Below are 72,089 nucleotides of genomic sequence, written 5' to 3'. Positions count from 1 at the left end.
TTCCTTGAGAAAGCAAAGTTGAAAGATGATGGTAGCAATTACACGGACTGGGTCCGTAACTTGAGGATTATCCTCATTGCTGCACAGAAGAATTACGTCCTGGAAGCACCGCTAGGTGCCAGGCCTCCTGCAAGAGCAACACCAGAAGTTATGAACGTCTGGCAGAGCAAAGCTGATGACTACTCGATAGTTCAGTGTGCCATGCTTTACGGCTTAGAACCGGGTCTTCAACGACGTTTTGAACGTCATGGAGCATATGAGATGTTCCAGGAGTTGAAGTTAATATTTCAAGCAAATGCCTGGATTGAGAGATATGAAGTCTCCAATAAGTTCTACAGCTGCAAGATGGAAGAGAATAGTTCTGTCAGTGAGCATATACTCAAAATGTCTGGGTATAATAATCACTTGATTCAACTGGGAGTTAATCTTCCGGATGATAGCGTCATTGACAGAATTCTTCAATCACTGCCACCAAGCTACAAGAGCTTCGTGATGAACTATAACATGCAAGGGATGAATAAGACAATTCCCGAGCTCTTCGCAATGCTAAAGGCAGCGGAGGTAGAAATCAAAAAGGAGCATCAAGTGTTGATGGTTAGTAAGACCACTAGTTTCAAGAAAAAGGGCAATGGGAAGAAGAAGGGGAACTTCAAGAAGAACAGCAATCAAGTTGCTGTTCAGGAGAAGAAACCCAAGTCTGGACCTAAGCCTAAAACTGAGTGCTTCTACTGCAAGCAGACTGGTCACTGGAAGCGGAACTGCCCCAAGTATTTGGCGGATAAGAAGGATGGCAAGGTTAACAAAGGTATATGTGATATACATGTTATTGATGTGTACCTTACTAATGCTCGCAGTAGCACCTGGGTATTTGATACTGGTTCTGTTGCTAATATTTGCAACTCGAAATAGGGGCTACGGATTAAGCGAAGATTGGCTAAGGACGAGGTGACGATGCATGTGGGAAATGGTTCCAAAGTCGATGTGATCGCGGTCGGCACGCTACCTCTACATCTACCTTCGGGATTAGTTTTAGACCTAAATAATTGTTATTTGGTGCCAGCGTTGAGCATGAACATTATATCTGGATCTTGTTTAATGCGAGACGGTTATTCATTTAAATCAGAGAATAATGGTTGTTCTATTTATATGAATAATATCTTTTATGGTCATGCACCCTTGAAGAGTGGTCTATTTTTAATGAATCTCGATTGTAGTGACACACATATTCATAATGTCGAAGCCAAAAGATGCAGAGTTGATAATGACAGTGCAACTTATTTGTGGCACTGCCGTTTAGGTCATATCGGTGTTAAGCGCATGAAGAAACTCCATACTGATGGACTTTTGGAATCACTTGATTATGAATCACTTGGTACTTGCGAACCGTGCCTCATGGGCAAGATGACTAAAACACCGTTCTCCGGAACTATGGAGAGAGCAACAGATTTATTGGAAATCATACATATAGATGTATGTGGTCCGATGAATATTGAGGCTCGTGGCGGATATCGTTATTTTCTCACCTTCACAGATGATTTGAGCAGATATGGGTATATCTACTTAATGAAACATAAGTCTGAAACATTTGAAAAGTTCAAAGAATTTCAGAGTGAAGTTGAAAATCATCGTAACAAGAAAATAAAATTTCTACGATCTGATCGTGGAGGAGAATATTTGAGTTATGAGTTTGGACTTCATTTGAAACAATGTGGAATAGTTTCGCAACTCACGCCACCAGGAACACCACAGCGTAATGGTGTGTCCGAACGTCGTAATCATACTTTACTAGATATGGTGCGATCTATGATGTCTCTTACTGATTTACCGCTATCGTTTTGGGGTTATGCTTTAGAGACGGCTGCATTCACTCTAAATAGGGCACCATCGAAATCCGTTGAAAGGACACCTTATGAACTATGGTTTGGCAAGAAACCAAAGTTGTCGTATCTTAAAGTTTGGGGTTGCGATGCTTATGTGAAGAAACTTCAACCTGATAAGCTCGAACCTAAATCGGAGAAATGTGTCTTCATAGGATACCCAAAGGAGACTGTTGGGTACACCTTCTATCACAGATCCGAAGGCAAGACATTCGTTGCTAAGAATGGATCCTTTCTAGAGAAGGAGTTTCTCACGAAAGAAGTGAGTGTGAGGAAAGTAGAACTTGATGAGGTAACTGTACCTGCTCCCTTATTGGAAAGTAGATCATCACAGAAACCAGTTTCTGCGACACCTACACCAATTAGTGGGGAAGGTAATGATAATGATCATGAAACTTCAGATCATGTTATTACTGAACCTCGTAGGTCAACCAGATTAAGATCCACACCAGGTTGGTACGGTAATCCTGTTTTGGAGGTTATGTTACTAGACCATGACGAACCTACAAACTATGAAGAAGCGATGGTGAGCCCAGATTCCGCAAAATGGCTTGAGGCCATGAAATCCGAGATGGGATCCATGTATGAGAACAAAGTATGGACTTTGGTTAACTTGCCCGATGGTCGGCAAGCCATTGAAAATAAATGGATCTTCAAGAAGAAGACTGACGCTGATGGTAATGTTACTGTCTATAAAGCTCGACTTGTTGCGAAAGGTTTTCGACAAGTTCAAGGGATTGACTACGATGAGACCTTCTCACCCGTAGCGATGCTTAAGTCTGTCCGAATCATGTTAGCAATTGCCGCATTTTATGATTATGAAATTTGGCAAATGGATGTAAAGACTGCATTCCTGAATGGATTTCTGGAAGAAGAGTTGTATATGATGCAACCGGAAGGTTTTATCGATCCAAAGGGAGCTAACAAAGTGTGCAAGCTCCAGCGATCCATTTATGGACTGGTGCAAGCCTCTCGGAGTTGGAATAAACGCTTTGATAGTGTGATCAAAGCATTTGGTTTTATACAGACTTTTGGAGAAGCCTGTATTTACAAGAAAGTGAGTGGGAGCTCAGTAGCATTTCTGATATTATATGTGGATGACATATTGCTAATTGGAAATGATATAGAATTTCTGGATAGCATAAAGGGATACTTGAATAAGATTTTTTCAATGAAAGACCTCGGTGAAGCTGCATATATATTAGGAATCAAGATCTATAGAGATAGATCAAGACGCTTAATTGGACTTTCACAAAGCACATACCTTGACAATGTTTTGAAGAAGTTCAAAATGGATCAAGCAAAGAAAGGGTTCTTACCTGTACTACAAGGTGTGAGATTGAGTAAGACTCAATGCCCGACCACTGCAGAAGATAGAGAGAAGATGAAAGATGTTCCTTATGCTTCAGCCATAGGCTCTATCATGTATGCAATGCTGTGTACCAGACCTGATGTGTGCCTTGCTATAAGTTTAGCAGGGAGGTACCAAAGTAATCCAGGAGTGGATCACTGGACAGCGGTCAAGAACATCCTGAAATACCTGAAAAGGACTAAGGATATGTTTCTCGTTTATGGAGGTGACAAAGAGCTCATCGTAAATGGTTACGTTGATGCAAGCTTTGACACTGATCCGGACGATTCTAAATCGCAAACCGGATACGTATTTACATTGAACGGTGGAGTTGTCAATTGGTGCAGTTCTAAGCAAAGTGTCGTGGCGGGATCTACGTGTGAAGCGGAGTACATAGCTGCTTCGGAAGCAGCAAATGAAGGAGTCTGGATGAAGGAGTACATATCCGATCTAGGTGTCATACCTAGTGCATCGGGACCAATGAAAATCTTTTGTGACAATACTGGTGCAATTGCCTTAGCAAAGGAATCCAGATTTCACAAGAGAACCAAGCACATCAAAAGACGCTTCAATTCCATCCGGGATTTAGTCCAGGTGGGAGACATAGAAATTTGCAAGATACATACGGATCTGAATGTTGCAGCCCCGTTGACTAAGCCTCTTCCACGAGCAAAACATGATCAGCACCAAGACTCCATGGGTGTAAGAATCATTACTGTGTAATCTAGATTATTGACTCTAGTGCAAGTGGGAGACTGAAGGAAATATGCCCTAGAGGCAATAATAAAGTATTATTTATTTCCTTATATCATGATAAATGTTTATTATTCATGCTAGAATTGTATTAACCGGAAACATAATACATGTGTGAATACATAGACAAACAGAGTGTCACTAGTATGCCTCTACTTGACTAGCTCGTTAATCAAAGATGGTTATGTTTCCTAGCCATAGACATGAGTTGTCATTTGATTAACGGGATCACTTCATTAGGAGAATGACGTGATTTACTTGACCCATTCCATTAGCTTAGCACTCGATCGTTTAGTATGTTGCTATTGCTTTCTTCATGACTTATACATGTTCCTATGACTATGAGATTATTGAACTCCCGTTTATCGGAGGAACACTTTGTGTGCTACCAAACGTCACAACGTAACTGTGTGATTATAAAGGTGCTCTACAGGTGTCTCCAAAGGTACTTGTTGGGTTGGCGTATTTTGAGATTAGGATTTGTCACTACGATTGTCGGAGAGGTATCTCTGGGCCCACTCGGTAATGCACATCACTATAAGCCTTGCAAGCATTGTAACTAATGAGTTAGTTGTGGGATGATGTATTACGGAACGAGTAAAGAGACTTGCCGGTAACGAGATTGAACTAGGTATCGAGATACCGACGATCGAATCTCGGGCAAGTAACATACCGATGACAAGACAACGTATGTTGTTATGCGGTCTGACGGATAAAGATCTTCGTAGAATATGTGGGAAGCAATATGAGCATCCAGGTTCCGCTATTGGTTATTGACCGGAGAGGTGTCTCGGTCATGTCTACATAGTTCTCGAACCCGTAGGGTCCGCACGCTTAAAGTTACGATGATAGTTATATTATGAGTTTATATGTTTTGATGTACCGAAGGTTGTTCGGAGTCCAGGATGTGATCACGGATATGACGAGGAGTCTCGAAATGGCTGAGACATAAAGATTGATATATTGGAAGCCTATGTTTGGACATCGGAAGTGTTCCGGGTGAAATCGGGATTTTTCCGGAGTACCGGGAGGTTACCGGAACCCCCCGGTAACTTAATGGGCCTTATTGGGCCTAGGTGGAAGAGAGGAGAGGAGGCTAGGGCAGGGCCGCGCCCCCCTTTCCCTCCCAGTCCGAATAGGACAAGGAGAGGGGGGCGGCGCCCCCCCTTCCTTCCTCCCCTCCACCTGTTCCCCCCTTCCACTCCTAGTCCAACATGGAAAGGGGGGAGTCCTACTCCCGGTAGGAGTAGGACTCCTCCTGGCGCGCCTCTACCTCCTAGGCCGGCGGCCTCCCCCTTGCACCTTTATATACGGGGGCAGGGGGGCACCTCTTGACACACAATTGATCAACGATCTTTTAGCCGTGTGCGGTGCCCCCTCCACCATATTACACCTCGATAATATCGTAGCGGAGCTTAGGCGAAGCCCTGCGTCGGTAGAACATCATCATCGTCACCACGCCGTTGTGCTGACGAAACCCTCCCTCAACACTCGGCTGTATCGGAGTTCGAGGGACGTCATCGAGCTGAACGTGTGCTGAACTCGGAGGTGCCGTGCGTTCGGTACTTGATCGGTCGGATCGTGAAGACGTACGACTACATCAACCGCGTTGTGTTAACGCTTCCGCTTTCGGTCTACGAGGGTACGTGGACAACAGTCTCCCCTCTCGTTGCTATGCATCACCATGATCTTGCGTGTGCGTAGGAATTTTTTTGAAATTACCACGTTCCCCAACATCCTTATATAGCAAAACCAATGGTACTGGTTCGTGGCACCAACCGGTACCATTGCCCACCTATGGTCTCGGTTCGTGCCACAAACCGGGTCCAAAGGTCTCTTTTCGGCAGCCCAAAGGGCGGGAAACAGAGGCCTATGGTCCCGGTTGGTGGCACGAACCGGGACCATAGGTTGGCATTGGTACCGGTTGGTGCCACGAACCGGTACGAATGCCCGCCTATGGTCCCGGTTGGTGCCACGAACCGGTACCATAGGCCTTGTGCTGGCACGGTGCGGTGGGAAGTTTAGTCCCACCTCGCTAGTTGAGAGGGGCTCGGGGTGGTTTATAAGCTTTGCTGCCGCCACCCTCTCGAGCTCCTCTCTATTCCAGGCTTACGGGCCTAATCTCTACTTTGCCATGCCTGTTGGGCCTATTGGGCCTTCTGCGGGCCTGAATCCTGGCCCATTGTAGGGTTTCTAGTCGTATTCAGGCCGTGGAGGTCCAGTAGGTGGCATTTTTTTACCTTTTTTCTTTTTCTTTTTTATTTCTACTTAAAACTAAATATTTATAGTTTTTTAGTGATTTCTTTTTGCTTTTAGGTCACAAAAATTATAAACTTTCTGTTAGTGCCATTAGTTTTAAAATTTAAATTTTTTAAATGTATGTGAATCACTAGTTTTATGAATAAATTTACTCTAAAAATAGATTTTTGAGTGATTCTTTTTCCTGCTATTTAATATTACTGTGTTTTGTCATTATACTCAATTTGGTAATTTTAGGTTATTTTAAATATCTGTTTTAATCAAAACCGGATTTTGTTAATTTTTTTGCTATTAAATTCTTTTTGCTATTAATGTGTTGAACAAAAAAAATACTTTGTTAATATAAGTTGCATAAATTTTATATAATTTTAGTTTCAAAAATACTAGAGGTTTATAAAAGCTTTTTAGTTGATTCCTTTTGCTATTATAGTTTTATAAAAGCTTTTTAGTTGATTCTTTTTGCTATTGAAGAATATTATAGTTTTATTTTAGTTCATCATAACATAATATTTTAATTGTTTTATTTTTTTAGTTGATCATAAGAAATATTATAGTTTTATGCATTTTATTATTTTTCATGCATTTACTAATTTTTTGAGCTATAAGACCCAAAAATTGAAAAGCATTTCAAATGAACTCCGAAAAGGTTGAAAATTGGCATGCTATCATCATTTCACCCACATAGCATGTGCAAGAAAGTTGAGAGGGTTACAGCAAAAAACCAGATGCACTTCGTGTACAAAACGGACAAACTCTTTCGAAGTATGAGGTTTTCGGACGAAAGCTCATCTGTTACAAAGGGATTTCCTTTTTTTGAACTTATTTGAACTCCAGACTTCTTGTGTGTTCAAAATGCACCATTCAAAGCAACATCATCAATATTTACTGCTTTTTTGAGCTATAAGACCCGGAAATTGAAAAGCATTTCAAATGAACTCCGAAAAGGTTGAAAATTGGCTTGGTATCATCATTTCACCCACATAGCATGTGCAAGAAAGTTGAGAGGGTTACGGAAAAAAGTAGATGCACTTCGTGTACAAAACGGACAATCTGTTTCGAAGTATCAAGGTTTCGGACGAAAGCTCATCTGTTACAAAGGGATTTCATTTTTTTGAACTTAGTTGAACTCCAGACTTCTTGTGTGTTCAAAGTGCACCATTCAAAGCAACATCATCAATTTTAAACCCTTTCTAACTTCTTTTGTTATTTTTCATGCATTTACTGCTTTTTTGAGCTATAAGACCCGGAAATTGAAAATCATTTCAAATGAACTCCGAAAAGGTTGAAAATTGGCATGGTATCATCATTTCACACGGAAACTCGTCTGTTACAACATGCATTTCATTTCTTCACATGTAACTGCAGTGATATTCTAGATCAAAGGCATCATCATAATAGTTGTAGAGAGAAAGTCTTCACTTTTTCTTCGCTTGTGCATTTTGCTTATTGCACCGTAACCATGGGTAATCTTCATCGTTTATTAGGATGCTTGGGTCAGCCTTGACTTTGAAGGGAGGAATTTCAGGAAACTTTTCATAATCTTCAGACATGTTTGTCTTGCCCTCCACTCCCACGATGTCCCTTTTTCCTGAAAGAACTATGTGGCGCTTTGGCTCATCGTATGATGTATTCGCTTCCTTATCTTTTCTTTTTCTCGGTTTGGTAGACATGTCTTTCACATAGATAACCTGTGCCACATCATTGGCTAGGACGAACGGTTCGTCTGTGTACCCAAGATTGTTCAGATCCACTGTTGTCATTCCGTACCGTGGGTCTACCTGTACCCCGCCTCGTGACAGATTGACCCATTTGCACTTAAACAAAGGGACCTTAAAATCATGTCCGTAGTCAAGTTCCCATATGTCCACTTGTTGGGAATCGTAGCATAATTTAAAATTTTCCTACGCTCACCAAGATGCATCTATGGAGTCTACTAGCAACGAGGGGAAAGGAGTGCATCTACATACCCTTGTAGATCGCGAGCGGAAGCGTTCCAATGAACGTGGATGACGGAGTCGTACTCGCTGTGATCCAAAGCACCGATGACCGAGTGCCGAACGGACGGCACCTCCGCGTTCAACACACGTACGGTGCAGCAACGTCTCCTCCTTCTTGATCCAGCAAGGGGGAAGGAGAGGTTGATGGAGATCCAACAGCACGACGGCGTGGTGGTGGATGTAGCGGGTCTCCTGCAGGGCTTCGCCGAGCTTCTGCGAGAGAGAGAGAGAGAGAGGTGTTGCAGGGGAGGAGGGAGGCGCCCAAGGCTGTTGTGTGCTGCCCTCCCCCCTTTATATAGGCCCCCTGGGGGGGGCGGCCCCAAGAGATGGGATCTCAAGGGGGGGCGGCGGCCACAAGGGGGGAAGGGGTTGCCTTGCCCCCCAAGGCAAGGGGGAACTCCCCCCCCTTAGGGTTCCCAACCCTAGGCGCATGGGGGGAGGCCCAAGGGGGGGCGCCCCAGCCCACTATGGGCTGGTTCCCTTCCACTTTCAGCCCACGGGGCCCTCTGGGATAGGTGGCCCCACCCGATGGACCCCCGGGACCCTTCCGGTGGTCCCGGTACAATACCGGTAACCCCCGAAACTTTCCCGGTGGCCGAAACTGGACTTCCTATATATAATTCTTCACCTCCGGACCATTCCGGAACCTCTCGTGACGTCCGGGATCTCATCCGGGACTCCGAACAACTTTCGGGTTTCCGCATACATATATCTCTACAACCCTAGCGTCACCGGACCTTAAGTGTGTAGACCCTACGGGTTCGGGAGACATGCAGACATGACCGAGACGCCTCTCCGGTCAATAACCAACAGCGGGATCTGGATACCCATGTTGGCTCCCACATGTTCCACGATGATCTCATCGGATGAACCACGGTGTCGAGGATTCAATCAATCCGTATGCAATTCCCTTTGTCAAACGGTATGTTACTTGCCCGAGATTCGATCGTCGGTATCCCAATACCTTATTCAATCTCGTTACCGGCAAGTCTCTTTACTCGTACCGCAATGCATGATCCCGTGACTAACGCCTTAGTCACATTGAGCTCATTATGATGATGCATTACCGAGTGGGCCCAGAGATACCTCTCCGTCACATGGAGTGACAAATCCCTGTCTCGATCCGTGCCAACCCAACAGACACTTTCGGAGATACCCGTAGTGCACCTTTATAGTCACCCAGTTACGTTGTGACGTTTGGCACACCCAAAGCACTCCTACGGTATCCGGGAGTTGCACGATCTCATGGTCTAAGGAAAAGATACTTGACATTGGAAAAGCTCTAGCAAACGAAACTACACGATCTTTTATGCTATGCTTAGGATTGGGTCTTGTCCATCACATCATTCTCCTAATGATGTGATCCCGTTATCAATGACATCCAATGTCCATAGTCAGGAAACCATGACTATCTGTTGATCAACGAGCTAGTCAACTAGAGGCTTACTAGGGACACGTTGTGGTCTATGTATTCACACATGTATTACGATTTCCGGACAATACAATTATAGCATGAATAATAGACAATTATCATGAACAAAGAAATATAATAATAACCATTTATTATTGCCTCTAGGGCATATTTCCAACAGTCTCCCACTTGCACTAGAGTCAATAATCTAGTTACATTGTGATGAATCGAACACCCATTGCGTCCTGGTGTTGATCATGTTTTACCCTAGGGAGAGGTTTAGTCAACGGATCTGCTACATTCAGGTCCGTATGTACTTTACAAATATCTATGTCTCCATTTTGAACACTTTCACGAATGGAGTTGAAGCGACGCTTGATATGCCTGGTCTTCCTGTGAAACCTGGGCTCCTTCGCAAGGGCAATAGCTCCAGTGTTGTCACAGAAGAGAGTCATCGGGCCCGACGCATTGGGAATCACCCCTAGGTCGGTAATGAACTCCTTCATCCAGACTGCTTCCTGTGCTGCCTCCGAGGCTGCCATGTACTCCGCTTCACATGTAGATCCCGCCACGACGCTTTGCTTGCAACTGCACCAGCTTACTGCTCCTCCATTCAAAATATACACGTATCCGGTCTGTGACTTCGAGTCATCCAGATCTGTGTCGAAGCTAGCGTCGACGTAACCCTTTACGACGAGCTCTTCGTCACCTCCATAAACGAGAAACATATCCTTAGTCCTCTTCAGGTACTTTAGGATATTCTTGACCGCTGTCCAGTGTTCCTTGCCGGGATTACTTTGGCACCTTCCTACCAAACTTACGGCAAGGTTTACATCAGGTCTGGTACACAGCATGGCATACATAATAGACCCTATGGCCGATGCATAGGGGATGACACTCATCTCTTCTATATCTTCTGCCGTGGTCGGGCATTGAGCCGTGCTCAATTGCACACCTTGCAATACAGGCAAGAACCCCTTCTTGGACTGATCCATATTGAACTTCTTCAATATCTTGTCAAGGTATGTACTCTGTGAAAGACCAATGAGGCGTCTTGATCTATCTCTATAGATCTTGATGCCTAATATATAAGCAGCTTCTCCAAGGTCCTTCATTGAAAAACACTTATTCAAATAGGCCTTTATACTTTCCAAGAATTCTATATCATTTCCCATCAACAGTATGTCATCCACATATAATATGAGAAATGCTACAGAGCTCCCACTCACTTTCTTGTAAACACAGGCTTCTCCATAAGTCTGTGTGAACCCAAACGCTTTGATCATCTCATCAAAGCGAATGTTCCAACTCCGAGATGCTTGCACCAGCCCATAGATTGAGCGTTGGAGCTTGCATACTTTGTTAGCATTCTTAGGATCGACAAAACCTTCCGGCTGCATCATATACAACTCTTCCTTAAGGAAGCCGTTAAGGAATGCCGTTTTGACGTCCATCTGCCATATCTCATAATCATAGTATGCGGCAATTGCTAACATGATTCGGACGGACTTCAGCTTCGCTACGGGTGAGAAAGTCTCATCGTAGTCAACCCCTTGAACTTGTCGATAACCCTTAGCGACAAGTCGAGCTTTGTAGATGGTCACATTACCATCTGCGTCCGTCTTCTTCTTAAAGATCCATTTGTTTTCTATGGCTCGCCGCTCATCGGGCAAGTCAGTCAAAGTCCATACTTTGTTTTCATACATGGATTCTATCTCGGATTTCATGGCTTCTAGCCATTTGTCGGAATCCGGGCCCGCCATCGCTTCTTCATAGTTCGAAGGTTCACCGTTGTCTAACAACATGATTTCCAGGACAGGGTTGCCGTACCACTCTGGTGCGGAACGTGTCCTTGTGGACCTACGAAGTTCAGTAACTTGATCTGAAGTTTCATGATCATCATCATTAACTTCCTCCCCAGTCGGTGTAGGCACCACAGGAACATTTTCCCGCGCTGCGCTACTTTCCGGTTCGGAAGGGGTGACTATCACCTCATCAAGTTCCACTTTCCTCCCACTCAATTCTTTCGAGAGAAACTCCTTCTCTAGAAAGGACCCGTTCTTGGCAACGAAGATCTTGCCTTCGGATCTGAGGTAGAAGGTATACCCAATAGTTTCCTTAGGGTATCCTATGAAGATGCATTTTTCCGATTTGGGTTCGAGCTTTTCAGGTTGAAGTTTCTTGACATAAGCATCGCATCCCCAAACTTTTAGAAACGACAGCTTAGGTTTCTTCCCAAACCATAATTCATACGGTGTCGTCTCAACGGATTTAGACGGTGCCTTATTTAAAGTGAATGCGGCAGTCTCTAAAGCATAACCCCAAAATGAGAGCGGTAAATCGGTAAGAGACATCATAGATCGCACAATATCCAATAGAGTGCGATTACGATGTTCGGACACACCATTTCTCTGAGGTGTTCCAGGCGGCGTGAGTTGTGAAACTATTCCACATTTCCTTAAGTGTGTACCAAATTCGTGACTTAAATATTCTCCACCACGATCTGATCGTAAGAATTTTATTTTCCTGTCATGTTGATTCTCGACTTCACTCTGAAATTCCTTGAACTTTTCAAAGGTTTCAGACTTGTGTTTCATTAGGTAGACATACCCATATCTACTTAAATCATCAGTGAGAGTGAGAACATAACGATATCCTCCGCGAGCCTCAACACTCATTGGTCCGCACACATCGGTATGTATGATTTCCAATAAGTTGGTTGCTCGCTCCATTGTTTCGGAGAACGGAGTCTTGGTCATCTTACCCATGAGGCATGGTTCGCACGTGTCAAATGATTTGTAATCAAGAGACTCCAAAGTCCATCTGCATGGAGCTTCTTCATGCGCTTGACACCAATGTGACCAAGGCGGCAGTGCCACAAGTATGTGGGACTATCGTTATCAACTTTACATCTTTTGGTATTCACACTATGAACATGTGTAACATCATGTTCGAGATTCATCAAAAATAAACCATTGACCAGCGGGGCATGACCATAAAACATATCTCTCAAATAAATAGAACAACCATTATTCTCAGATTTAAATGAGTAGCCATCTCGAATTAAACGAGATCCAGATACAATGTTCATGCTCAAAGCTGGCACTAAATAACAATTATTGAGGTTTAAAACTAATCCCGTGGGTAGATGCAGAGGTAGCGTGCCAACGGCGATCACATCGACCTTGGAACCATTCCCGACGCGCATCGTCACCTCGTCCTTTGCCAGTCTCCGTTTATTCCGTAGTTCCTGTTTTGAGTTACAAATATGAGCAACCGCACCAGTATCAAATACCCAGGAGCTACTACGAGTACTGGTAAGGTACACATCAATTACTTATATATCACATATACCTTGGGTGTTGCCGGCCTTCTTCTTGTCTGCTAAATATTTGGGGCAGTTCCGCTTCCAGTGACCACTTCCCTTGCAATAAAAGCACTCAGTCTCGGGCTTGGGTCCATTCTTTGACTTCTTCCCGGCAACTGGCTTACCAGGCGCGGCAACTCCCTTGCCGTCCTTCTTGAAGTTCTTCTTACCCTTGCCCTTCTTGAACTTAGTGGTTTTATTCACCATCAACACTTGATGTTCTTTTCTGATCTCTACCTCAGCTGATTTCAGCATTGAATATACCTCGGGAATGGTCTTTTCCATCCCCTGCATATTGTAGTTCATCACAAAGCTCTTGTAGCTTGGTGGAAGTGACTGGAGGATTCTGTCAATGACCGCGTCATCCGGGAGATTAACTCCCAGCTGAGACAAGCGGTTGTGCAACCCAGACATTCTGAGTATGTGCTCACTCACAGAACTGTTCTCCTCCATTTTACAGCTGAAGAACTTGTCGGAGACATCATATCTCTCGACCCGGGCATGAGCTTGAAAAACCAGTTTCAGCTCCTCGAACATCTCATATGCTCCATGTTTCTCAAAACGCTTTTGGAGACCCGGTTCTAAGCTATAAAGCATGCCGCACTGAACGAGGGAGTAATCATCAGCACGCTGCTGCCAAGCGTTCATAACGTCTTGGTTCTCAGGGATTGGTGCTTCACCTAGCGGTGCTTCTAAGACATAATCTTTCTTGGCTGCTATGAGGATGACCTCAGGTTCCGGACCCAGTCCGTATAGTTGCTGCCATCATCTTTCAGCTTGGTTTTCTCTAGGAACGCGTTGAAATTGAGGACAACGTGGGCCATTTGATCTACAATACATAGTGTAAAGATTTTAGACTAAGTTCATGATAATTAAGTTCATAATCAAATTATTTAATGAACTCCCACTCAGATAGACATCCCTCTAGTCATCTAAGTGAAACATGATCTGAATTCAACTAGGCCGTGTCCGATCATCACGTGAGACGGACTAGTCAAGATCGGTGAACATCTCCATGTTGATCGTATCTTCTATACGACTCATGCTCGACCTTTCGGTTCTCCGTGTTCCGAGGCCATGTCTGTACATGCTAGGCTCGTCAAGTCAACCTAAGTGTATTGCGTGTGTTCCGAGGCCATGTCTGTACATGCTAGGCTCGTCAACACCCGTTGTATTCGAACGTTAGAATCTATCACACCCGATCATCACGTGGTGCTTCGAAACAACGAACCTTCGCAACGGTGCACAGTTAGGGTGAACACTTTCTTGAAATTATTATAAGGGATCATCCTACTTGCTACCGTCGTTCTTAGCAAATAAGATGCAAAACATGATAAACATCACATGCAATCAAATAGTGACATGATATGGCCAATATCATTATGCTCCTTTGATCTCCATCTTCGGGGCACCATGATCATCTTCGTCACCGGCCTGACACCATGATCTCCATCATCATGATCTCCATCATTGTGTCTTCATGAAGTCGTCACGCCAACGATTACTTCTACTTGTATGGCTAACGTGTTTAGCAACAAAGTAAAGTAAATTACATGGCGTTATTCAATGACACGCAGGTCATGCAAAATAATAAAGACAACTCCTATGGCTCCTGCCGGTTGTCATACTCATCGACATGCAAGTCGTGATTCCTATTACAAGAATATGATCAATGTCATACATCACATATATCATTCATCACATCTTCTGGCCATATCATATCACATATATCACTTGCTGCAAAAACAAATTAGACGTCCTCTAATTGTTGTTGCAAGTTTTTACGTGGTTTGTAGGTTTCTAGCAAGAACGTTTCTTACCTACGTATGACCACAACGTGATTTGCCAATTTCTATTTACCCTTCATAAGGACCCTTTTCATCGAATACGTTCCGACTAAAGTAGGAGAGACAGACACCCGCTAGCCACCTTATGCAACTAGTGCATGTCAGTCGGTGGAACCTGTCTCACGTAAGCGTACGTGTAAGGTCGGTCCGGGCCGCTTCATCCTACAATGCCGCCGAAACAAGAAACGACTAGTAGCGGCAAGAAGAATTGGCAAACTCAACGCCCACAACTGCTTTGTGTTCTACTCGTGCATAGTAACTACGCATAGGCCCGGCTCATGATGCCACTGTTGAGAATCGTAGCATAATTTAAAATTTTCCTACGCTCACCAAGATGCATCTATGGAGTCTACTAGCAACGAGGGGAAAGGAGTGCATCTACATACCCTTGTAGATCGCGAGCGGAAGCGTTCCAATGAACGTGGATGACGGAGTCGTACTCGCCGTGATCCAAATCACCGATGACCGAGTGCCGAACGGACGGCACCGCCGCGTTCAACACACGTACGGTGCAGCGACGTCTCCTCCTTCTTGATCCAGCAAGGGGGAAGGAGAGGTTGATGGAGATCCAACAGCACGACGGCGTGGTGGTGGATGTAGCGGGTCTCCTGCAGGGCTTCGCCGAGCTTCTGCGAGAGAGAGAGAGAGAGAGAGGTGTTGCAGGGGAGGAGGGAGGCGCCCAAGGCTGTTGTGTGCTGCCCTCCCTCCCCCCTTTATATAGGCCCCCTGGGGGGCGCCGACCCCAAGAGATGGGATCTCAAGGGGGGGCGGCGGCCACAAGGGGGGAAGGGGTTGCCTTGCCCCCCAAGGCAAGGGGGAACTCCCCCCCCTTAGGGTTCCCAACCCTAGGCGCATGGGGGGAGGCCCAAGGGGGAGCGCCCCAGCCCACTATGGGCTGGTTCCCTTCCACTTTCAGCCCACGGGGCCCTCCGGGATAGGTGGCCCCACCCGGTGGTCCCGGTACAATACCGGTAACCCCCGAAACTTTCCCGGTGGCCGAAACTGGACTTCCTATATATAATTCTTCACCTCCGGACCATTCCGGAACCTCTCGTGACGTCCGGGATCTCATCCGGGACTCCGAACAACTTTCGGGTTTCCGCATACATATATATCTCTACAACCCTAGCGTCACCGGACCTTAAGTGTGTAGACCCTACGGGTTCGGGAGACATGCAGACATGACCGAGACGCCTCTCCGGTCAATAACCAACAGCGGGATCTGGATACCCATGTTGGCTCCCACATGTTCCACGATGATCTCATCGGATGAACCACGGTGTCGAGGATTCAATCAATCCGTATGCAATTCCCTTTGTCAAACGGTATGTTACTTGCCCGAGATTCGATCGTCGGTATCCCAATACCTTGTTCAATCTCTTTACCGGCAAGTCTCTTTACTCGTACCGCAATGCATGATCCCGTGACTAACGCCTTAGTCACATTGAGCTCATTATGATGATGCATTACCGAGTGGGCCCAGAGATACCTCTCCGTCACACGGAGTGAGAAATCCCAGTCTCGATCCGTGCCAACCCAACAGACACTTTCGGAGTTACCCGTAGTGCACCTTTATAGTCACCCAGTTACGTTGTGACGTTTGGCACACCCAAAGCACTCCTACGGTATCCGGGAGTTGCACGAGCTCATGGTCTAAGGAAAAGATACTTGACATTGGAAAAGCTCTAGCAAACGAAACTACACGATCTTTTATGCTATGCTTAGGATTGGGTCTTGTCCATCACATCATTCTCCTAATGATGTGATCCCGTTATCAATGACATCCAATGTCCATAGTCAGGAAACCATGACTATCTGTTGATCAACGAGCTAGTCAACTAGAGGCTTACTAGGGACACGTTGTGGTCTATGTATTCACACATGTATTACGATTTCCGGACAATACAATTATAGCATGAATAATAGACAATTATCATGAATAAAGAAATATAATAATAACCATTTATTATTGCCTCTAGGGCATATTTCCAACACCACTATGTAACCATAATATGTGTCCTTTCCCCTCTCGGTTCCTGCATCAAAGCGGACACCGCTGTTTTGGTTGGTGCTCTTTTGATCTTGGGCGATCGTGTAAAATGTATTCCCATTTATCTCGTATCCTTTGTAAGTCAATACAGTCGAAGATGGTCCCCTGGACAACGAGTACAGCTCATCACAAATAGTGTTGTCACCTCTGAGACGTGTTTCCAACCAACTACTGAAAGTCCGGATGTGTTCACATGTAATCCAGTCGTCACACTGCTTCGGGTGTTTGGAGCGCAGACTGTTCTTGTGTTCATCGACATACGGGGTCACCAAGGTAGAGTTCTGTAGAACTGTGTAGTGTGCTTGAGACCAAGAATATCCGTCCCTGCATATTATTGAGTCCCCTCCATGCATGCCTTTTCCAGTCAGTCTCCCTTCATACCGCGATTTAGGGAGACCTATCTTCTTAAGGCCAGGAATGAAGTCAACACAAAACCCAATGACATAATCTGTTTGATGGCACATGGAGATGCTTCCTTCTGGCCTAGCGCGGTTACGGACATATTTCTTTAGGACTCCCATGAACCTCTCAAAGGGGTACATATTGTGTTGAAATACGGGGCCAAGAATGACAATCTCATCAACTAGATGAACTAGGACGTGCGTCATGATATTGAAGAAGGATGGTGGGAACACCAGCTCGAAACTGACAAGACATTGCGCCACATCACTCCTTAGCCTTGGTATGATTTATGGATCGATCACCTTCTGAGAGATTGCATTGAGGAATGCACATAGCTTCACAATGGCTAATCAGACATTTTCCAGTAGAAGCCCCCTCAATGCAACCGGAAGCAGTTGCGTCATAATCACGTGGCAGTCATGAGACTTTAGGTTCTGGAACTTTTTCTCTGGCATATTTATTATTCCCTTTATATTCGACGAGAAGCCAGTCGGGACCTTCATACTAAGCAGGCATTCAAAGAAGATTTCCTTCTCTCCTTTGGTAAGAGCAACTGGCAGGACCTTCATACTGCTTTGGAGGCATGCCGTCTTTTTCATGCAAACGTTGCAGGTCCTCCCGTGCCTCAGCTGTATCTTTTGTCTTCCCATACACGCCCAAGAAGCCTAGTAGGTTCACACAAAGGTTCTTCGTCATGTGCATCACGTCGATCGAAGAGCGGACCTCTAGGTCTTTCCAGTAGGGTAGGTCCCAAAATATAGATTTCTTCTTCCACATGGGTGCGCGTCCCTCAGCGTCATTCAGAATAGCTAGTCCGCCGAGACCCTTTCCAAAGATTACGTGTAAAGCATTGACCATAGCAAGCACGTGATCACCGGTACGCATGGCGGGCTTCTTCCGGTGATCTGCCTCGCCTTTGAAATGCTTGCCTTTCTTCCGACATTGATGGTTGGTCGGAAGAAATCGACGATGGCCCAGGTACACATTCTTCCTGCATTTGTCCAGGTATATACTTTCGGTGTCAGCTAAACAGTGCGTGCATGCGTGGTATCCCTTGTTTGTCTGTCCTGAAAGGTTACTGAGAGCGGGCCAATCGTTGATGGTTACAAACAGCAACGCATGCAGGTTAAATTCCTCCTGTCTGTGCTCATCCCACACACGTACACCGTTTCCATTCCACAGCTGTAAAAGTTCTTCAACTAATGGCCTTAGGTACACATCAATGTCGTTGCCGGCTTGCTTAGGGCCTTGGATGAGAATTTGCATCATAATGAACTTCCGCTTCATGCACATCCAAGGAGGAAGGTTATACATACATAGAGTCACATGCCAGGTGCTGTGATTGCTGCTCTGCTCCCCAAAAGGATTAATGCCATCCTCTCTTAAAGCAAACCATACGTTCCTTGGGTCACCTGCAAACTCAGCCCAGTACTTTCTCTCGATTTTTCTCCACTGCGACCCGTCAGCGGGTGCTCTCAACTTCCCGTCTTTCTTACGGTCCTCACTGTGCCATCGCATCAACTTGGCATGCTCTTTGTTTCTAAACTGTCGTTTCAACCGTGGTATTATAGGAGCATACAACATCACCTTCGCAGGAACCCTCTTCCTGCGGGGCTCGCCGTCAACATCACCAGGGTCATCTCGTCTGATCTTATACCGCAATGCACCGCATACCGAGCATGTGTTGAAATCCTTGTACGCACCGCGGTAGAGGATGCAGTCATTAGGGCATGCATGTATCTTCTGCACCTCCAATCCTAGAGGGCATACGACCTTCTTTGCTGCGTACGTACTGTCGGGCAATTCATTATCCTTTGGAAGCTTCTTCTTCAATATTTTTAGTAGCTTCTCAAATCCTTTGTCAGGCACATCATTCTCTGCCTTCCACTGCAGCAATTCCAGTATGGTACCGAGCTTTGTGTTGCCATCTTCGCAATTGGGGTACAACCCTTTTTTGTGATCCTCTAACATGCGATCGAACTTCAGCTTCTCCTTTTGACTTTCGCATTGCGTCCTTGCATCGACAATGACCCGACGGAGATCATCATCATCGGGCACATCGTCTGGTTCCTCTTGATCTTCAGCAGCTTCCCCCGTTGCAGCATCATCGGGCACATCGTCTGGTTTCTCTTGATCTTCAGCAGCTCCCCCCGTTGCAGCATCACCGTATTCAGGGGGCACATAGTTGTCATCGTCCTCTTCTTCTTCGCCGTCTTCCATCATAACCCCTATTTCTTCGTGCCTCGTCCAAACATTATAGTGTGGCATGAAACCTTTGTAAAGCAGGTGGGTGTGCAGGATTTTCCGGTCAGAGTAAGACTTCGTATTCCCACATTTAGGGCATGGACAACACATAAAACCATTCTGCTTGTTTACCTCAGCCACTTCGAGAAATTCATGCACGCCCTTAATGTACTCGGAGGTGTGTCTGTCGCCGTACATCCATTGCTGGTTCATCTGCGTGCATTATATATAATTATGTGTGTCAAAAGTAAGAAAATCAGACAAGTATCTATCTAAAGTAAGAAAATCAGAAAGAAGATAAGAACAAGAGGCTCACCACGATGGTGCCGGCGACGAGATCGGCGCGGGCGATCGAGGCGGTGAAAACAGGGACGGGGCATGACGGACCGCTAAATCTAGACAAATCTCGGGAAAAATGGAGCTCCGAGGTCGAGCTTTGAGAGGAGAAAGCTTTACTAGTGTTGCTCGGGCATTTCATCGAACACCTCATGTGCATAGGAGGTGAGCTAGAGCACCCAAATGCCCTCCCCTCGCCGGCCAGAAAAAACAGAGCACTGTGGAGTGCTCTGCCGCGGCGACGGGTATATATAGGCAACCTATTTGTCCCGGTTCGTGGCACGAACCGGTACTAAAGCCCCACCTTCTGTCCCGGTTCTAGGCACGAACCGGTACCAATGGCTGTGGGCCAGGAGCGCGGCCCATTGGTCCCGGTTCATGCCTAGAACCGGTACAAATGGATCCAGACGAACCGGGACCAATGCCCACGAGGCCCCGGCCGGCCCCTGGGCTCATGAACCGAGACTAATGCCCCCCATGGGTCCCGGTTCGTGAAGAACCGGGACTAATGGGCTGGCCAGGCCCGAACCAAAGCCCTGTTTTCTACTAGTGATATGTGCACATACTCATGAGATCCTCTTAAGTTAATACCAAACATGGGCCAGTCTCCACCTCACATGTAACACATTAAATCAGCAACAAAGGGTTAGCGCTCGGTGTAAAGACAATTGACACCATACCATTATAAAAGGTCTTATGTAAATCATGAATTATAGGGCTAGGTCCAATTTGAACCCTACTAACTTGGTTTTAGATAGTTATTTCTACTTTCTTGTTTTAAAAAATGTGGAAACAAGTGACATATGAAGGAAATGCAATTACAACCAGCATGATGTCAAGTCATATGCAAGAACATCTAGAAAATAAATAAATTCTCATTGACCTTTTTTTTAACACGAAAGGTAAATCAACATTATTTTTGGTTGAATTTTTGCAAGTTCTCCATTTGTAGCATCCAAATTTTCTCTCTAAAACATCAAAGATACAAAACCAACTCCAATTGTTTGGTTTAAGGTTTTGATGGTGGTTCCATATTCTAAGATTCCCCAAACATAAGAAACAGTTCAAGAGTGGATGTTATAACGGCTAAACATGATAAATGTCAATGGAAACCAAGATCACCTATACAAGAAAAGCAAAGTGACATAAACATTCTATGTTTAATTATTTTTTGAGGTTATCATTTCGTAGCATTCCCTCCATACATGAAGTTTTTTATTTTAAGGGCAAACATACAAAACCATCTTTCAAATTAAATATAGGTCCGTTTTAAACATTTTTAGAAATTTTAATGTTTAATTTAGAACTTTTCATGGCCTTGGGTTGAAGTTAGACCATGCACAGTGGTCCAATGTTTCAAAATAGACTTTTCTCTCTCTATATATATAACATGTAAAAGACTTATATTCTCTGATTATGCAAAGGAAAAGGCAACACAAACTTGAATATTCTACATATAACAAGTAGTAATACGTTGTTAATCTAAGTTTTAGAATGTATAATCCATCCCAAAACTTGCAAGTATATACACATATGTCATGAGATGAAGTGCATATGTGTGTGGTATTTAACATAATTACTTCAAGCTTTATGTATTACAATTTTTTATTTATTTCCATTATGGGTTTATCTAGATGACCTAGGAGGAAACAAAATGCACTTCCACACTTGTTAATAGATTAATTAAATTTTATTAATATTAATGTATTTCACAAAAGAACCCATTGCATGGTAATTCAAGTGCTATGGGAAAATCCATAGTTGTAGAAATGCTCGGGATGAATAACATATATCACTTCATAAAAATGTGATCATTTTTTATCATGTTCAGAAATATATAGAGATAAATAAATTCATATTGTTGGTTCTTGATCCATATATAGAACCCCCCCATATTTGTGATCTTTTAAATTTCTTCTGAAATTCCAAAGATACAAAATGTTGGGGAACGTAGTAATTTAAAAAAAATTCCTACGCACACACAGGATCATGGTGATGCATAGCAACGAGAGGGGAGAGTGTTGTCCATGTACCCTCGTAGACCGAAAGCGGAAGCGTTAGCACAACGCGGTTGATGTAGTCGTACGTCTTCACGATCCGACCGATCCAAGTACCAACGTACGGCACCTCCGAGTTCAGCACACGTTCAGCTCGATGACGTCCCGCAAACTCTGATCCAGCGGTGCTTCACGGGAGAGTTCCGTCAGCACGACGGCGTGGTGACGGTGATGATGATGCTACCGACGCAGGGCTTCGCCTAAGCACCGCTACGATATGATCGAGGTGGAATACGGTGGAGGAGGGCACCGCACATGGCTAAGAGATCAAGAGAACAATTGTTGTGTCTAGAGGTGCCCCCTGCCCCTGTATATAAAGAACCAGGGGGGAGGAGGCGGCTGGCCAGGGGAGGGCGCGCCAGGAAGGAGTCCTACTCCCACCGGGAGTAGGACTCCCTCTTTTCCTAGTTGGAGTAGGAGGGGGAAAGGAAGGGAAGGAGAGAGGGGGGAAGGAAAGGGGGCGTCGCCCCCCTCCTTGTCCAATTCGGACTAGAGGGGGAGGGGGCGTCCGGCCAGCCCTAGCCGCCCTCCTCTTCTCCACTAAGGCCCATCTTGGCCCATTAAACTCCCCGGGGGTTCCGGTAACCCCCCGGTACTCCGGTATATGTCCAAAACTCCCCGAAACCATTCCGGTGTCCGAACATATTCGTCCAATATATCGATCTTTACATCTCGACCATTTCGAGACTCCTCGTCATGTCCGTGATCACATCCGGGACTCCGAACAACCTTCGGTACATCAAAACACAAAAACTCATAATACAATCGTCACCGAAACTTTAAGCGTGCGGACCCTACGGGTTCGAGAACATTGTAGACATGACCGAGACACGTCTCCGGTCAATAACAAATAGCGGAACCTGGATGCTCACATTGGCTCCTACATATTCTACGAAGATCTTTATCGGTCAAACCGCATAAGTTACTTGCCCGAGATTCGATCGTCGGTATCTCAATACCTAGTTCAATCTCGTTACCGACAAGTCTCTTTACTCGTTCCGTAATACATCATCTCGCAACTAACTCATTTAGTCACAATGCTTGCAAGGCTTATAGTGATGTGCATTACCGAGTGGGCCCAGAGATACCTCTTCGACAATCGGAGTGACAAATCCTAATCTTGAAATACGCCAACCCAACAAGTACCTTCGGAGACACCTGTAGAGCACCTTTATAATCACCCAGTTACGTTGTGACGTTTGGTAGCACACAAAGTGTTCCTCCGGTAAACGGGAGTTGCATAATCTCATAGTCATAGGAACATGTATAAGTCATGAAGAAAGCAATAGCAACATACTAAACGATCAAGTGCTAAGCTAACGGAATGGGTCAAGTCAATCACATCATTCTCCTAATGATGTGATCCCATTAATCAAATGACAACTCATGTCTATGGCCAGGAAACATAACCATCTTTGATTAACGAGCTAGTCAAGTAGAGGCATACTAGTGACACTCTGTTTGTCTATGTATTCACACATGTATCATGTTTCCGGTTAATACAATTCTAGCATGAATAATAAACATTTATCATGATATAAGGAAATAAATAATAACTTTATTATTTCCTCTAGGGCATATTCCTTCAGTCTCCCACTTGCACTAGAGTCAATAATCTAGATTACACAGTAATGATTCTAACACCCATGGAGCCTTGGTGCCGATCATGTTTTGCTCGTGGAGGAGGCTTAGTCAACGGGTCTGCAACATTCAGATCCGTATGTATCTTGCAAATCTCTATGTCTTCCACCTGGACTTGGTCCTGGATGGAATTGAAGCGTCTTTTGATGTGCTTGGTCCTCTTGTGAAATCTGGATTCCTTTACCAAGGCAATTGCACCAGTATTGTCACAGAAGATTTTCATTGGACCCAATGCACTAGGTATGACACCTAGATCGGATATGAACTCCTTCATCCAGACTCCTTCATTTGCTGCTTCCGAAGCAGCTATGTACTCCGCTTCACACGTAGATCCCGCCACGACGCTTTGTTTACAACTACACCAACTGACAGCTCCACCGTTCAATATAAACGCGTATCCGGTTTGCGATTTAGAATCGTCCGGATCAGTGCCAAAGCTTGCATCAACATAACCACTTACGATGAGCTCTTTGTCACCTCCATAAACGAGAAACATATCCTTAGTCCTTTTCAGGTATTTCAGGATGTTCTTAACCGCTGTCCACTGATCCACTCCTGGATTACTTTGGTACCTCCCTGCTAAACTTATAGCAAGGCACACATCAGGGTACACAGCATTGCATACATGATAGAGCCTATGGCTGAAGCATAGGGAACATCTTTCATCTTCTCTCTATCTTCTGCAGTGGTCGGGCATTGAGTCTTACTCAATCTCACACCTTGTAGTACAGGTAAGAACCCTTTCTTTGCTTGATCCATTTTGAACTTCTTCAAAACTTTGTCAAGGTATGTGCTTTGTGAAAGTCCAATTAAGCGTCTTGATCTATCTCTATAGATCTTGATTCCTAATATATATGCAACTTCACCGAGGTCTTTCATTGAAAAACTCTTATTCAAGTATCCCTTTATGCTATCCAGAAATTCTATATCATTTCCAATTAGCAATATGTCATCCACATATAATATCAGAAATGCTACTTAGCTCCCACTCACTTTCTTGTAAATACAGGCTTCTCCAAAAGTCTGTATAAAACCAAATGCTTTGATCACACTATCAAAGCGTTTATTCCAACTCCGAGAGGCTTGCACCAGTCCATAAATGGATCACTGGAGCTTGCACACTTTGTTAGCTCCCTTTGGATCGATAAAAACTTTCAGGTTGCATCATATACAACTCTTCTTCTAGAAATCCATTCAGGAATGCAGTCTTTGCATCCATTTGCCAAATTTCATAATCATAAAATGCGGCAATTGCTAACATGATTCGGACGGACTTAAGCATCACTACGGGTGAGAAGGTCTCATCGTAGTCAATCCCTTGAACTTGTCGAAAACCTTTCGCAACAAGTCAAGCTTTATAGACAGTAACATTACCGTTAGCGTCTGTCTTCTTCTTGAAGATCCATTTATTCTCAATTGCTTGCCGATCATCGGGCAAGTCAACCAAAGTCCACACTTTGTTCTCATACATGGATCCCATCTCAGATTTCATGGCCCCAAGCCATTTTGCGGAATCTGGGCTCACCATTGCTTCTTCATAGTTCGTAGGTTCGTCATGGTCTAGTAACATGACCTCCAGAACAGGATTACCGTACCACTCTGGTGTGGATCTCACTCTGGTTGACCTACGAGGTTCGGTAGTAACTTGATCTGAAGCTTCATGATCATCATCATTAGCTTCCTCACTAATTGGTGTAGGTGTCACAGGAACCGGTTTCTATGATGAACTATTTTCCAATAAGGGAGCAGGTACTGTTACCTCATCAAGTTCTACTTTCCTCCCACTCACTTCTTTCGAGATAAACTCCTTCTCTAGAAAGGATCCATTTTTAGCAACAAATGTTTTGCCTTCGGATCTGTGATAGAAGGTGTACCCAACAGTTTCCTTCGGGTATCCTATGAAGATACATTTCTCCGATTTGGGCTCGGGCTTATCAGGTTGAAGCTTTTTCACATAAGCATCGCAACCCCAAACTTTAAGAAACGACAACTTTGGTTTCTTGCCAAACCACAGTTCATAAGGTGTCGTCTCAACGGATTTTGATGGTGCCCTATGTAATGTGAATGCAGCTGTCTCTAGAGCATAACCCCAAAACGATAGCGGTAAATCAGTAAGAGACATCATAGATCGCACCATATCTAGTAAAGTACGATTACGACGTTCGGACACACCATTACGCTGTAGTGTTCCGGGTGGCGTGAGTTGCGAAACTATTCCGCATTGTTTCAAATGTAGACCAAACTCGTAACTCGAATATTCTCCTCCACGATCAGATCGTAGAAACTTTATTTTCTTGTTACGATGATTTTCAACTTCACTCTGAAATTCTTTGAACTTTGCAAATGTTTCAGGCTTATGTTTCATTAAGTAGATATACCCATATCTGCTTAAATCATCTGTTAAGGTGAGAAAATAACGATACCCGCCGCGAGCCTCAACATTCATTGGACCACATACATCAGTATGTATGATCTCCAACAAATCAGTTGCTCGCTCCATAGTTCCGGAGAACGACGTTTTAGTCATCTTGCCCATGAGGCACGGTTCGCAAGTACCAAGTGATTCATAATCAAGTGATTCCAAAAGTCCATCAATATGGAGTTTCTTCATGCGCTTTACACCAATATGACCCAAACGGCAGTGCCACAAATAAGTTGCGCCATCATTATCAACTCTGCATCTTTTGGCTTCAACATTATGAATATGTGTATCACTACTTTCGAGATTAAACAAAAATAGACCACTCTTCAAGGGTGCATGACCATAAAAGATATTACTCATATAAATAGAATAACCATTATTCTCAGATTTAAATGAATAACCGTCTCGCATCAAACAAGATCCAGATATAATGTTCATGCTCAACGCTGGCACCAAATAACAATTATTCAGGTCTAAAACTAATCCCGAAGGTATATGTAGAGGTAGCGTGCCGACGGCGATCACATCGACTTTGGAACCATTTCCCACGCGCATCGTCACCTCGTCCTTAGCCAGTCTTCGCTTAATCCGTAGTCCCTGTTTCGAGTTGCAAATATTAGCAACAGAACCAGTATCAAATACCCAGGTGCTACTGCGAGCTCTGGTAAGGTACACATCAATAACATGTATATCACATATTCCTTTGTTCACCTTGCCGGCAGTTCCGCTTCCAGTGACCAGTTTGCTTGCAGTAGAAGCACTCAGTCTCAGGCTTAGGTCCAGACTTGGGCTTCTGCTCTTGAGCAGCAACTTGTTTGCTGTTCTTCTTGAAGTTCCCCTTCTTCTTCCCTTTACCCTTTTTCTTGAAACTGGTGGTCTTATTGACCATCAACACTTGATGCTCCTTCTTGATTTCTACCTCCGCAACCTTTAGCATTGCGAAGAGCTCGGGAATTGTCTTATCCATCCCTTGCATATTATAGTTCATCACGAAGCTCTTGTAGCTTTGTGGCAGTGATTGAAGAATTCTGTCAATGACACTATCATCCGGAAGATTAACTCCCAGTTGAATCAAGTGATTGTTATACCCAGACATTTTGAGTATATGTTCACTGACAGAACTATTCTCCTCCATCTTGCAGCTGTAGAACTTATTGGAGACTTCATATCTCTCAATCCGGGCATTTGCTTGAAATATTAACTTCAACTCCTGGAACATCTCATATGCTCCATGACGTTCAAAACGTCGTTGAAGCCCCGGTTCTAAGCCGTAAAGCATGGCACACTGAACTATCAAGTAGTCATCAGCTTTGCTCTGCCAGACGTTCTTAACGTCGTCAGTTGCATCTGCAGCAGGCCTGGCACCCAGCAGTGCTTCCAGGACATAATTCTTCTGTGCAGCAATGAGGATAATCCTGAAGTTACGGACCCAGTCCGTGTAATTGCTACCATCATCTTTCAACTTTGCTTTCTCAAGGAACGCATTAAAATTTAACGGAACAACAGCATGGGCCATCTATCTACAAACAACATAGACAAGCAAAATACTATCAGGTACTAAGTTCATGATAAATTTAAGTTCAATTAATCATATTATTTAAGAACTCCCACTTAGATAGATATCTCTCTGATCATCTAAGTGATCACGTTATCCAAATCAAGTAAACCATGTCCGATCATCACGTGAGATGGAGTAGTTTTCAATGGTGAACATCACTATGTTGATCATATCTACTATATGATTCACGCTCGACCTTTCGGTCTCAGTGTTCCGAGGCCATATCTGCATATGCTAGGCTCGTCAAGTTTGACCCGAGTATTCTGCGTGTGCAAAACTGGCTTGCACCCGTTGTAGATGAACGTAGAGCTTATCACACCCGATCATCACGTGGTGTCTCGGCACGACGAACTTTGGCAACAGTGCATACTCAGGGAGAACACTTTTATCTTGAAATTTAGTGAGAGATCATCTTATAATGCTACCGTCAATCAAAGCAGAATAAGATGCATAAAGGATAAACATCACATGCAATCAATATAAGTGATATGATATGGCCATCATCATCTTGTGCTTGTGATCTCCATCTCCGAAGCATCGTCATGATCACCATCGTCACCGGCGCGACACCTTGATCTCCATCGTAGCATCGTTGTCGTCTCGCCAACTATTGCTTCTAAGACTATCGCTACCGCTTAGTGATAAAGTAAAGCATTACAGGACGATTGCATTGCATACAATAAAGCAACAACCATATGGCTCCTGCCAGTTGCCGATAACTCGGTTACAAAACATGATCATCTCATACAATAAAAGATAGCATCATGTCTTGACCATATCACATCACAACATGCCCTGCAAAAACAAGTTAGACGTCCTCTACTTTGTTGTTGCAAGTTTTACATGGCTGCTACGGGCTGAGCAAGAATCGTTCTTACCTACGCATCAAAACCACAACGATAGTTCGTCAAGTTGGTGCTGTTTTAACCTTCTCAAGGACCGGGCGTAGCCACACTCGGTTCAACTAAAGTTGGAGAAACTAACACCCGCTAGCCACCTGTGTGCAAAGCACGTCGGTAGAACCAGTCTCACGTAAGCGTACGCGTAATGTTGGTCCGGGCCGCTTCATCCAACAATACCGCTGAACCAAAGTATGACATGCTGGTAAGCAGTATGACTTGTATCGCCCACAACTCACTTGTGTCCTACTCGTGCATATGACATCTACACATAAAACCAGGCTCGGATGCCACTGTTGGGGAACGTAGTAATTTAAAAAATTCCAACACACACACACACAGGATCATGGTGATGCATAGCAACGAGAGGGGAGAGTGTTGTCCACGTACCCTCGTAGACCAAAAGCGGAAGCGTTAGCACAACGCGATTGATGTAGTCGTACGTCTTCATGATCCGACCGATCCAAGTACCGAACGTACGACACCTCCGAGTTCAGCACACGTTCAGCTCGATGACATCCCGCGAACTCCGATCCAGTAGAGCTTCATGGGAGAGTTCCGTCAGCACGACGACGTGGTGACGGTGATGATGATGCTACCGACTTCGCCTAAGCACCGCTACGATATGATCGAGGTGGAATATGGTGTAGGGGGGCACCGCACACGGCTAAGAGATCAAAAGATTAATTGTTGTGTCTAGAGGTGCCCCCCTGCCCCCGTATATAAAGGACTAGGGGGGAGGAGGTGGCCGGCCAGGGGAGGGCGCGCCAGGGAGGAGTCCTACTCCCACCGGGAGTAGGACTCCCTCTTTTCCTAGTTGGAGTAGGAGGGGGAAAGGAAGGGAAGGAGAGAGGGGGAAGGAAAGGGGGCGCCGCCCCCCCCCTCCTTGTCCAATTCGGACTAGAGGGGGAGGGGGCGCGCGGCCAGCCCTAGCCGCCTCTCCTATTCTCCACTAAGGCCCATCTTGGCCAATTAAACTCCCCGGGGGGTTCCGGTAACCCCCCGGTACTCCGGTATATGTCCAAAACTCCCCGAAACCATTCCGGTGTCCGAACATAGTCGTCCAATATATCGATCTTTACGTCTCGACCATTTCGAGACTCCTCGTCATGTCCGTGATCACATCCGGGACTCCGAACAACCTTCGGTACATCAAAACACAAAAACTCATAATACAATCGTCACCGAAACTTTAAGCGTGCGGACCCAACGGGTTCGAGAACATTGTAGACATGACCGAGACACGTCTCCGGTCAATAACCAATAGCGGAACCTGGATGCTCACATTGGCTCCTACATATTCTACGAAGATCTTTATTGGTCAAACCGCATAACAACATACGTTGTTCCCTTTGTCATCGGTATGTTACTTGCCCGAGATTCGATCGTCGGTATCTCAATACCTAGTTCAATCTCGTTACCGGCAAGTCTCTTTACTCGTTCCGTAATACATCATCTCGCAACTAACTCATTAGTTACACTGCTTGCAAGGCTTATAGTGATGTGCATTACCGAGTGGGCCCAGAGATACCTCTTCGACAATCGGAGTGACAAATCCTAATCTTGAAATACGCCAACCCAACAAGTACCTTCGGAGACACCTGTAGAGCACCTTTATAATCACCCAGTTACGTTGTGACGTTTGGTAGCACACAAAGTGTTCCTCCGGTAAACGGGAGTTGCATAATCTCATACTCATAGGAACATGTATAAGTCATGAAGAAAGCAATATCAACATACTAAACGATCAAGTGCTAAGCTAACGGAATGGGCCAAGTCAATCACATCATTCTCCTAATGATGTGATCCCGTTAATCAAATGACAACTCATGTCTATGGCCAGGAAACATAACCATCTTTGATTAACGAGCTAGTCAAGTAGAGGCATACTAGTGACACTCTGTTTGTCTATGTATTCACACATGTATCATGTTTCCAGTTAATACAATTCTAGCATGAATAATAAACATTTATCATTATATAAGGAAATACATAATAACTTTATTATTGCCTCTAGGGCATATTTCCTTCACAAAACTACCCCCAAATAATTGATTTGAGGTTTTTCATATTCTAAGTCCTCACAACATATGAAATGATTCACATGTGTGGAGAATGCTACAAAGTAAGAACATGGAGAAAACATCAGCCAATTTAATTTTTGATACAGAACTAGGGTTCATATTTGTTCCATATATACTAGAAACACAAAAGATAAAATGAATGTCTCCTGTCATTTTTCATGTGACTCAAATAGTTGTATCTTCTAATTATTTTTGGTGACTATCATTTCACAACAATCCTTATATCCATAAAGTTTGTTGTATTTTTGAAAGTCTTGAAATACAAATTTATTTTTGATACAGAACTAGGGTTCATTTTAACAGGTTTAGAAAGATCAAAGTTTAATTGAGTCAATTTCAAAGTTCAGGGTTCAAGTATACCAAGCACAACAATTCAGTGTTCAAAATAGACTTTTCTCTATGTGTTTAATGTGTAAAATTATCATATTTAATTCTTATTCAAGAGAGAAAGACATAATCAACATTGAAAAGTAACACAAACTTGATTATTCTACCGAGTGCAAGTTGTTATATTTTGTAACCAACACTTTAAAATTATATAAGTCATCCCATAATATGCATAGACGTGTATCTTATGAGATAAACTGTTGTATATATAAATGTATGGATCTTGCAGAATTCTTCAGAACTTATATGTACTTTGTTTTTTTACATTTTAGTTTCACCTAGAGTTCTGGATCCTACCGACCGAGTAGGCAAAAAAGGGGCGCTTTCACATGTTCTCACAGATTAATTAATTTTGATGTGTAAAACTACCCCTAGCATGCTAGGTACATCTATAGCTAGCTTGGGAAAGAATTTCAAAAGGGCGTGTCACTGCCCCTATCTATAATCTAAACTGATCGGGAATGCATCCACGAATCTGGATTCGTTGATTGAGATATGGACAGATGGAACATTTTTTCTCCTTTTTCCCGCCTTAAGAATGTGGTCCCAAAGTCCACAATTCATTTCCCATATGTAGAGAATGCTTCATTTTCTTTGATAGTGACGTCACTAGATTGCTAGGTGCAGTAATGTGATAGGTAATCACAAATTGCTACATTGACTTCATGGCGTTTTATCCTGCCTGCAAGGTTCCAAGAGCAGCCACGTATATATAAACTGTTGGTCGATAAACTCCCATGGGAAGAGGAGAACTTGACATCGATCTGATCCTTTTTTTACCTGATCAATTATATCCTTGGGGCTTTTATTTTGAGAAATCGTTGGAACTATTGGAATGACATAATTATGCGACTTAATTTGCCAATTCATATCTATATGTGCCTCATATAAATAATTCGTCAAAAGTTAAAATTCAATATCTAGCTAGCCATCTTTCTCCAATCAACAAAACGCAACAAATTGAGTAGCAACTTGAACTCTATAAACTTCTTGAAATAGATATTTTTAAACGATTATATCCATTTCCACATGTTTTCACACACGATATTATTCCATCTGTGGGCCTATGGCCATCTATGGGTCTATGGCCATATATGTATATATGTATTCACATTCACTACATGCGTTTGGTTTCCCATTGCCCTGGAGAAATCCATGCATGCCATGGCATATGGCAGAGAGTTGAATTGACTTTAAACATTTCAGCTGGCCAGCCTGATATCCAACAGCTGACTGAATTTATCAAGTCTACGTACGCAGTACACTCCACATATGTATGTATCAACGTCTCAACGAGCGTAGTTCATACATACATCGGTATATACTATAGTTTTCTTGATTAAGTTTGTCAAACCTAGCGACACCGAGAGTGACAGAAAATAAATGCCGAGACGTTTTTTAGATGAATGCCGAGACATTGAAAAAGCATAAATTTCACATATGAACTGGACAACTTTTTTTATTTTGTCAACCGGTTGAACTGTTCATACACATACCTGTCACTATGCAGGGAAGAGACCCAGACAAATCCATTAATGGCGTGAGCTCGACGGGTCGACGCATATATATGTGATAAATACCATTATGCCTTATTAGTATATATGTGAAATAATTGTACTACTTTTTTTTGAGACAAATAATTGTACTACTAGTTGGCTGTGTCGTGTGTTAGGTTGATCTCTCTCCCGTTCGAACCCAACGGGTCGAACGGGCCCCTGACTCGCGCCCTGATCGGGGGCGTCCAACCAAACCATGGTTGGTGGGCCCCTGTGACCCGCGCTATATAAACAGAGGTGGGGGCCGGGGCACGACTCATGAGGTTAATCGCTGTCACAAACCCCACCTACATCCCTACCGATCTAGGGTTAGCGCGGTGCTCAGGGGAAGCTCCACCTCCACCTCGCCCACTCTCCGCCATCGCCGTGTGCCCCAGCACCACGATGGCCTCCGGCTCGAGTTCATCCGCTGCTGGACAAGGTAGGTTCACCGGATCTACTAGCCTACTCCGATCCAAAGATCTATCAATGGTATCATCCAGATCGGGCTAGTTGTTTTCGGTAGAAAGAAATCAAAGCAATAGTTTTTCCCTCCCCAAAGAACCCTATCAGGGCAGAGAAAATCAAACAAAAAGAACAGCACAAAGATCACCGGAAGAGGCCCTCGGGCTCGCCGGCAAAGTGCGTCGCCACACCGGCCGCGCTAGTTCCTCTCGATCCGAACGGGCATCGGCAAGCCGAGCCGTTCGGACGAAGAACAACCCCGCAAGGGGCAAAGTGTACCGCGGCCGATCCGTTCGACGGCGGCGCGCTCACCACAGAGGGGAACGCGCAGTCGGCGAAGGGAATGGCAATGGCACCGCCGCTCGAAGCTCCGCCGTCGTCGTTTACTGCGAGGAGGAGCGGGCAGTGGAAAAGGACAGTGGGGGGAAAGAGAAGAGGGCTCGCGCGCGGCTCGCGCGGTGCGGTGGCTTCACGCCGTCGCTGGCGGCCGGCGGAGCCCCAACCCCGCTACACAACTTGGCCGCGTTTCTCTCTCGCTCTCTCTGTCACAGAGAAGGAGGGGGTAAAGGGAGGAAAGGGGGAAAGGAGGCCAGAGCGGCTCGCGTGGCGCGGTGGCCCGACGCGGTCGCCGGCGGCCGGCGTGGTTTTTCCGTGCGGCCGGCGAAGTCCCGTGCGGGACAGAGGCGAGCGGCGCGACGAGAGACGAGGGGGAAAGAATCGGGCGAACGGATTAGGTTTCGTCCCGAACGGCGCGGTGGGCAGGTTTTGTTCGGGCGCAAGGCCCGCTTGACCGTCCGATCAAAACCGACGCTGCCGATTGAAACCCTAGGGCAGAAGCGGGCCAGCTAGGCCGCTGGGTCGAAAGGGAAGAGGTCGGCTCCCCGTACGCGCTGCTGGTGCTCGCGAGCTTCTGGGCCAGCTGAGGCCAGCGGCCCAGGCCGAGGCCCCAGCCGCGGGCGCTGGGCCGAGGCTGGACTGCACAACAGTTCTGTTCAGTTTACTTTTTCGGGCAAAAGTCACACAGTTTATTCTTTTCTATGCAAAAAAATTTCCGACGAAATTTTTTGTTTAGAAAATAGAAAAGCTAACAGAAATTGACTCTAAAAAGTAAAAGTAAAAAGTTCATGAATTTTTTTTATTCATGTTTTTCCGCTGCGTAAATAATTAATAGTGCTCTTTTACAAAGAAAATAAAAGTTTACATAGTATTAAGTTTTTAAGAGCATGTTAAAGTGATTATTAAAATGAATATGATTATGTTATTTTTATGACCAACGTTGTTAATAACATGATCATGTTTTATTATTGAAATTTAAAGGTGCGTTTATTTCTAATTTTTGCCCAACGGTAATATAGATTTAATTGCATAGACAATTATATGTTTAATTTGACCAACGTTAGATTAATACACATGATTGTTCTATTGATGTCACTTAAATTGTGATTTCAGGAGGCTTTCACTTGATGAGTTGCCTATAAGAAGTTCCGACACTCAGAGGTGACAGCCACACTGAGTGGAGGAAGAAAGTTGAACTGGCGTTTGTTTGTGCTGATCTTGATTGGGTTGTGGAGAAACCACAGCCGGTCAGACCCACAGAGCCAGTAAGAGAGGCCACTGATGATGATGCTGCATGGGCTAAAAAGAAAGGGGGCTATGCTCCTTTGGAGCAGTCCTACCTCATAGATAATCAAAAGTGGGTCAATGCAAACAAAAAATGCATGGCCTTTATAAAGAACACAATTGAGAGCGCCATTGTGGGCTCCATTGCAGAGTGCACTTCCGCAGGGGAGTTGCTCTCAAAGATAAAGAGCTAGTTCACTGGCTATTCAAAGATATATGCCACCCAGGTGTTAGAGCAACTGGTGACAGAACGCTACACAGGTGGTAGTCACGGCATAAGAGAGCACATCCTCAGGATGAGCAATATGGCAGCAAAGCTCAAGCCCATGGACGCGGATCTGGAGATCAAACCAGCGCTCCTGGTCCACCTTGTCATGGCTTCACTGCCGAAGGAGTTTGAAGCTTTTGTTGTGAACTACAACATGTCACCTGGAACATGGGACGTTGAAAAGACAATAGCAATGTGTGTCCAAGAAGAGGAGAGACTCAAAGCCTCACATGGTGGTACACTCAACTACGTGCAGGGTCACAAGAGAAAGAATTATAATCAAAACAACAAAAGTTCTCCTTCAAAGCCACAAGGAAAAGCTTCCTATCAGCATCAGCGTTAGCAACAGCCTTTCTCAGTGGACAAAGACACTTGTCTCCACTGTAAGAAGACCGGGCATTACAAGAAAGACTGTCCTGTTTGGCTAAAGTCGATCATGGCAAAAAGAGGTAACAATATAGTTTCATTTGTAAATGAATCCCTGCATGCACAGTTTTCAAAATCCACTTGGTGGATTGACTCAGGAGCAACTGTTCATGTTGCAAATTCTTTACAGGGATTCCATTCGACGCAGACTACGCTAAGAAGCGAAAGACGCATTAAAGTGGCGAACGGAGTTGAAGCAGAAGTTGAAGCTGTCGGTGATATCTCCTTGGAGTTACCTGATGGATTCAATCTTCTACTTAGAGATGTTTTATTTGTTCCATCATGTCATAGAAACTTAATAAGTGTTTCTTGTTTGGACAAAGATAATTATGAATGTTATTTTGGACATGGCAAGTGTGCCATTTGGTTAAATAATGCTTATGTGGATGATGCTTTACTACATGATGAGCTTTATTTGTTATCACTTCGTGAAAAAGTTCATTCCGTTTGCAATGTGAAAGAACATGTTTCCGCGTCGAATAAAGAACAAAAGAAAAGGAAAAGAACATTTGACTCATCGAAATTATGGCACTGTCGCTTGGGCCATATTTCGAAGGGGAGAATAGAAAGATTAGTCAAAAGTGAAATTCTTCCTCCGTTAGAATTTTCAGACTTAGAACAATGCATAGATTGCGTTAAAGGAAAGTACGTAAAACAAATCAAAAAAGGTGCAATCCATAGCACAGGCACACTAGAAATCATTCACACTGATATTTGTGGACCATTTCCGGTGAAAAGTGTGGATGGATATGACTCGTTCATAACATTCACAGATGATTACTCTCTCTATGGTTATATTTATCCAATAAAAGAAAGATCGGAAGCGTTGGATAAATTTAAAATATTCAAAGCTGAAGTTGAAAATCAGCACGATAAAAGAATAAAGATAGTAAGGTCCGACCGTGGGGGAGAGTACTACGGTCGACACACTCCATATGGCCAAGTCCCTGGACCTTTTGTGAAGTTCTTGCAGGAGACTGGCATAGTAGCCCAGTATTCAATGCCGGGCGAGCCTCAGCAAAATGGAGTAGCTGAAAGGCGCAACCGTACCCTTATGGATATGGTACGCAGCATGATGAGTTATTCCAACTTGCCATTGGGATTATGGATGGAGGCGCTTAAAACCGCCATTCACATTCTCAATAGAATACCAAGCAAGTCGGTGCCCAAAACACCGTACGAGCTATGGACAGGAAGGATGCCCTCCCTACAACACTTCAGGGTGTGGGGGTGCCCTGCTGAGGCTAAAATGTTTAATCCAAACATTGCAAAGTTAGATCCCAAAACAGTAAGTTGCCACTTCATTGGCTATCCAGACAGATCAAAAGGTTTTCGTTTCTACTGCCCTGACAGATATACAAAGTTTGTAGAAACGAGACATGCAGTCTTCTTAGAGGACGAAATGATGAGGGGGAGCTTGGTAGCTCGGAAAATTGATCTTGAGGAGAAGAGGGTGCATGCACCTAATCCGATGATTCAGGAGCCATTTTTCTCACTACCAGTTGCAACTCCACCCATGACAGCTATGGGGGAAGACCCGGAACCTGTCCGTCAGGAGCCGACTGAACCCGTTGTTGAGCATAAAAGTTGAGGCACAAAATGTGCCAGAAACTGAGGCCCTTAGAAGGTCTACAAGACCAAGAAAGTCAGCTATTTCTACTGACTTTAAAGTTTATAACACAGAAATGGTTCATATGGAAAAAGATCCCACCTCGTATGAAGAAGCCATGAGAAGCCCTCATTCATCGAAGTGGATGAAGGCAATGGAAGACGAGATGAAATCAATGAGTTCCAAAGATGTTTGGTACTTAGAGGAAATTCCCAAAGGAGCCAAAACAGTAGGCTGTAAATGGGTCTACAAAATTAAGTATGACTCTAAAGGGAATATAGAAAAGTATAAAGCACGACTCGTGGCAAAAGGATTTACACAAAGAGAAGGGATAGATTACAATGAGACATTTTCTCCAGTCTCATGTAAGGATTCCTTCAGAATCATAATGGCATTAGTTGCTCATTTTGATTTAGAGTTACATCAAATGGATGTTAAGACGGCATTTCTGAATGGTGATTTAAAAGAAAAGGTCTACATGAAACAACCCAAGGGTTTTATCATGGAAGGCAAGGAAAATATGGGATGCCGCCTGAAGAAATCCATTTATGGATTAAGACAAGCCTCTCGGCAGTGGCATCTAAAGTTTAATCAAACGATTAAAAGTTTTGGATTTAAAGAAAATATTGAGGATAATTGCATTTATGCAATGTTTAAAAATGGGAAATATATTTTCCTAATCTTGTATGTGGATGATATCCTGCTTGCTAGTAGTGATGTTAGTCTACTACAAGAAACAAAGAAATACTTATCCTCAAATTTTGACATAACAGATCTTGGTGAAGCATCATACGTTTTGGGTATAGAAATTCACCGAGATAGGAACAATGGAGTCTTAGGACTATCTCAGAAAGCATATTTAGAAAAGGTTCTTAAAAAGTATAATATGCATGCGAGTAAAGCCACACCTGCTCCAATAGTCAAGGGCGATAGTTTTGGGAAATTCCAATGTCCCAAGAACCAATATGAGATTGATCAAATGAAAGCAGTACCATATGCTTCGGCAGTTGGCAGCTTACAGTATGCACAAGTGTGCACTCGCCCTGACTTAGCTTTTATCACCGGGGTACTCGGTAGATATCAAGAGAATCCAGGCCTAGAGCACTGGAAGATGGTAAAGAAAGCATTGCATTATGCGCAAGGCACGAAGGATTACATGCTAATATACAGGAGAAGTGATTCCCTAGAGATAAAAGGGTATTCAGACGCAGATTTTGCAGGGGACAGAGATGATAGAAAATCCACGTCAGGATACATATTCACCCTCGCTGGGGGAGCTATTTCGTGGAAAAGCTCCAAACAGTCGATAGTTGCATCATCCACGATGTATGCAGAATTCATAGCATGCTTCGAAGCCACGGGGCAGGCGATATGGCTAAAGAAATTTGTGCCCGACTTGAAAGTGGTAGATTGCATTCACAAACCACTAAAGATGTATTGTGATAACCAGCCCGCAGTATTCTATGCTCACAACAACAAGTCGAGTAATGCTGCCAAAACAATAGAGATAAGGTATTATGTTGTGAAAGATAAAATCCAGGATCAAACTATAAGTCTCGAGCATATAAGGACAAAGGATATGCTTGCGGATCCGCTAACGAAAGGCTTACCACCCAATGTGTTCAAGGAACACTTAGCCGGCATGGGTTTAAGGGAAAGCCTTATGATTCCTGGATAGGCCCAAAAGGAACAGAATTTGTTTCTGAACATAAAGTATGTTGTAGCTGTATGATTCTAACGGCAATTAAGCCGTGACGATGAAACATGCTCTATGTACCAATATGTGATGAAACAGATAAACTAGAAAGTATAAAGTTAAAAGTAAAGTTGAGATCAAGGGGGAGAATGTTAGGTTGATCTCTTTCCCGTTCGAACCCAACGGGTCGAACGGGCCCCTGACTCGCGCCCTGATCGGGGGCGCCCAACCAAACCATGGTTGGTGGGCCCCTGTGACCCGCGCTATATAAACAGAGGTGGGGGCCGGGGCACGACTCACGAGGTTAATCGCTGCCACAAACCCCACCTACATCCCTACCGATCTAGGGTTAGCGCGGTGCTCACGGGAAGCTCCACCTCCACCTCGCCCACTCTCCGCCATCGCCGTGTGCCCCAGCACCACGATGGCCTCCGGCTCGAGTTCATCCGTTGCTGAACAAGGTAGGTTCACCGAATCTACTAGCCTACTCCGATCCAAAGATGACATGGACAGGCCACTTTTTCTCCAATTTGGGCTTGTTCCTATTAATTCTTCCAGGCCTGTGTTCGCTAGGTTGCAACCTTTCTGAGAGGTAGCAACTTAATTGAGCAATGGATGTTTGACTAGACTAGGTCAGGAAAGTCAGCCATCTCTCTCTTTCTTTGATCCACACATTCCATATATCGGCCCTATATAAGTACGGTTGTACTACTACTTCAAAAATTGTACTTGGGCTTCAACTTCATCATTGTTAGGCCAAACCAAAATTCTCTCTTTCTCCCTCTCTCTCTCTCTCTCTCTCTCTCTCTCTCTCTCTCTCTCTCTCTCTCTCTCTCTCTCTATACATATACTATATTGGAACTTGATTCTGGTGAAGCATCATCGGCTGTGTGTGTAACAGTGTACCAGAAGCTTGGGAATCAGGATCAGACCGAGTTGAAGGGTGAGCTCTAGCAGCAGGGAGAGACATATCTGTACAATATGAGAGGGTTCGAGAGGAGAGGCGTCCGGCAGTACAACCGGTCCGACGAGCCACGGATGCGGTGGACGGAGGAGCTGCACCGGCAGTTCATCGAGGCCGTCGACTGCCTCGGCGGCCAGGATGGTCAGTTCTTGCTTCTCGCCTCTCTCTCTCTCTCTCCCTCTCTCTAATTGCACAGTTGCATTGCATGCATGGATTTCACCGATTTACACTGCCAACGATCGGCCTCTCAAATATTGTGGATATTTCACGGTATGGACCGATTTAAGGGTAGTAATTGCTTTAGTCGTGCGGTAAGTTAATTAGGCCGGATTTGGTTCAAGTTCATTTTTTTTACAAGGGGAATATATTAATATCGCAGATTTGGTTCAAGTTCATGGCAGAAAGGAATCAAAGAAAGCCCCACGTGATATGTATGCACGATTAAATCTCTCTGTCTTCTCTCCCTAATGTCCCCTTCAATATTGGCTGACTTTGGTAATAGGTGACAGCGGAACTGCCGTTTTGCCAAAATAAACACCATTCATCATGATTTTAATCGATCTTTTCTGCATATAGAACTCTACAATTTGTATGTTACGTACTCCTACATCCTTTATCTGCCATTCATCAAGTGCTCTCGTCACAACTTAGGGATCGGCTATGGATAAGTTGCCTGGGCGTCCTTCTTTCTTCTTCCCCCAGCTTTCTTCCTCCTTCAACTGTTCCTCCTCCCACAAAGTCCACTTACCCAAATTACAATTTCAGTCAAGTTGCATATAGCTATTGTGCACAACTTAACCATGTCAAAGATTATCATTTTTAGTTCTTTTCTTCACGGCCGGTCGATGATCCGGTATTCTGACATCAATTCTCTCCTCCCTTGGTCTGCGCAGAGGCAACACCAAAGCGAATTCTTCAGCTGATGGGCACAAACGGGGTCAGCATATTCACATCAAGAGCCATCTTCAGGTACTTTCTTACTATCACATGTTTTTTTTCCGCAAAGGAGGTATACCTGGCCTCTCCATCAGTTGATGCACGTAACCATTATTTTCACGGTCTCTTAAACGTGTATGAGTTGTTTCCACATCCCAACTTCTTGATTAATTTCTCTTAATTATTTCAAAACTTGGTCCCATTTGCAGATGTACAGGTCAAGCTCTAGCAACAACAACAACAATAACCCACCCCACGCGTCAGTGAATCGTTGCCAAGATCAGTGCATCGATGGCAACAACACAAGAACAATAAACGCTCCCTCTAACGTCGTGTTTCGCCGCGGCCACCACTCGATGTTGCCGCCGTGCCAAATGTGAGTACTACCATAATTGGATCATCAATCCGGTTCTTAGTTGAAGTTTATAAGTGTGTATTATTGAGTTTATTAAACATGATGCCAGCTATAGCTCATTGTACAGACCATCGATAGAAGAGGTTTTTAGGAGCTGGGAGGAGAGTAGAAAGCGGCTGCCATGGAACTCCACCGGCATGCTAATTACACCAGAGAAGGTTGGAGTAACTACTAGTGAATCAAGCATTTCACAAGTTAATTTGATTGTGTACTTATCTGATGTCTTGACTAGCTCTTGACACCGTGTTGATGCAGAGTTTGGGTGTAATTGATTTTTTTTATTAACATAGTTTTTATAAATAAAAGGCTAGAGACAAGCATGAATGAACTTAGACCAGTAAAAAATAATATATGAACCAATCTAGAGGAAGCAAATATTACTCATATTGATATCTTTCTTACTTACCAATTTACCATCAATCATGCATGCATGTGCTATATATGTTGTCTAACAAAGATGAAGCTTCTAGCTAGATGTGCAATATTAGTTGCTTGATTACTAGTAATATTATACAAGCACTCAAAAACATGTTAAATTTTCTTGACATGGCTAATTAACCATGTACGTTGTTGCAGGCGACCGGCTGGTCACGTCACACCGACGACAAGATGCGCCAGAAGAAGCAGCAACCGGCAGCGGGGTGTGACCTAACGTTGTCGATCGGCCGGTGTGGGGAGTCAGAGGCGACCAGCGACGCTGACATCTCGAGCATGACCACCGAGGAGGCCGCCGCGCTGGCAAGGGGTCGAGGTGCCGGTTGCCACCGTCGCCGCGAGGCCGCCGCCAATCTGAACCTTGACTTGAACCTCGACATCGCTGTCTCATCTTCTCGGCTCTGATGTGTGATCCATGACCCCATGTGTAAATATTAGAGCCGCATTTTTGTACATATTGTATATATTTAGTCCCTGCATCACATATTAGTAGTCGCTGAAATTGATGTATTTCAGTTCTAGGTACATCCGTTTGAGCGACAACTAATATGGGACGAACGAAGTATTGATTTACGGCAGGTCATCATACTTGTTGTGACGTTGTTGCTATGGTAGTTTTTTTTGCTGGAAAAAAAAACTACCATAGCAACCACGGGCACCTACCGGGCTAACTTTTCGGCCGAATTGATGAATTGCCACACGTTTGCTCTCTCCAACCCCAAGGCCAAGATGCTTCTTCTTTGGCTGCAATTGATTATTTATTTTGAAGAAGGGGATCTCTCCCTAGTTTCATTAATGACCATGTAGAAATACAATGTACTACTCCCTCCATCCAGGTGCATAGAGCGTCTAATGAGGTGCATTGCAATCTAGGTTATCAGAGACAGGACAACAAATTTTGTGGAAGCATACAAATAACCTATGCCTTCCCTTTAAATAGCATCTAAAATCTAGCAATTAATTATTTTGGAAACCCTGGATTCCTGGACGAAGGGAGTACAAACAGTAAAAAAGACAGGAAACTAGGCGCGTAACACGCCCATGCAAAAAAAAAAGGTTATCCAGGGCCACAAGCATACTTGCACTCGAAATGCACTTCTTCAACGCCGCCCACCCCCTTGACCTGCTAAACATGATGGACACCACGTCCATGACTCTTCTGGATTCATCATGATTTCGATCAATCAAATGTTTTCACTACTTAATTTTGATGTGTACATCCTTAATGTCTCGACTAGCTCTTTTACAGCATGTTGATGCTGGGTGTAATTGATATATTTCTTATATCGATACATTTTGTTTATCAAAAAAAGCTAGGGACAAATATCAATTAACTTTGACGTAAATCAATCATTAGAAACTAATACTACGAACAATTAAAGAGGAAGCAAACTCTCGCGGGGGGGGGGGGGGGGGGGGGGGTGTCTGACTTTGCGGGAGTCCAGACACCATGCGAAGGTCCGCTTGACCCACTATCAATTGGATCACATGTCCTTACAACACATGTGCTTTGTCATTAGGTCCGTCTGGCCTACCTGTGTTGTCCGAATTTGTTGTCTATTTAAGGTACATGATTGGATAACCGACTCTCGTATCCTGTCCGTGGACGGATAGTGTGTCCTTTTAGGGGATAGCATTGGAGGTGCCTTAAATCCTCAAAGGATACTATTTTGAGGAGTTCAGAAATTTGTTAGTTCGCACCAGCAGACTGCTAAACTACCACCATGGCATAAACACGCTGCCATGTATTGACTATCCAGGGGATGCATGCATGCACCTGTAATTAAACAGACCTGTTTGGTTACTAGTAGCAATATTAGCATTGAAACATAGCTTTAATCATCCAGACATGGCAAACTAACCATGCATGTTGTTGCAGGGAATCGGCTGGCCACAGGTGACAGGCCACGTCCCGCTGGTAGCAAGACGCGTCAGAAAAAGCAGCTAGCACACGGCGGCGGGCGGTGACCGTAGGCTGTCCATCGGCCGGTGGGAGGAGGAGGCCATGATGACGAGCAGCGATCCCATGGCTCGAGCATGACCATTGCCACCAAGGAGACTGCCGCGCCGTCGACGGATTGAGGAGCCAGCAACCACCCGCCGCTCTGCCGCACCCCTGATCTGAACCTTGACCTCGCCGCTTGGTCATTTCACCCGGCCAGGAGCCGTTACTGGGTCGTATTGTGATAATCTGTTTGTGCCGCAGATACGTTAGGACCATCGCGATCGCGAGTATGAGGTGATGTGATTGGACTACCGTGGATTCGGCTGTGAGAGAAGTCGACGTCGAGAATGAGCAAAGAACCTGCAGAGATGATTTCCTGCACAGTTCGGAGATAAACTCACACAAAAGATGTGGCTGCGAGCTTGGCACTTAGGCTAGGCACCGCCTCTTTGACATTGCATCAAGCTCAAAAAAGTTACGTGTGGATCTGCTCAAGTTACTTCTCAATTAACTCACACCACGGTGAAATTTTCTCTCACCCTCCACACCTGGGAAAATATCCTGTGATACGGTGCATGGCATGATACCGTGCTACGAGCTTGCGTGGTGCGTCCGATCTACATGGAAGGCATGGGATCAGCTCACTTGTCTTTTTACACATACCTCTCTGTATATTTTCATCCTGGGTTGGTCTGGGTGCCATTTGTTGGTCGTTATGGACTACTAGAAACAAGTTTACGATCGAACATGTTTTTCCTGCTAAACCTGCTGACTGTTTATTTAAATCATGTACCTTCTTGCAGCAGTGGAGATCATTGAATAAGACGGAGGAACGGGATGCTCTTAATCTTCTCATATCGATCTAAAGTTCGGGCCTCGGCGTCGTCTCTATCTGGGCAGGATCATGGTGTCTAGGCGTTTTGGAGCTCCGTCGACTAGTTGATGGCTATGTCGTTTATCTTTTCTCCGGCCTGTGTGCCGTGTGTTGGCAGGGTGCCATGTATCCCTCATACTTTCGGGTTCTTTCGTTCGTGCCTACCCGCGTGTCGGTGTACTCGATGATGCTTCGGTTCGTTCGCGGTGTGTTGTTCTTTGACTCTGCCTTGTGGCTTTATTTATAAAGTCGGGCGTAGGCCTTTTCTCTAAAAAAAGCTGCGCGTGCTTGCAAAATCGTAACAGTTCTGCACGTCTCACTTTCTCAGCAACAAGTCTTGTTCCTGTCCGCTGCCATTCATCAAGATGCAGCCTGGCTGGTAAGAGCATGGCCAACGCTCCATGCTGGAGTGCTGCCCTGCAGTCCACGTCGGATGAAAAGGGGAGAGAGCGAAAAGAGTGCTGCCTGCAGAGCCAAACGGTCTCTTGCAGAGGAGGCTGGTGCTTCAACCAAAAAGAAGAAGAAAAGAAGAGGAAAGAGGCAAAATCATATGCAAGAGTAGCAGAGGACCACAGCAAACATGTGCAGCCATGAATTTAGATGGAAAAGAAGATGGCGAGAGAGAGAATATAGGAGGGACCATACGGTGAATGAAGCTGATGCTTCATCTACTTGCTCCTATGTGGATCTTGGGGCATCACCATACCACTGCCACCATTGTACATGCCCTAAAGCAAAGTATTTTAACCCCACTACCCAAGATAGAAAGATAGGAAGACCGAAACTCCCACTAACATTGAACGGCCGGTGCACATTACACTGTTGCTCATACAGTTGGCGGAAAAGTAATTGTATATTGTTAGATCAGGATGTATAGGTTAAACAACACATGCACACATTAATTATTCTAGCATAAATGCCCGTGCGTTGCAACGGGAGGAAAAAATTCATATTTCGTAGCCTAATAAGCATGGCCTAAACCACGTGGACGGCGTCGAGGAAGTCCACCTGAGTAAGCCATGCCGGCATCCAAGGAGACAACACGAAGATTCGCCCGAAGAGAAAATGACCGATTTACGTTGCTACAGGGCGGCGTAGCAGACGAACGACATCAGTCGAGAATGGTGGCCCACGACGGCGTTTACTCGGGAGGGAGAGGCATTCGAAAGAAAGTTTTTTTTTAGAATAGGGAATGGTAGGATAGATGTGTGCATGTGCGTCGACTCTCGCCAGAGCGTGCATGTTATTTTTTGAGAGAAACAAATGCATGCGTGTTGCGTAAGTGAAATGCTTGAAAATGTACACCAGCGCAGTACAATAATATCAAAATGGTTTATCGAGAATTCAAAACAACGTACTATGATAAAATAGTGGAATCCTAGAATCCCAATGCGTAGCACAGTAGAACCCTAAGCCCAGGGTGCGGTCAGCTTTGGCGGTTCTGCCGTCCGAGCATTGATGCAGTGTTTGTTTTAGAACTGCTGGTTGTGCCGCAATTAGCATTTCTTAGCAATTTTTCCATCGAGACACTCCAACAGATCACTTATGATCTGTTGGAGGTGTATTTTAGCCTCAAGTGAGGAAAGAATGCAGTTTCTTAGCCCAGCTATGCTTTTAGGGCTGCCGTTGAAGATATAATCAATTTTAGGGCCATGCTTACACACCTACCTCAATAATACGCAGAATCAAATGAAGCAACCGATCAGTTTTCTTCTAGACATGAAGGGTCTAAAGAAGGAAAAGAGTGAGAACAAACACATGAGAGTGATTACATAAGAAAGTCGTATACTTTGTGGACCCTGCATGCATATATACTTTGTGAAGTCTTCGTCGTATAGATTTACTAACTTCCTCTTCTGTCGCGACATATGGCAGGTTCTCCATCGCAATTGATTCTTTGCATGGTGTGTTATGCTTCAGTTCACGATTAGCTGCAATTTGCGCTATTCTTGCTTTCTTTTGCTCAGGCTTCATATTTGCATATTTTTGCCTTTCTCTTGCGCATTTTTTTGTTTTTTGTGCTAGCTCCATATTTGCATATTTCTTCCTCCCTTGTATGCATTTTTCTTGCACATAAGTTGAATCTTTAATTGTTTTGTTTCACTGATAGGCCTGGCGTCGCTTTTTCAGCTTTTCTTGTTTTTCTTCATGGGTCATCCGTGCATATCGCTCGCTATCTCTTTTATTTCTACGTTCCTTGGCATCCAGGACTGGAGATAGTGACCCAAATTGCTAGGCTGCATGAGTGTTTTCAATATTGTATGAATCTTTTATGTTTACTAAAAGAAGAAACTGATTAGATTTTGCATCATAAATAGAATATATGTAGCTACTTATAAGTTACTTTAATACATTGGACATAAGCATTAGAATATATGTAGATTTAAAGATTATATTGCACTAGTAGAAAACAATGCTTTCGTTCGGGCCTGGCCAGCCCATTAGTCCCGGTTCCGCACGAACCGGGACCCATGGGGTGCATTAGTCCCGGTTCGTGAGCCTAGGGGGCCGGCCGGGCCACGTGGGCCACTGGTCCCGGTTCGTCTGGACCTTTTGGTCCCGGAAATGTCGTACTCGGACGACGAAAGTCTCCCGAGGGAGTGCGACTGGTGCGACGATGACCGAGGTCAGTGCGACAGGCCTCACCTGGACGAAGATCGGCGCTTCAGTATTAAGCTGGAGGAGACCTTCGATGTTGAAACGGTACGCAACGACGACAAGTGTTATTTTTTCGTAATTAAGCACGACTTCAACTATTTCAACGTGTACTTTTCATCTTTTACAATTCGGCTAGCTTATCCCATGCCATGCAAGACGCTACGTCTTGGAGAGGATGGGTTTTGAAGACCATGAAAGTATGGAAACAAAGAAATTCACCTAAGGACCCATCATGATATAGATTTTGAAGTAAATCTGTATAATTCTGAGAGCGTAACCCATTTTGGTTGCAAAAATTGGGAAGCATTTTGCAAGATGTATGATTTTGATGAGGGTATGCTTGTCACCATGGATCTTGGTGATCCTGACATCGAGCAAGACAATATGGACATTTGGGTCCTTGTTGATATGCCTCCAATTCTACCGCTATGTGAGTTTCTCAAACATAGTTATTAGCTAATTTATATTGTTCGTTTCAAAATAGTTGACAGCTTATTTTGATTGTTCAAACAATGTGCGGAATATGGTAGACAGAACCTACTACACCGATGGCTCTGAGTTAACTTATAAGGAGAAAACTCATCTGGTCGAATTTTTTACTGATCTTGAGAATTACAATATCTATTGTAAAACTCCTCCACATTATGGTCAATACGTGCCACTAGTGCACGTGTTGAACTACGGTAACTACTATGGAGATACCCTGGTAAGATTTCTTACTATTACGACATCCGTGCATCTTTTGCATACTTCTAAAACTAGTACATCATTGCTAACTATGAAGTTATTACTATGTTTTTCAACAGATAATCCCAGAGGATTGTGTGCCTCATTTGATGTATCAGAATGGCAGCCTTCGTGTTTTGAACATATATCCAGGTCATCCTACGAATCTCAACTGTCCATATCGGATTTCTAAAAGAAGTGGAGACATGCAAATCAAAGAATGGAAAAAATGTATGGACAGTCGCAAGGAGGTTCTTGGAAGCAAAAGGAAGCGAAGCGCAAGAATTGGAGACAAGATGATCTCCATTCTCCATAATGGAGAGTCAGGGTCTATATTGTTTTATGCTATTTTACCTTAAAGAGGGTATTTCGGTCCTACCTAATACTGATGATCATGTGCTAAGAACAATTAAGTAGGGTTGGTTCGATGACTATGAGGACGATGATCGTATGACTTGTTATTAATAACGAGTAGAAGTTGTATGATGATGATTAGTAGGACTTGTTATTATATATGATGATGCATGATGCGCGCATGAAGAGTTATTATATATCAGCGGGTGAAATGAACATGGATTGGATTAAAGTGAAGGCAACATGCATGTGGTGCATGTCGAAAGTAGTACAATCCAAACTTGATCAAGTTAGGATTAGTATTACTTTCAACATGCACCACATGTTGCCTTCACTTCAATCTAAGCCATGTTTAGGCATAGCAGTACGTAGCGTTGGTAAACCAAGCACGGAGATATAAGAGAGGACAATTCTCTCTAATAGCTACCTAATAACAACCTAAATTAACCCCCAAAACCCCTAAATCAGCCCCTTTCAAAAAAAAACATCAGCTCCAGCCAGATGCTGACGCGTGGATGCCTATTGGTCCCGGTTGATGTCACCAACCGGGACCAAAGGCCCCCCTGCCTGGGCTGGCCGCAGCGGCCACGTGGAGGACCTTCTGCCCCGGTTCATGTAAGAACCGGAACTAAAGGCCAAGGCATTAGTAACGACCTTTTAGTCCCGGTTCACAAACCGGGACAGAAGGCCCTCACGAACCGGGACAATAGACCCTTTTTCTACTAGTGTTGGCCAACCTAGACATTCTCTCTTGTTTCCTTTTTGCATTATATTGCTTTACATTACTGCCTTAAACCAAGATAGTGCCTATATTATAATCATGGTGGTAAGATATTGCAATTGTTGTAATTACCTTAGCTATTTTAATAAAGCAATGTACTTTTGTTTACTATATTCTTTTGTTTAAATAATAATTTTTGTAGTGTGGTATCCTTAAACAAAGTTTGAAATAAGCATGAATGAGTCAACCAATGTGAGCTGATGTATTGATAGTGTCATGTTTTTCATGGATGCAATTCAGGAAATAAAAAAGGATATTGAAGTAAGGGCACTGGTATATACCGAATTTTTTCGTCCGACTTCAGTAGGACAGTTAAGATCGGATCATAGATGCATAGTGATGAAGCATATCACACCGGCAAATTAACCATCCTAATGAGTTATGGAAATCAGACAATAAAAATATCCTGCACGCAACACTTTAGTTGAAGTAAATTTATCTAGTGCAATTGTTCCTCCATACCACCTCGAGCGTGTCCCCCTTCAGGGATGTTGCACGCTACATCGAGATCAGACTCTATGACCATGACTTCTAAATGTATGTGTTTTGGTGTTCGTGATTTATTATGCAGTCGCATAATGCCGTGTGTGTGCTAACCGGTGTATATATATTAGTCCAAAATTGGCTCTAATGTTAGTCCGTGAAGGACACAAAAACAGTACCAAATCCAATCGAACTTTGGTTAAAATCGACCAGCAACAAACTGGGCTCTCTGTTCATTAAAGGTCGCTCTTTTATTTCGCATATATAGAAGGTTAATTTATTCTTCCTCATTTTTTCCTTATTTCCTCTATTCCTTGAAATCCTCTTTAAGAGCCAAGTAGCCACTCTTTCCTTCCATATTTCATTATATCACGATCCCTGAGATTTCTTCCTTATATTTCTCGCTCTCTTATTTCGCATATATAGAGAGCTCATTAAGCCTTCTCCCTTTTTTCCCTTATATTTCTTTGATTCTTTTCCTCTTAAGAGGCCAATGATAGCCCACTCTTTCCTTCTTCTTTAGCCTCACTTCCCTTCCATATATTTTTAATATCACGATCCCTGAGATTTGCTTCGTGATACCCAGAAAATTTAAACACCTATATAAATTGGGTAGATTTTATTTAGCGGAGCGAGGTGGGACTATTTATTATATGAGTCAACCTGACTATCTGCACATAACATTATCTAGCCTAGTTGGCTGCGACATTGTTTACTGGGCTGGAGATTTTGAGTTCAATTCCTCCCATTGGCAATTGGCAAGTAATTTTGAGACGATTTGTTTGGGCCACTCAGATAGGTGGGCCTGATTTGTTCGGCCTGGCCGGTTCGATTCCTAAGAGGGTGCTGAATTTTTTTCCGTCTTGCGACCCCGAATTAGTACCACCTCGTTTATATTACGATTTTGTCCATACAAATTGTAAAAGCATATTATGACATGAGAAGAAAGCGTATTGTGACGGTGAACCCGACAAAGTCAATCCGTGCTTTATTATTAATTAGGGAGAGATTTGCTATTAAATAACAAGGTAAGACTGGACACAAGCTGATCGTTCCAACATGAGCTACTCAAGGATCTAAAAAAACATGAGTTTACTCAACAGAAATCCGTTGGTGCTCCTGGGAGCGCACACTCCTATCACCGGAAAAAATATTTCAGAGTCTGAAAAAATTCCAAACAAAAATTCGGTGCATACATCTCGACATTATATTTGTGCACGTTAAGTTTCAAAGAAAACCGACATTTGTTGTGTCTTGTGTAAAAAAGACAAAAAGATGTCTTGTGAAAAGCACTTTTTAACGCTGAATTTTATCTTTTTTACACGCGACATATAACTTGTCGTTTTTTTTTGCGAAACGACTTTGTGAGTATGTACTATATCGATATGTACACGCCAAAATTTTGTGTGGAATTTTTTTACATTTCAAAATATTTTTAAAACACATTTTAAAAACTAGGAGTGCGCGCTTCCATGTGCCAAAACGCCACTCTCACTTTTTCTTTGTTGCTCATTCTCCTGAAAGCTACATATCGGTTTATTTCTTGTGGCATCGGATGGTGTATTTCTAGTGTGATCTAACTTTTTTACCTCATCCATGTGAATGAGACTGAATGACCATCCACAAAAAAGAGAGGCCACACTGACATGGCATAAGGTTAAGTAGCAAATCAGCAATTTACGAAAGCTTGAAGGTCTCCTTCGTATATTTGGCAGTGGATTGTGTGGATGTTCAATCTTGTCCCTAGGGCACAGATCCAACGGACCACCTCTTCTTGTATCACCGTATCATATCAGTGTTGGTATCACTGGATATGCACTCCTCCACACCTTCTTGAGTAAGCAGGCAAAATTTATAGATTACACATTTAATGTATTATTTTACTCACGTCGGCTTAGTATTGACTTTGGTGCACTGATCTTCTGTTCTAGTGCATGGTGTTAGGGTTCAATGCACGGACTAGTTCATCGAGGATTTAGTCTGACACGCCAAAGCGAACCACACGAAGGATGGGGTCGCTGTAGCTTGTCAACAATGGCTTCTTTGGGATCGCCACCCCGTTATCAACGATCATCATGTTTTCACGTGTTCACCCTCCTTGATCTTATCTCCATAGAACTGACATAGAGTTTCAACTTTCAAGAGAGAGCTAGTTATTATTTTCCGAACCAGAGTGCAAAGCGCTCACACTTTTTTTGAGGATAAAGTGCCTCACACTATTAAGTTAATAGTACAAGATAATTTTCACGTTATCTTCAGAAAAGGGTGAAAATCTAAACACGTACATTGAAAAACAGGGCACCGCCGCCGAGTTGATCACCAACATGGACTTAACACAGTACTACGAAACAACTGAAAAGGCCATCGAGTAACATCATCGGCAGTACCCATCACTCCTAATCGATATGGCTACTTCGACTTCACTGATAACCACTAGCATTGTTCGCCACAGCAGGATGCACTCCTAGTCGTTATAACGGGGTGGTGCCCATCCACACAAGCAAATATGGGCGACTGGTTTTTCGCAGCAAGGATTTTTCTCCAAATTGGTATGGGAACTTCCCAATGAAAATTCCAACCCCAGAACAAGAGCTTATAGTGATTGGACGCTAGCTTCACATTCCATACCGCGGAACCGTAGATCTAGACAGTGGAAAACTTAACATGTGGATGCTTGGGTCAGCCTTGACTTTGAAGGGAGGAATTTCAGAAAACTTTTCATAATCTTCAGACATGTCTGTCTTGCCCTCCACTCCCACGATGTCCCTTTTTCCTGAAAGAACTATGTGGCGCTTTGCCTCATCGTATGATGTATTCGTTTCCTTATCTTTTCTTTTTCTCGGTTTGGTAGACATGTCCTTCACATAGATAACCTGTGCCACATGGCTAGGACGAACGGTTCGTCAGTGTACCCAAGATTGTTCAGATCCACTGTTGTCATTCCGTACCGTGGGTCTACCTGTACCCCGCCTCCTGACAGATTGATCCATTTGCACTTAAACAAAGGGACCTTAAAATCATGTCCCCAGAACAAGAGCTTATAGTGATTGGACGCTAGCTTCACATTCCATACCGCTGAACCGTAGATCTAGACAGTGAAAAACTTAACATGTGGACATGTTGGATTGGAAAAATAAAAAGTTCCAACGGTAGCTTCGGGTGTAACTCTCGTTGACATTGCCCCTTCTTTTTGAGGGTGACATTGCCCCTTCTTGCATCAAGTGTTCAGAGTTCAGACCGGGCTTTGACGTTTAGCAGGTTTGGAAAAATAGCCGGCAGAGGCAATAATTCCTGGACAGCATTGGATTGTTGCTCTTGGAGGCAACTGTCGGAGCATACCGTTGAACAACACGACTGCTGCTGGTAGCTAATTGCCGTACACGACGGTGTACGTACGGCGTTCATACTATTCAGAGCAACTAATCAAGTGATTTTTTTCTAGATGAAGGTTACCTGCATGCTGCTGATCGATAATCACCGAAGATCATGTACCAGACCTTTTCAATTCTTACCTCAAGTACTACCTCCGTCTTAAAATAAATGTCTCATCTTTAGTATAAAATTAAGTAGAGACACTTATTTTGGGATGAAGGAGATTGCATACTGCCCATTAACGCTGAGTGTCCAGACACACACATGGAACATTTGTGTTTTGCGTGTGCTGCATGCATTGTGCCGCCGTAAGGGAAGCTTTGGAGCCATGCGAGCGAGATGCCGTCCGGCAGGGCACCATGACCTCCTTAGGGTGTGCTATAGTAGTATAGTGCTGCCTTTTTAGGGCTTTTTTTGGGGCAGCCTTTATATTAGGTTTGGCAGGGTAAAAAGTCACACGAGTTGGTAGGATTATGGAGAATTAGGATCCAGCACTCAACCACGTGCACGTGCACCTAATCGAAAAGTTAATTGTATCGAATTCCATCAAGTTACGTATGTAGTTGAACGAGAACTAGCTTCAATTTTTTAATAGTGGATTCCACTTTTTAAACTTGAAGATTTGAGTATGCACACTTTTTACATGACTTGGCAGAATTCCTCCAGAACATCTCATTTAAACAAGCTTGCACAAGGTTTTATCCCTTTTCAAGTTTGGCGTATATTGCCAGGTGGGCCCCACCGTCGGTCTGAAATGCTATATAGATGCCACCTTCCTCAGTGGCGCATACAATGCAGTATATGGGGCGCGGGCCAACCTCTGTCTTCCTTCGCGACGCCCTCCATGTGCAATTGGTGTGCCGATCCCGCGTCAGCACGGGCCATTGTCGCCAATGATTCCTCCAATGCTAGGCCGTGACCGCTGACGTGCGTCTCGAAAATCACTAAACCTAGGCTATAATAAGACTGGTTGTAATGGAGAGTATCATATACTACCTCCGGAATGCATAGTATCATAAGTTAATATCTTAGATAGCCATGCATGACACAAAATTAGTACAACACTAGCAAAAGAGCCCGTGCGTTGCAGCGGGAGAGAAAACATAACACACGCTCTTAACTCAACAACCATCACTCAAGACCACAATAGGTCCATCTCCTTTATTTTTGCGAGGCATCATATTTGTGTTGCCGCTTATCCTCCTCTCCTCCCTAATGCGTCTCTCTCTCCCTCTCTCCTCCCTCTCCCTCTCCCTCTCTCCCTCTCTCTCTCTCTCTCTCTCTCTCTCTCTCTCTCTCTCTCTCTCTCTCTCCCGCTCGCTCGCTTTCTCTCACTCTCGCGATGAGAAATCTGTTGTTTTCCCCTGCGACATTTTTCAGAGGTATGAATGTGTAGTTATCGATGTTTTCTTCTCCCTATATGGTTATAGTGGGGTGTTTATTTGCAATCTGGATCGCCACCGGTATGAAAAAAAGGATATTGCGCTATAAATTATACGTTTGCTTCCATAACAATATTTTAAAAATATTTAACAGGTAAAATTAACATCATATTTAGATTCCACACATTTTCTAATAAAATTTCATATATAATATGTTAAAATCGAAGTTACGGTTTAAAAGATACAGATAATTTAGAAAATCATTTGGTTTGACTCAAATATATTCCAAAATAATATTTAAAAATACTTAACAGGTAAAAATAATCTCATATTCATATTCTACATATTTTTCTAATCAAATTTCATATATAACATGTTCAAATCGGAGTTACGGTTTAAAAGATGGATGATTATAAAAAGCATTTGTTTGACTTAAATATGATATGCGGATGAATTACCTAAAACATCAGGGGGGGGTTTCGAAAAATGTAAAATAACGGTTCGGGTGTGACTTAAATCCGGATGGCGGGTTGATTTCAAGAAAAGACAGGGACTTTTGTGTAAAATACGAAAATAACGATTCGTTTTAACTTAAAACAGGACTGCGGGTTTAATTCTCTGAATAGAGGGACTTTTCTGAAAAATGAGATGACGGACGAAAGAAACCCAATTTGCTTTATTATTAGGTAAAGATTTAATATGCCACAGTATCATGATATGATACCACACCCTCTTTTTTCTCATTTAATTGTGTGCCACATCATTCAAAAAGTCTAGTTGACATGCATGATACCATTTATGATACTCCCATTACGACCAGCCTAAGAAGGGGGAGGAGTCATTTGGGCGGCTCTGGCCAATAACATGTCCTAGTCGGGGTTAACCAGCTTGCCTGCCGGTTCATGTGTTCTTTTTTTGCGAATATGCCGGTTCATGCGTGTACATGTCCGCGAGGAAGCCGATACCGATTCGAGATCTAACTCGGCGCACCATCTCGATACATGTCGAATTGAGTATTGTACATGGAGTATGACTTAAGAAAAAATTACCGTGCAAAGTATTTGGAAAATGACGGGAGCACATGTCTCTATGAGGAACAAACAGAAATGACAGAGACAACTATTTATTTACAATTTGGTGTGTTGTCTACGAACTAGCTAAGGGTGTCTCCAACGCTGACCCGCAAATGTTTCCGGTATATGTCCTTTTTTTATGTCCGGACGTGGTCCGTGGACATGATGCGGAAGTGAGCCATCCAATGCTAATTACAAAGTACAACCTCCGTCCTAATTTATTAGTCCCCCTTTGTATTCTATGTCAAAGTTTGACCTTAAATTTAACTAACAAAATTTTAATGCATGTCATAAAAATAATATAATTGGAAACTGTGTTCAAATACAAATCCAATGATATAATTTTTTGTGACATGCATTAATATATTTTTAGTTAAATTTATAGTCAAAATTTGTCACAAAATGCAAGGGGACAACCAGGACGGAGGTAGTATCCTGTTTGGAGGAGAAAAAGTAGGTGGGTCCATGCATGTGGTGGAATATTTGTGGTTTAGTGTCCGGTTGGGAGGAGAGAGGGGAGAGAGGGCCATGCATGTGCGGTTGGGAGGAGAGAGAAGAGGGGGATCATGCATATGATTGGTCAAGTGTATGTCCCGACTCCAGCAAGGCCCCCCCCCCCCCCCAACACACACACCGGTTTGTCTTTTGGATACCAGAATTCGTACGTCCGAACTGCTAAGCAGACATATACAGATCCCCGTTGGATGACAAAAGTGGTCCGGACACTGTGATCCCAATATATAGTGGAGATTTGAGGGTCCGCTTTGAAGATGTCCTAATAGAAAGGATTGTGGTAAACCTTTAATTGGAGACTTGGCGGCTGAAAAGTATGAAATTAGCCATGTGAATCAAGGGTCAACTTAATTACTCTTCGTTACTATAAACTGTAGTTGCGTCATGATTCATGCGTATGGGTCATCTCTAGCTACTAGTAGTTGTTATATGTTTAACATTCTGCCTACGTACCCTACCTAACGTTTCCTTTAATTGTCCTATATTGATTATAGTTTGTGTAGTATATCAATTAATTTCCCATACATTCGCTGACTCGTACTAATCAAGCGCGGGATCAACATAGATCCCTTTTGGAATGCAGAAAGAGAAATGGTCCGTACACATAGATGAATGAATGATCTGAATTCCTGATCTATAAGTCCATGGTAGTTAGTTTCAAAAGGAAAAAAGTCCATGGTAGTTAAAAAAGTCGGCACCGTCTTTGGTTACCACGAGCATGACTGCAAATATTACTACCACGGTGCTTGATAATCAAAACACCGGGCATTGACTTTAATTAATCTTTAGCACTCCACTTGATTAGATTAATAGTCTTCTTACATGCACAATGGCTAAAAAGACCAATACACACATGTTCCTTCCTCGCGGCCGGCTAGCATATATAGCTCGTCAAGTTAGCTAGTCTCATCGATTGTGATGGCCATGACTGATGAATAGTAGATAGATAGACCTGGGAATGGAATGGCTAGCCGCGTAACGTGTGTCCACTGGAAACATCGAATATATTTGACGTGCTACGTGCATGCATGTGTAAGTAAGCAAGCGTGTCCGTACGCACATCTGTATGGTGCACATATATCTTACGTTTGAGTGGTTGGGCCTTGCCTGATTCGTGGGAACGGTCTCAAGACTCGATGCTAAATATACAATTCAAATATTTTGCTTGCTTCTGCACGCGCACATGCACTCGCCATGAAATTCAAATGGTCGTTCGTAGGGAGACAGGTGTACGTACCGTATACTTCCATGTGGACCGTTTCAGCAGCAACAATTCAATGGCAACGATCCTCATGGTACGATTCCCGTCATAACTACTGATCCCCATTCTAGTGCCATCTTGATTGTTGCTTACGGGATGGAAGAACACCTTCCTATTAAATTCATTCTCCAGTAAGTTAAAACGATGAAAAAGGACAGACAATATATGTCAATACTTATCCACACGTCCAGAATTTTTAGTCCTTAATTAAACATGTGATCGAGGTAGGCTGCAAAATCTTTTTTAACACTGCGTTGGCAGAGTGTTAAACTTGAGACCTTTTGGCTTCCTTACCATATTGAATTCATGCACCAGTCATCTCATACAAAAGTATGAACTAATGAAGAAACGGATAATATATTTCAACACTTCAGACCTTTGCACCCTGAGGTACACGCAGTTAATTATTGCAAAGTTCAACAATGTCTAGAAACTAAAAGAGAAATTTTAAAAGGCGGTAGGCTATTAACACACATTGAGAATTCGTGTGTAACCCGGTTTTAAAAAAAGTACTCGTGTGTAATGAAGTTTATTGCTAAATCTTCATCTATGTTGGGACGTACATATTCAGGTGGGTAGACGCTCCCCCATATCCTTCAAGTGTGCAATGTTTCTGAAGGTTTTTCAAGAAATAACCTATTGATTTAGTGTTCGGTGTCAATTCATGTTTTCTACTGTTTTTACTTCAAAAAAAATCATCGGACCCCAAAATATTACGAAAATCAGAGGATGTCAAGAGGCCTAACGGAATGAATGATGTAGTCATAGAAGATGGCCGGAGGGGACATAACTGCAAGCTGAATTCTCAATGGCCCATGTAGACGCCAACAAGCCTAGGGCGCCTACACATCACTGGTGCCCCATCTGGCCTGGAGGCTTTTGTATACCCCTTGACCCCGTCATAATTATCGAGCATTTTTTCTCCACCGCCTCTTCGCGTTCTGAAGCGATGCTACTTTTCAGCTCTTATCCGGTACTCTGCTGGAGGGGAAATTTATTTCCATCTTCAGTGACATTGATCCTTGCCGCTCCAAGATGAATTGTGAATAGTCCATCCCCTGGATTACGGGTTCATGGCAATAACCAAAATGTATTCTATTCACCTTATAAATCAGTACAATAGTCATATGAGCTGCCCTACATGATTAGGGTTAATCTAATATAAAACCTACCCCCCCCCCCCCCCCCCCCAGCATCCAAAAAGAATGTTCGGACATAAATCCCCTAATAAGTCACACGCAAGTTTTGATGTTGCATGCCTTCAAGTGTTGCCCGGACATTGGCCTGCAAAAAGTTTGGAAATTTCTTGTTATAAAAAACAACATGGTTATGGATTTTATGGACAACCGTAGAGCACTACCACCGAAAAAAATGTGGAAAAAAATGTGTGGGATCCCTTGAACTAATGATCAAACATGTGTCAATTCCCATCTCAAACGCAATACATTAAATTAACTATGTAGGGGTAGCTCACTGTAAGGATATTTGTGTACACGCTGTATTAGTACAAAAATGTCTATTTAAAATCATGAATTATACTGATAAGTCCAATTTGAACCCTACTAACCTGGTTTTCTATTGTGGTAGTTATTTATAGTTCATTGTTCTCAAAAATATGAAAAAGAAGGCATAGGTGCACGAAATGCTAATTACAGTATGCACGATTTCATGTCATAGGCAGGGACATCTAAAGATATAAATTCCTCTTCACTTTTTTTTAATTCAAAAGGCAAATTGACGTTCTTTTTGGTTGAAGTTAGTGCAAGCTCAAAGTCTATAGCACCCTTTTTTGTAAACTTCAAATACGGATGAACCAACCAAATTGACAAGTTTAAGGTTTTGACAGTGGTTCAATATTCTATCATTTCTTGAACATATACGAAACAATTCAAGAGTGAATGTTATAATGGTAAAAACATGATAAACATCAATAGCAACCAAGATCATATGTGTCCCATAAAAGAGAAACCAACACGCAATATAACATATATACAATTTTAGGAAAATATGATTATTCGTGACGTGTGCAAAGATATATAGAGACAAGTCAATTCATTTTGGTGATTTCTTATCCGTACATAGCATCTCACATGTTCATGATCTTATAACTTCTTCTGAAATATAAAAAACCACCCTAGGTAACTGATTTGAGGTTTGAGCAATGGTTTCATATTTTATGATTCTCACAACTTATGAAATGATTCACGTGTGTGGAGAATGCTACAAAGCAAGAACATGGAAAAACATCAGCCAAGTTTAACAAGTTTTTATTTTTGAAACTATTAAAAATACAGAATCAAATTTTCCAGCAGAACCAGGGTTCATTTTAACAAGTTTTTATTTTTGTGGGAAAGAAAGTGCATGGTTTAATTTAGTCAATTTCCTAGTTTAGGGTTCAAGCACACCAAGCACAACAATTTAGTGTTCAAAATAGATTTTTTGCTATATGTTTAACGTGTAAAATACACTCATATTCCATCCTTCCGCAAGAGAGAAGGCCGTGAGTAACATTGAAAAGCAACACAATCTTGATTATTCTACAAATCCCAAGTTGTTATAGTCATTAACCAAAAATGTATAATTGTATAATTCATACCGAAAAAAGCATGTATGTGTAGCTTATGAGATAAATTATTTTGTGTGTGTGTGTGTGTGTGTGTGTGTGTGTGTGTTTCTATTTATACATACATATATATATGGATGGTTTTACAAATTATTTATTAATGATATGTACTCTTTGCTTTTACGTTTTAGCTTCATCTAGTGGTCTAGAATAACAAGGAGTGGAATAAAGATGCAATTTCACAAATGCTCATGGATTAATCATATTATGTGTGGAAGTACCCCTAGCATGCTAGGTACATCGATATCTAGCTAGGGGAAGAACTTCAAAAGGCCACGTCATTGTCCCTAGCTATAATCTAAACTGAACTAGGAATGCATACATGAATCTGGATTTGTTGATTGAGATATCGACGAGTGCAACCCTTTCTTCGTTTTTCTTGTCCATAGAATGTGGTCCCAGAGTCCACAATTCAATGGCAGCCACATAGAGAATGCTTCATTTTCGTCGATAGTGCCGTCCCTAGATTGCTAGGTGTAGTAATGTTGATAGGTAAACACAAGCTGCTACCTTGACTTCATGGCGTTTTATCCTGCAAGGTTTCAATGGCAGCCACATATATAAATTGTTGGTCGATAAATTACCATGAGAAGAGGAGAATTTTGCAGTACAAAGATATATATGTTGACCTGATCCTTGCCTCCTTGGAAATAATCAAATTATTTAATTATATGACTTAATTTGCCAAGTCATAATATATGTGCTTACCATACCAAGGCAGGGAATATATACATTTATAGTTGGTGAAAGTTAAAAGATCTGTGTCTAGCTAGCCATCTCTTTCTCCAATAAATACATGGCATCAAAATGAAATAGCAACTTGAATTGTATACACTACATCATCAATTTGAATTTTCTAAACGAATGTGTCCATTTCCACATGCTTTTAAATGGGCTTTTCACATGGAAGCGTAAGATTCCAGCGACGGCCATATATGGAATTCACTAGCTACATGTGGGGTTTCCCATTTCCCTCGAGAAGTCCGGGCATGGCATGGCAAAAACTAAATTGAGTTCAATTGACTTTAAACATTTCAGCTATAGCTTGATGTATACGTTCTACCTCTGACTAATTAAATTGAGTCTTCATACGCCGTCCGCTCTATGTACGTGTGTATATATGAACAAACGTAGGCCATGTACGATGTTAGTAGTTGTCAAATCTAGCGACACGGAGGGCGGCAGAAAATAAATGCCGCGACGTTGAGCAGGCTTAAATTTCACATACGAAATGGACAACATCTTTGTTTTTTTGTCAAACGGGTGAACTGTTCATATGTATGCCTGTGGGAAGCGACCCAGACAAATCGATTAATAGCGTGAGCTCGACAGGTCGACTCATATACATGTGATATATATTATCTTGTGTGTGAAGGAATTATGTATATGAATACTATAGTTGACTGTCTCTCGTGGACATGGACACAGGCCAACTTAATTTTTATCGAATTTGGGCTTGTTCCTCTTGATTCTTCCGGGACGTGACGTAGCAACCTTTCTGAGAGCAAGTTAAGTGAGCATGGATGTTTGACTAGACTAGGTCAGTAAGTCAGCCATCTCTCTCTCTCTCTCTCTCTCTCTCTCTCTCTCTCTCTCTCTCTCTCTCTCTCTCTCTCTCTCTCTCTCTCTCTCTCTCTCTCTCTCTCTCTCTCCTCATCCCACATGCTGGCATGCAGACCGGGTAATTGCACATTCTGCATGATTTTGATTGATATTTTCAACCTATAGCACACTATAATTCGCGTATTACATGCGTGCGTCCTTAATCTGCCATCCATCAAGCTCTCTCGTCACACAACTTAACCAATAGTACTAGCAATTATTGGTTCTTTTCTTCACAGCTGATAATCTTGGTGCTAACATTTTTCTCTCCTCTCTTGTACTGCGCAGAGGCAACACCTAAGCGAATGCTTCAGCTGATGGGCACCAAGGGAATCTGCATACTTAACTTCACATTATTGGCCGTGACAACCATGAATAAGTGTGCGTACATTGAACAGTAATAATCTATTAACAAATCCATGGGAAGCAAAGCTTGCTCAAAGTAATTATCTTGCTTGCTTACCATCATTCGTACATGCATATGGTATATAGCTAGGTTCTCAAGCTAGCTAGAAGCTTCATTTTTGTTATCTTATTAGCTTGTATGTTAGGTGACATACACCAGACTCTGCCGAAGTTTAGAGTCATATACACGCTGCCGTGTATTGACTGTCCAGGTGATATATGATCTTGCAAGATCAACAGCGAAACCTAGCTTGCTGACATGACTAACGATCTAGCTATGTGTCATTGCCCGTCACGCTGACAGCAAGACGCATCAGAAGAAGCAACAGCCGGCGGCGGGCTGTGACCTGACCCTGTCCATCGGCAGGTGCGAGGAGCAGGCGGCGAGCAGCGACAACGACGGTTCGAGCTCGACCACCGAGGAGGCTGCTGCGCCTGCGAGGGAACGAGGAGCCGTCGACCACCGCCGCTCCGCCGCAGCCACCACCGGTCTGAAACTTGATCTGAACCTCGGCCTCGCCGCTCGTCATTTCACTCCAGGAGCCGTCACGGGCCGGGCTGTCTCGTGATAAACAGTTTGGGCCGCAGATGCGTTCGGGACGGTCGCAGTCACGAACTGTGGTACAATGTGATGTGATTGGACCACTGTGGATTTGGCTGTGAGACAAGTGGGCGTAGGGAATGAGCAAAGAACACTGGAGCCACGAGGAAAAAAAGGATTCCTTGACGCCGACTATTCGCCCGGCCGGCCGCGATGATTTCCTGCAGATTCTTCCGGCGACAAACTCCAGAAAAGTTATGGCTGCCACCCAGGCTAGGCACCTCCTCTTTGACATTGCACCAAGCAAAAAAAAAGTTATGTGTGGATCTGATGAAATTGTGCGTCAATTAGGGCATCTCCAACGCCGACCCGTAAACCTCCCATAACCGTCCAGACGGATCGCGGAAGTCATCCAACGCAGACATGTATCAGTCCACGGAGAGGTACGGACGCGATTTCTCCCGTAAACCGGAGACAAACGTGGGGAGGTTTGTGGGAGTCCGGACATGCAAAACGTCACTCTCCGCCACCCACCCAAAAGGAAGGCCGAGCCCGCGCTTTTGTAGCACCCCGCACTATTTCCGCGCCAAAATCCCCCACTCTCCTCTTCCACTCCCCGCCGCTCTCCGCTCAATTCCCGCTCTTTTCTCCCACCCTCTAATTCCCTCCGCTGCTGACGCATGGAACCGTCAAACCTGTCGGAGATGGAGGCGCGGAGGTGCCGGAGGATCCGAGCATCACGCTCGCTCGGAAGATCAGCTCGAAGACGCGGCAAAATCGCCACATCAAAGCGAAGGTCACAAAGGAGGAGAAGATGAGGAAACGTCTGGCCGCCGGTGGGCCTGGTGTTGGCGATGGGCATGGTGGACAGGTCCGATGGGGTGGGAGGAGAGGCCGTGGTGGACGCCACCAAGCGCGGCTATAGTACTGACAGCGTCGTGGCCGAAGCCTTACAAGCCTCCGAGCTACTACGCCGCCAAGTAGATAGGTGCAAGCCCCACCGGTACGGTTCCTTACATCGACGATGTTAACACGGCGCCGCTCTTCTCGGAGTATTCTTCGCCATCCCTCGTCCGTGCGAGGACGGCGGGCGGAGAGCAGATGGGTGCCCGCACGTTGTTTGTTGCATATTGCCAAGAGCGGGGGAGCCGACGTACGACACGGATAGAGAGATGCTCGATATCATCCACGACAGAGGTGAGGGAGAAGGAGGGGGATATGAGGACGGGCAGGTGGAAGACTCGGATCCCACCAAGTCCGACAACTACCAGCAGTAGCAGTCCTACACCCAAACGGACACGTAGCAGTCCTACACCCAGACCGGCGATCGCACACAACAATAACAACATTGGGCCGCTGGAGAGCAGCATCCGGAGGAGGGGGGAGGAGGAGGACGGCGAGGACGTTGATCCAGATGATACAGCCGGCGATCCGAAGAAGAAGGGTAGAGGAGAAAGCTTCAACATGCGGGAGGACGAGCTGCTGTGCGACGCATGGTTGGCCACAAGCCTTGATCCTGTCCAAGGGACGTAGCAAAAGGACACAACCTTTTGGAAGAACATTCACATATGATTCCATGAGCACAAACATTTTGCGCCCTACTCCGACACGTTGATCCGCAACCGTGAGTGGAAGTCCCTCAACCGGGGCCGTATGTCAGCAGGTGCAACCGGAGCGGTTGAACAGGGCCCCAAAAATTGGAGGGGCCCCGGCTGCAGGTAATTGTAAGGTGTTAAACAGAGCATTAATTGGAGTAAAAAAATGATGGAAATGTTGGACCCCAAGGCAGCTGCTTCTCCCTCCAATCCATCACCTCTCTCTCTCTCTCTCTCTCTCTCCAAATGCATTGCTGCTATTCCAAAAAATCAATTTCACAGGCCCCAAATTAACTCATGGACCCATCGTTTCCTCCCCATCTTGATTCTTTTCCAATTCTCCTCCGGACTAATGCTTCACGATTTCCCAAAAGAAAGGCATTAGTGGCAGCAAATTGGCGTGGTCATGTACTCCAATCTTATATATATTGGGGAGTTCTTCTCTCAATTCTCATGTGCTCTTGTGCATCATTTAGAACCCTGTAGCGATTGGAGTTGCCCCTTGAACTGCTTTGTCGCTGACCTACAATGAACCATCCGAGCTTCATTTGCAGTCTCCTATGATCTAAAACTACAGAGTCCTGGTAAGGTTGTGGCAGTTCTCGGCACCCTATTCTTTTATTAGTTTATAAGTAGACTAGTACATCCAGTGGTGTAATTCTTTCTTTAACCTGTGCATCTGGTGGTGTAATTCTACATGAACATTATATTGCTGCAATGAGAACACACTATACATTGTAATCCGCCCTTTCAAATGTCGGGGCCTAAATTTTGATTCGCACAAGGCCTCTGATTTTCGAGGTACGGCCCTGCCCTCAACCATCAATGGTAAACCATCCAAGAGGCCGTCTCCAAGTATTGCGGGCACTTGAAGCAACTCATCGCATGGTGGTCTAGCAGTGCACAACCCACCGAGCAAGTAAGTTGATCACTAGCCGAATATTCTTTAGTTTTGTTTATCACTAGCCGAAGATGCTCTAGTTTTGTTGATCACTAGCCGGAGATGGTCTAGTTTTGTTGGTCACTAGACAGATATGCATTGTTTCACTTTTGAAGCCCACTCGTGCTTGTGTGGTGTACAAGAAGTTGGAGAAGAAGTCCTTCACCGTCATGCATTGTTGGTTGAAGTTGAATAGGCAGCCAAAGTGGAACATTTTCATTGCCAAGACTGCCGCCCAAGCAAATGAAGAAGAAACCGGTGACCCTATCAACCCAGCCCAAGAACCGCTGAAGAAGGTTAGAAGAAATCCGCGGGGCAAGAAATGGGAGGATGAGAGGGCGAACTGAGAAGGTGGGGCGGCCAAGCTGACGGAGAGGTCCAAGGAGATCTTGGCGAAGAGGAAGAGGCATGCGTGAGGCGCTCAGACATCAAGGAGGAGCGAAAGGCATAGAGCTTCAAGCAGTTGATAGATGCGACGGAGAAGAAGATCAAGCTCGAATAGAGGAGGATCATGATCGAGGAGAAGAAGGCCATGCCCGAGGAAAACAGGGTGAAGATCGCCCCCAATGCGGAGGACGCCAAGATGTTGACCTTGAATATCGGCTCTTTGGATGCCGGCGCAAGAATTACCGTGCAATCCGTCCGCTACGAGATGGTAGAGTGACAGAAAGATCAGTTGGCGGCGGCACAAGATGAGGACGCGGGAGAGGCGGAAGTGGACGCAGACGCGGAGGCTGCCTACACAGCGGCGACGACACCTCCTTGACCGAGAAGCATCTTGCTGGGATGGCCGAGTCCGGCAGGGCTGAAATGCACGGACTGCCGGACTGATGTTCTTTGGATTCAGACATGTAAAAACTAAGCATATTTGCCTCCTTTTGGTCGTGATTGGGGATGCGATCCGGCGCGTTGTATGGACCGGCATAAATTTGAATTTAAATCTACTGGCGGACAAATGCGGCTATGGTTGAATGACACCCTACCATATCTTTGTTCGCGGACTGGTTCCTCTTATCCGCGGACGAATACATCATTTCTTAGGGTTACTGTTGAAGATGCCCTTATGGCACCTCGATGGACGCGAGGGTCCAAATCCTGCCCGTTTTCAGTGATTCCCTTCCGTATATGTCGCTGTGCTATTCAGCCGCACGGATTCAGCTGGATGGGAGGCAAGCGCTTAGCTACAAGCCTACAAGCGTTGTTGGATATACTCCACGTACAAAAATATTTTTATTTTCTTATATTTTTCTCAAGCATTGGACATAGACTTAGAGAAGGCGATCTTAATCGACTGTCCCTGCAAAAAAGGTTTTAATAGAATAAGTAACTCGCCAGAAATTTAGTTCGAACCGTCAAAGGGGATTGTACGGGGAAAATCGCCTCGAGCTCCCGCGACGCGCATCACAGGAGTAACCTAGCGCCGCCACCGCCGGGAACCCCTACTCCCCTTCTCCTCTCCCTCGCCGTCGCCAGAGGGCGTGGCCTGACAAAGCCCGGTAGACGCCAGCGCCGGCGGGTCAGTTTCTTCCTCCTCGCTTGGTGGCAGCTGGTGCGGCACGGCGCGGCGCGAGCGGGGGGTGCAGCGACGCATATTCGGTGCTCTGGGCGCCGTGTTCACACTGGAGGCTCCTTGACCACGAGCAGGGGATGGAACTGGGCTACCGAGGGTTCATTAAGCTCACGAGCAACGAGCTTTTGGTCCAGCCCTAATGGTGAACTTTAACTTCCCATGCCAAATCATAGAAAAGTTCCAACTCCAAACTCAATAATTCCGTGATTGGGTGTTCGTCTCGCATTCCGTCACATGGAACCGAATCCCTAGGCCTAAGAAAAAGTTGCCATGCTCACATAATGGGTTGGGAAGAAAGTCTTTGAAGGGTAACTTTGGGTCTATGTCTGCTTGACTTTGCCAATTCGTTCATCAAATGTTGAAAGTTCAAACAGGGCTCTGACGCTTCTGGCAGGTTTGAAAAGAATAACCGGCAGAGGCAATAATTCCCGGAGAGCTTTGGATGGTTGCTCTCTGAGGCAACTGTCACAGCATGCCGTTGAAAAACACAGCAGAGTACCGTACACGATGGTGTGCGTGGAAAAAATATATCGAGAGCAACTAATCAAGTGAAAAGTTCTGGATGAAGGTTACTCACATGCAGCTGATATTCACTGGAAATTATACTACCAAACCTTTTCATTTCCTATCTCTTACGTACTACTCCCTATGTGACACTGCATATTTCAAAAAAGTGCTGTCTCGATAACGTACGGGCATCCACATGTATCACGTGGTTGAAAAAGAATTAGCGCTAGTTGATTATTCACAGAAAAAAAAAAAGAGGATCGGCTAGTTGAATGTTTCGTGAGGCAGCAACGCTAAGTGCACACACAAGCATGGCCGGAGCGTTTGTGCTTTGCGTGTGTTGCATGCATTGCGGCGCCGTGGATGCTTTGGAGTTTTAGTTTCCCTGAAAAGGAAAGGAAATGCGAGCGAGACGATGCCGTCCGGCAGGGAACCACGAACTGGGGTGCTGCCTTTTTAGGGCTTTTTGGACGGAGCATACTTTTCCACTTGGTTCGGCAGGATAAAAAGTCACCCGAGTTGGTAGCATTGGGAATTCGTATCCAACACAAACCCTCGTGCACGTGCACCTAATCGATCCAAAAGTTTGGATATATCGAAATCCGATAAGTTAAGTGCTCCCTTCGTAAAGAAATATAGGATCGTTTAGATCACTACTTCTAAACAATCCTATATTTCTTTACGGAGGGAGTACGTACGCACATGCTCAAACTCCCAAGGCGATAGTTTTTTTCCTTCCTTGCGAGCTACTCCTAGACATCTAGGATTTTCACGTCCCCATTAGAGCCGCCGCCGATCTGTCAGGGCCTTAGAGTCATGGAGGCCTGGTGGACATCGGTCCTTGTGGACGGGAGGACTCCTGATTCGGTTTTTAGGTGTTCTTTTTAGTTTGTTTAAAATTTATGTCCTGCTCAAGAAGCGAGGCGGCGGCTCCATAGAAATGGAATAAAATTTTCACACCAAGCCCATGTTCCGGCTATTGAATAGTTTCAGTAGTTGTTTACTAATTCTAATGCATTCACCTACGTATCCCATTTGGAACGCTAGAAATATATTATATTGAACGCACGTAGGCGATAATGTGGATCAACACGGCATGCGGAAAGACAAGTACATAGTTTGATAATCCTAAATTCCACCTGATTTTTAAAATAATAAGACGATGCATGTGTGTTGCAATGGAGTATAAATATTCTACTACATTAGCTTATGATTTGCCTGTCCATATTAATGCGATTGTGTAAATAAATGTTTATCAAATTCTGCCCGTGATTTACCTTATATTTTAATGAGAAGTTTGATAAGTAAATTAGAATTGGTTCAAGAGATAAGTAAATTAAGGTGATTAATTATCATACAGAAAATGTTGGATGAAGGGGTGGTGGAAAAAAAAGTGAAACATGGAAGCTTATATTTTTCTAAGTAGTATAGAGATAGAGAAGTCTTCATGATAGTTCAAGAAGCGGCACCGTCTTTGATTAGTTTCAAACAGTAATACTCCCTCCGATCCTTATTACATATCGCTCAAACAGATGTATTCGGATGTATTTCAGTGTTATGCCACTTCTTTCGTCTTTGAAAAAAATGCCTATATATTTCATGTGAAGTCACCCGCAAAACAAATATCCTGTGAAGTCAAATGGTGGGACCAAGTTTCTTGAAAAAGGTATTGACTAGTATGGTATCAAATTAATAACATTAGATACACAACAATATTTATTTATGTACCATAACTATCTGGTATTGTAGTTGTTACTAAGTTGAGAGGTTTTCCTACAATTTCGTCGAACTATCCCCGTTTGATTTCTGACAAAATTTATAGGCCTTTTTTTTTCAGAAACGGAGGGAGTACTTGTTATGCAAAACACCAGCACGGACTTTAACCTCTACTAGCTACACTTAGCTGCCCGACTTGATTAGATTAGTCTTGCACGCAGAAAAGCTGGCAAGACTAGTATACACATGTTCCTTCCTCGGCTAGCATACGTAGGTCGTCGAAGTTAGCTATTGTCTCATTGATCGTGATGGCAATGGCCATGAATAGTACTCCCTCCGTCTCTCAAAGTAAGTGTCCTAACTTTTTTACTAACTTCAGTATTCCCTCTGTTTTAAAATAAATGTCTTATATTTTGGGACGGATGGAGTACAAAATTATATCAAGGTTAAGGCACTTATTTTGAGATGAAGGGAGTAGATAGATAGAGGCATCGCATTTTAGTTTTTTTTTATGTGGCTTGTCCATATATAGCGTGTGTCCACTGGAAACGTCCAATATGTTCGACATATGTGCATGCATGCCCAAGTAAGCGTGTCCGTACGCACATCTGTATGGCATATATTTATCTTACGTTCCAGAGGTTGAGCTTTGTCAAACTCTTCGAACGGTCTCGATGACTAATATGAAACGGAGGGAGTACAATTCAGACCTCTTGCTTGATTGCGTGCGTACGTACGTACTGCATGCGCTATGCCATGAAATTCAAATTGTCATTTCTCCGGCGATAAGTGTGTGTACATACGCATCCATCCCATCGTAACCACTAATCACCGTTCCCATCTCGGTCGAATGTGCGTTAGACAACGCCACAACGGCAGTACATCTTCGGGAATTTGCACCTGAGGTACAGAACTATTTCTATTTACTTTCTACGGAAAGACCATATATTAAGTAGCACCAATCTTTACAGAAATATCCTTGCAGACATAAAAAAATACATAAGTCCTTGGGGCCTCCGTCTCAGAAAAAAAAACTTGTTGAAACCAAGGAGCTTGTACATACATATTTGTGCTGATCGTTTCAGTAATAAAAGCTCAGCGGCAAAGCTCCTCACGGTAAAGGTTCCCATCGGAGCCATTGATCCTCATTCCAGTCCCATCTCTAATGTTGACTGGAGAGTGGAAAGACATCCCCCAGTCTTTGCATCTAGAGATACACACAACCAATTATTACAAAGTTCAGCAAGTCTCGAAACTACAAGAGAAAATTTCAAGAAGCAATAGGCTACTAACACATTCAGAACTCACATGTAACAAAGTTTACTGTTAAGATACTGCAACATGGACTAGCATGACAACCACCTGATAATTATAGGAATAAGAACATAGATTGCAAAGAGTTTAACAATTTCTTCTTATAAATAGCAGTACATTGTATGTTTTTCTTAAAGAGTAACATAGATTACTAACACCAACAAAAATATGTGTGCATAGCATCCTGGGATCCGCTGAAGTTAATTACCAAACAAGTGCCGATTCCCATCTCGAATGTAGTACATTTAATCAACTACATAGGGATAGCTCGGTGTAAAAACAATGTAGACAACATATTAGTACAAAAGCCTATTTTAAATCCCAACTTATAGTTATAGGTCCAATTTAACAATGCTAGCCTAGTTTTAGATAGTGGCAGTTAGTTCTATCTTAGTATTTTTTAAAAGATGAAAAAAAAAACTCATATAGTATGCAGGAAATGCAAATTACAATGTGCGCCATTTCATGTCATGTGCAAGAACATTGGGAGGTCAATAAATTCCTATTGAACATTTGTATATGAAAGTTATATTGGTATTCCTTTTGGTTGAATTTTTGTTGGTTCTCCATTCTAGCATCCTCCGCACTCATGGGCTGTTAGATTCTAGAACTTCAAACATGCAAAACCACCCAATTAGCGGTTTAAGGTTTTAAAACAATTTAATAGTGAATGCTATAAAGGTGAAACATGATAAATATCACCACCCAACAAAATCATCTATGTTTTATATAACTAAAACAAAAAATGAAAATGAATTTGTAGGTTATTGTTTCATAGCATTCTCTAGAAAATGAATATTTTCACTTTTAAGGCCTAGAATAATAAAATTATTTTTCCAACCAAATCTAGGGTTGATCGCTAACACTTTTAGAAATTTTAAGGTATAATTAAGACATTTTCATGGAATAGGGTTGAAGCTAGAGCATGCACAACTATCCAAATATTGAATATAGAATTTTTGCTATAATGTTAACATGTAAAAGACTCTCCCATTTCCCAAATTATGCAACAGGGGAAGGCATATAGAACATGGAAAAGGCAATACAAAATTGCTTATTCTCCACATCGCACCTAGCAATTTTTTTAACCAAAGTTTTAGGATGTCTAAATTCTTTGACATTACATAAATAGTTGTATTTTATAGTGATTTTGTGAGGGTTATCATTCTGTGCCACTCTTTACATCCATGAAGTTTTTCATATTTTTAGAAGTCTCAAAATAAAATCATTTTTTAAAACAGAACTAGGGTTCATTTTAATAGGTTTAGAAAACTTAAGGTTTAATTTAGATAATTGCATAGTTTGGGTTTGAAGTCAGATCAGGCACACAAACTCAGTGTTCAAAATAGACTTTTCTCTTTATAATTGGCGTGTTAAATACTCTCATGTTCCATCCTTACGCAAGAGAGAAGGACGTAAACAACACTGAAAATCAGCACAATATTTTATTGATGAAAAGCAACACGAACTTGATTAATGTATAGATCCAAGTGGTTATATTCATTAAACATATTTAAAAAAGTATATACTCCATCCCACAATATGCGTATACATTTTTTTGTGTGGGGGAATGCAATATACACGCATACACTCACATAGAATCTTTTTTACATTTTTCGTTCATCTAGATGACCGAGTAGGCAAAAAAATGCACTTCGACACAATCTCATGAATTAATTAATGTTTGAAAAATTATACTCTTTTTTGGGGGAAACACTCCTAGCATGCTACATCTAGATTGCTATGGAAAGAATTTCAAAAGGCTGTGTCATTGTCCCTATCTATATTCTAAACTGAGATATCAACTGTTGCAAGCTTTTCTCTTTTTTCCTGCCCTAAGAATGTGGTCCCAAAGTCCACAATTCATTTCCCATACGTAGAGAATGCTTCATTTTCTTCAATAGTGATGTCCCTAGCTTTGCTAGGTGCATTAATGTTGATAGGTAATCACAAACTGCTACCTTGACTTGATGGTGTTTTATCCTGTAAGGTTCCAACGGTAGCCACATACATAAACTGTCGACTATAAATCCCATGAGGACAGGAGAATTTTGCAGCATAGTTGATCTAATCCATGGAACTATTCCAGCCATGTAACTATGCGACTTTGCCAAGCCAAATATGTGCCCCTCTTACACATACATTTTTTTATAAGGAGGTTAATCCTCTTACACATACATATCATGGCACTCGTATATACACATTTATATACGTTAATAATTCATATACGTCTAGCTAACCATCACTTTTCTCCAATTAATACAAGGCAACTAATGGAGTTAGGAACTTGAACTCTACATATGCTTCTTCAAATTGAATTTTCCAAACGAATAAAGCCATTTCCACATGCATTCACACACGCTTTTCTCATGGAAGTGTAAGATTCCATCAATGGCCATATATATGGAATTCACTATGAGCATTCGGTTTCCCATTTCCCTGGAGAAATCCGAGCATTTCCTGCAGAGAGTTGAATTGACTCTTAAGCATTTGAGCTATAGCTTGACGTGCTAACTCGGTGAGACTTTGACTGAATTAAGTCC

General features: G+C 43.5%; 1 pseudogene; it reads left to right on the top strand.

The window, feature by feature from the left end:
• Positions 1-39,311: 39,311 nt before the first annotated feature.
• LOC109764492 (myb family transcription factor MPH1-like) lies at positions 39,312-42,321 on the top strand (annotated as a pseudogene).
• The last annotated feature ends 29,768 nt before the right edge of the window (positions 42,322-72,089 follow it).

This window comes from Aegilops tauschii, chromosome 7, assembly GCF_002575655.3.
Source record: "Aegilops tauschii subsp. strangulata cultivar AL8/78 chromosome 7, Aet v6.0, whole genome shotgun sequence".
NCBI classification, from domain to species: domain Eukaryota; kingdom Viridiplantae; phylum Streptophyta; class Magnoliopsida; order Poales; family Poaceae; genus Aegilops; species Aegilops tauschii.
Note: the sequence above shows the minus strand (reverse complement) of the source record. Positions and strands in the feature narration are given on the sequence as shown.